We start from the raw sequence: 72089 nt of genomic DNA on the forward strand, positions 1-72089 counted from the left end.
TAATTGTATATTACCTCTTTTCTTGATTTGGATTTTGTGGGAGTCTATTTAACATAATCAAGGAAAATATGTAAGTAAAATTTTAAGCATAAATTTTAAACTTTGAATATACACATTAAAGTTAACATAAGTTTTAAGCATACCTCATATCCTACGCATATGAGGTTTGTCGGCCATGCAACAAACGAACCTACTGCTTCGTGCACCGTTGTTGCATCCGAATCATCGCTAGGATATGGTAATAATGCATTCGGGTCAACTGCAATATCAACTGATACCTTCAAACATCCAGCAGGGAGCTCTCTAGTGTGGAGTAATACTCCGCTAACGTTATGCACTTTTCCCTTGCCAACCATCCGATAGTGTGGTGACGACAAATACAGCTGACAATGGGAAATGCCCTAAAACCAATAATAACAAGAAATCGTTAATGTGTATATATGTCAAATACATAATTTAAGCAAATAGTTCAATTTAAGACAATTATATGTAATTACCTCTGGAATGTTCGGCTGAAAGGTACAGTTGATACTGTTTTTGTCCGAAGCATCTCTGTATACCGTTGAGGCGCTAGCCTCTCTTTCTCTCCTCAATGCATCAAGCTCAGCTTGCATGGCTTCCAATCTTGCATGAAGCTCCCGATTACTAGGAGCCTTTCCTTTTCTAACACTGAGGGAGGTCGGAGTGACTCCAAATCCCTTACCCCTCACCCGACCAGAATACTCAGGGACATCTAATGCCCGACTAAGTATGCTCTTAGTATCATCGGGAGATAGAGACTGAGATAGCTCCTCCTGAAAAATCAGATGAATATCGTATACTTGTCAAATATGTGTATAAAAATGTTATTCAATTAATGAAAAAATATTATACTTACACATTTCTGGTATACGTTTAAAACTTCTTCTTGTGGAACTCCAGATTTGCCCACACGGGCTTCCTTCCACAAAACATGTGCAGGAAGAGATGTTTCTGAACTTTCCTCCTTCTGCAGCTACACATTAAGTCATACAATTTGATCAGATAAAACTAATATATGATGAACAAATTTGTTTTCGCAATTTATAAATACTTACCATGGATTGTTCTAAGCGTCCATATCCGACACGTCCTTTTCGGTACGGATATGCGGGACTTGATGCTCTTTCCCGATTCGTAGCACTTATTCTTTGAAAAGTCGGGTCTTGTCTCTTGGATTTGAAAGCTTCCCATTCTTCAGCCGATATCAAACTTTCATATTTTCTAGGAAGCTCCGCATCCACAAAATTACCATCCGCATCCTTAAGGAACTTGGATGATAAAAATGTCCGAAACCCTCTAAGAAGCTTTCCGGCCAATTTCATGCAAAACCCTCTTCTTTCTTCTTCGATGTTAAAACATCGCTAAGAAAAACATACAGATTGATAGTTAGTATCGATAATTGAAAAAAACATAATTGATACCGTATAATTAAGGGTCAAATGATTGTACCTTTATCTCACTCCAAATTTTTTCTTTGGACTCTTTCAACTCTTTATTTCTCCAATCATCACATGTAATGGGAATTTCATTCCTTACTAGTGCACCGATGAAACTAGTTAAGGTATGCCCATTAGGTTCTATAAGTTGTCCCTGGTTGTTCCAAGAGACATCTAGTATGATGCCTCGAGATCTTCCTTGGACCACCCTTCGCATTACTGTGATGCCTCTTCGGATTTCTTCTTCCGCGGATACTTTACTAACTTCCTCATGTTGGTCATCAGCCATGTCTAACCTGTAATAAACCAAGGAAACCATCAAATATCAAATATAACTTATAATCAAAACAATTGAAAACAAAAAAATAAAGAAATCATGCATTATCAGATATAACTTATAATCAAAGCAATTGAATACAAAAATATAATGAAATCATGCATTACCACATATAACTTATAATCAAAACAAATGAAAAAAAACATAAAGAAACCATGGATAATTTACCTAAGTCACTAACATCTCTTTCTTTTCTTTGTTGGAATATTAATCACTTGTTTCTTAGCAATGCGTACGGATGAATTGATCCAAATTCCCTCATTATGATCGTTTCTTATATATGACTCATCCGGTATAAGATCCTCAACTTCATCATTTCTATTCAACTCATTCCGTCTAATGCATGACTCATTCTCAACATCAATATCACATTGATCGACACCGCTATCATCAGTCACTTTGTTAGAGAAAAGCACTATAGACCATTTTGTACTCTTCGGGTCATTCACATAGAACACTTGTTTAGCTTGAGATGCTAGAATAAAAGGTTCATCTTTGTACCCCACCCTAGTAAAATCAACTTGCAAAAATCCAGACTTATCCATTCGTATGCCACTACTATTCACCCACTTGCAACCAAAGATGGGAATCTGAAACTTCTCGTAATCAAACACCCAAATATGCTCAATAACTCCAAAATATGACAAATTTGCATATTTGGGGTTTAAGTCCTTCATACTTGATATATGCATTGCTTCAGCTAGCACGGTGACACCACTATTTTGCATAGTACTCTTATCATCTTGTTCTTTGGTATAAAATGTGTATCCATTAATTGAATATGCGCTATGAGAAAACACATGCAAACTTGGACCATACGCCAAACATCTCAACCTTTCTGTTACCGAAGAAGGATCTGAAGAGCGCTTCAAATAAATATGATCCTTCAACCATTGTATGAAACTTTGATTGTGCTCTATAACTATCCAATTTTCATTTCTGTTCGGATTTAACCTTCGGAGTACATCCTTGTGCATTTCAACATATGGCTCAACCTCATTATTATTGTGCAGAACATACAAATGAACTTGATCCCGTTCATCCCTTGATATTGTCACAATTTTATTCCCAATTAATTTTTTACCTTCCATTTTGTCGAAAATCTGAGCTCTGGGGAGTCCAATCGATTGAACGTTAGACAAATATTCAGTACAAAACTCAACAGCTTCTTCAACAATGTATCGTTCAACAATACAACCCTCTGGTCGACTTCGGGATTTCACGTACCCTTTTAATATTTTCATATACCGTTCAGCAGGGTACATCCATCTCATATAAGCTGGTCCACACAACTGTGTCTCTTTCACAAGATGAACAACTAAATGAACCATTATGTCAAAAAAAGACGGAGGAAAATACATTTCAAGCTCACACAAGGTAATTACAATCTCTTTTTGTAGTGTTGGTAAGATCTCGGGATCGATCACCTTACTACAAATTGACCTAAAGAAAAAACACAATTTAGTTATGGCACTTCTTACTTTTTCAGGCAAAATAGAACGTATACCTATCGGTAGAAAATGTTCCATTATAACATGGCAATCATGTGTCTTCAAATTCTTCAACTTGAGGTCTTTCATAGAAACAAGTCTTCTGATATCAGATGAGTATCCTTCTGGAACCTTAACTTCACTCAGAGACTTACACAAAAATTTTTTCTCCTTTCTAGATAAAGTAAAAGCAGCAGGTGGTAGATATGTTCGTCTTCCTTTCTTCACGGGTGCTAATTCAGTTCTCATTCCCATTTTTAACATGTCCTCCCTTGCTTTAAGGCCATCCTTAGACTTGCCTTTTATATTGAGTAATGTACCGATAACACTTTCAAATACGTTTTTTTCAATATGCATAACATCGAGAAAATGTCTCACGTACAAAGACTTCCAATATGGCAATTCAAAAAATATCGACCTTTTCTTCCACCCACCTTTCACAATCTTATGTGCAAAAGGCTTGCCAAACTCAGTACGCACATCTTTCACCTTTTCAAAAACTTGTTCACCTGACAATGCGGGTGGAGCTCTACGATGTTCGGTGTCTCCATTGAATGCTTTTCTCCACCCACGGTAGTGATGTTTAGAATGTAAGAATCTACGATGACCGAGAAACACATTCTTCTGGCAAAGTTCCAATCGAATCGTATCGGTTCCGTCTTCACAAACAGGACACGCACGTTGACCTTTAATGCTATACCCAGATAGATTCCCGTATGCTGGAAAATCATTAATTGTGCCAAACAACATCGCCCTCAAATTGAAACTTTCTTTCCTATATCCATCATAAACCTCCACACCGTTCTCCCACAAAATCTTTAAATCTTCGATCAGAGGTGTCAAGTATACGTCTATGTCATTCCCTGGTTGTTTAGGCCCAGAGATTAACATAGATAACATCATGTACTTACGCTTCATACATAGCCACGGAGGTAGGTTATAAATCATAAGAATCACAGGCCATGTGGTATGTGAGATACTTTGAAGACCATGTGGGTTCATTCCATCAGTAGATAATGCCAATCGAAGGTTTCTTGCTTCTGATCCAAACTCAGGATAATCATTATCAATCTTCGACCACTGTGGTGAATCAGCCGGATGCCGATACATTCCATCAATAATTCTTTCATCTGCATGCCAAGTAAGATGTCTTGCATCGGTTTCACTACGAAACATGCGCCTAAATCTCGGAATTATCGGAAAATACCATAAGACTTTTGCGGGAGATAATCTTTTCTTATATCGAGACAAACCGCATTTAGGGCACTCAGTTAACATTGCATATTCGTTACGAAACAAAATGCAATCGTTAGGACAAGCATGTATCTTATCATAGCTCATGCCAATAGAGCACAACATTTTTTTTGCCTCATAGGTTCGATTAGGAAGAACATTATCATCCGGTAGCATTTCTCTCATAAGGGCCAACAACTCTGTGAAACTTTTATCCGACCATCCATTGCCCGCCTTTAAGTTGTACAACTTTAATACCGCAGAAAGTCTTGAGAATTTAGTGCAACCGTTGTACAACGGTTTCTCTGCATCGCTTACCATCCTCTCAAACATTTCAGGACAATCATGAAGATCTTCTTCCAGTGCTTCTACAATCTCTTCAACTCGATCACAATCGTATGTTTCCGTGTCTTTGTCGTATGAAGCATAGGTCGTACTACTTTTTCCACTCGATTCAACATTCTCGTTAATTTTCTCACCATGAAATATCCAGCACTGATAACTTTGATCAATTCCATGCCTCAGCAAATGCGATTTCAATCCATGTGCGTCAACCTTACCAATATAACAACAACGCAAGCAAGGACAATGCATTCGTCTGGGGTTTTCAGCGTGTTGAACAGCATACTTAACGAATTCCAAAACCCCACTCTCGTACTCTTTGGTCATTCGATCGGCACAGATCCATGTTTTATCCATGGTTTTCCTACTTATTAAAGTAAACAATTAATCCATACAATTATAAGCTAAGGTAGTATCTTTGAATATCCTAACAATTATAAGCTTTAATTCATTTTAAACTTCAAAAACCTATACATAACCAATGTTAATATAAACTTCAATAACGTATCCGATACGCCAATATACCAACTTTAATTACCTCATCACTTTCATTTTTTATATTACAAGAATCAAACTTTTTCTATTACAATATACCTATAACTATACCTATAACTATATTAGAGTTCGTTCAATCATTTTATGGGAGAAATCTTGTTCCTTTAGAATGAAAGTGAGATGAATAACACTTTCACAGTTAAAAAGAAAAAAAACTACCTATTCAATCTTCAAGTATAATCACTAAGGAAACATGAAGTTTGAACAATATTAAACATCTAAATCCAAGCCTAGTCATGACAGCCCCAACATGCAATGCATTTCAAAATTCATCATGCATACCAAGCAAGTATAAAGAAAATCAAATTGCATACACATATACATACACAACTCAATATACATACATACACAAATTCCCTCATTCCCAAATCACCAACTATCATTAACATTGCATTTTATATGTTCAATATACATACATACACAAATTCCCTCATTCCCAAATTCCACTCTTAACCTTATGTATTTGTAATCCACATCATCACTGTTGTGAAAAAAAGAAAAAGAAGTATCTTGAAACATACTTATATATATGCTCAGAAAAATTCCCTCATTCCCATCATCACTCTTAACCTTATACACAAATTCCCTCATTCCCAAAATCCACTCTTAACTTTATATATATGCTCAGAAAAAACACACAAACACAGGAAAAACAATAAAAAAGAAAAAGAAGTATGTTGAAACATACCAGTTCGAACGTTGAAATAGGGTTGAGATTGTTGAGATTGTTGAGATTGTTGAGATGAGGAGTGCGTGCGGTGGCGGAAACGGTGGCGGAAACGGCGGCGGTCGCTTGTTTGGGTGACGGCGGAGGAAAAAATAGGGTTTTCGAACGTTGAAGGAAAAAACGTGTTTTGGGTGTCTGAGAGGTGAGTGAAGAAGAGGGAAAACAAAAATACGTACTGAGAACGAAAATGCAAAAAATTTTATTTTAATTAGACCTTAGACAGCGCTTTTGTGGAAAGCGCTTTCTAAGGGGGGCCTTAGACAGCGCTTTCCAAAAGCGCTTTCTAAACCCCCCCTTAGACAGCGCTTTTGGTTTTAATTTTTTTTTAAAATTTAAAGACTTTAGACAGCGCTTTATCAAAAGCGCTGTCTAAGGTCTATATTTAAAAGCGCTTTCTAAAAGCGCTGTCTAAGGGGGGGTCTTAGACAGCGCTTTTTAAAAGCGCTGTCTAAGACCCCCCCTTAGACAGCGCTTTTAGTATTTTCTTGGAACATTTTCAGCGCTTTATTTTAATTTTAACCTTAGACAGCGCTTTCTTTTAAAAGTGCTGTCTAAGATGCGTTGTTAAAAGTCATTTTTGCCATAGTGATGATTCACTCCTGAGAAGTTTCTGTAGAGACGTTGTGTTATTGCTGCAACATTCTCTTTGCTTCTTCTTCTATACGTGACTTTGATCATCAAGCTTCTAAAGAATGGTAAGCTTCTGAAGTTTTGTTACTTAGCTGAAGATTCTTAAGATATCAAGTCAGCCATTGAGGTTATCAAGGTTCTGACTGAAGAGTCTGAAGATTCTGAAGATACTGAAGATCTCAAGCTAGACTGCTAACGTTTTCAAGGTTCTGACTAAAGATTCTGAAGTTTCTGAATCCAACTTTAAGATAAGATTAAAATAGATACGTGATCAAATAATACATAGTACAAATCAAATATTCCTTCCACTACCTGATATCGGGGTCAAAGAACAGTACTATACATCACACCTGTCATTGAATTTGTGGGCGAAGGATTGTACGTTGTACCATTCCTTTCACCAATCCAACAATAGACAATCTCTCTATTTGGTATCCCCATCCCCCCCCCCCCCTCAATGTTCTCTTTTCTTATGTTATATAAGTGGGACTTGGAGACTTGAAGAAATGATGCTGAGAGACACTACATTATTTGACAAGTCTGTTTCTACGTGAAAAGCTATCAATTTTGTACACAGTTTTTATTTAAGTGTTTTGTATTTCATTTATGTAAAATCTACTTGTGTAGAAGCATCTTGTAACACAAAACCTTTGATTAAAATAGGTTATTTGTGATTCCTTAAGGAGACTAGGGTATATTCGGATCCTTGAAAAGACAAAGAAGGTTATTTTTTGTGATTATTGTAATCAGTTAATTATAGTGGATTAAGTCCTTGTGTATAAGGTAAAATCTCCTTGGCGGGTGGAGTGAAGTAGCTTTGAGAGTCAAGCGAACCAGGATAAAAATACTTGTGTGTTTTATCCATTTACTCTTAGTGTTTGTATGGTGGTCTTGAGTTGGTAAAAGATTTTGTTTTTAAAACCCAATTCAAACCCCCCATTTTCTTGTGTTTTTCACACCTTCAATTGGTATTAGAGCCTGGTTCTGATTGTGATAAAGTTTTTATCAACACTTCACTGTGTTCAATACCGATCCATTTTGTGTGAGAAACAATGGTCGCTGCTAACAACAACGTTGTCGCTACTAACAATAATGAGGGAGATCACTACAGTGTTAAACCGCCAATCTTTGTTGGTGAGAAGTTTGATTACTAGAAAGATAGACTCAAAATTTTCTTTCTTGGTTATGATGTTGGTCTCTGGGATCTTATAGTCGATGGCTATGTTCAACCAGTTAATGCTAAAGGAAATAACATAACAAGGAATGCTATGACATATCAACAAAAGAAGGATTTAAAAAATCATCATAAGGCTAGAACTATATTGCTAAATTCTATCTCTTACACTGAGTATGATAAGATAACAATCATAGATTCTGCTAAGTCCATATTTGATTCTCTAAGGATGACTCGTGATGGGAATGCTCAAGTAAAGGAGACAAAGGCTTTGGCCTTAATCCAAAAGTATGAAACATTCAGAATGGAAGATGATGAAACCGTTGAGACTATGTTCTCAAGATTTCAGATGTTTGTTGTTGGACTGAAAATTCTGGACAAAGGATACTCTACGACTGACCATGTCAAGAAGATAATCATAGGTCTCCCTAAAAATGGACACCTATGGTAACTGCTTTAAAGTTGGCAAAGGATTTTAACAATATTAGTATTGAAGAACTAGTTAGTTCTTTGAGAAGCCACGAGATAGAACTCAAGGAAGATGAACATCAAAAGTGAGGTAAATCTGTTGCTTTAAAGTCTAAGCCTAAGAGGGAAAGAGCTTATCAAGTTGAGGAAAAATCAGAAGTTTCTGATGAAAACTCAGAAGACGATGATGAGTTGTCTTTGCCTTGAAAGAGGGTCAACAGACTCTGGAAGCACATGCATAATGGTCAAGGAAAGTTCAGAGGAGCTATGAGGACTACTGGTTGTTCCAATTCTTTGTTTGGATAGAAGAAACATGGTTCTGGTAAAGAGGTTATCTGATTTGAGTGCAAGGAGCTAGGCCACTACAAGAATGAATGTCCTAAGATTAAAAAGGACATAAGTCCTAAGAAGAAGTTTTCTAAAGGCAAGAAAAGATTGGTGGCTACATGGGACGACTCATAATCAGAATAAGAAGATTCTGACGAGGAACAAGTCAATATTTCTTTAATGGAAACAACAACGATAACTGATCTAGAAGGCTCTAAAGAACTAGAAGCCAAGACATTGTCAGAATCAGAATTAGACTATGATTCTAAAGAGGTATTTTCTGAACTGTCTCGTTTTGATTTAGAATCATATCTCTCTGAAATACTGGAAAAGTACCAGAGTCTTCAGAGTAGGTACAAGGATCTTAAACAAGTCCTAGTAGTTTCTTTTGAAACTCGTAGTGAGCTTGAGAAAGATTTTTCTTCCCTAAATGAAAAAATAATTTCTTTAGAAAGTAACAACTCTACTTTGAAAAATAAAATTTCAAAACTAGAGGAAGAAATAGTCTCAGAAGCTCCTGGTAATGATTGCATCATTAGATATGATAGAGCATTCCAGTACTTTATGGCTAAAAGCATAGATAAAAGCAAAATGGATTCTTTGGTCTATGGGGTTAGTAGAAATGGAAAGAAAGGTTTAGGTTGTACATAAACTTTATAACATGACAAAAGAAAGAAGGTAAGACCGAAACCTCTCTATGATAATTTCATGTCTACTGGCATTGAGCTTGATTTTTTTGCACAGACATAGAAACTTACTAAGGATAAGAACACAATTTTGAAACCTAAGTATCATGCACAAATTTCACTTGATTATCATGTTGGACAAAGACCCAGGGGTGTAAGAAACTCTAGGAAAACTAACAAGAGAGGACCTATAAAGTGGGTACCTAAGGATAAGATCATCTTTGTTGCAGACATCCTTAGCACCTCAGTTGAAACACCAGTCATGGTACTAGGATAGTGGATGCTCACGACATATGACGGGCATAAGTTCTATGTTCCAAGATTTGGAACTTAAGCATGAAGGCTTCGTTGGTTTCGGAGGAAACTAGAAAGGGAGGATCATTGGCTCTAGAACTATTGGTAAGAGTAGACTTCCTTCTATTACTAATGTCCTTTGGGTCGATAGTTTGACGCATAACTTATTGTCTATTAGTCAACTTAGTGACAATGGTTATGATATCATTTTTAATCAAAAGCCATGTAAGGTTGTTAGTCATAAATATGGTATAATCCTTTTTAACGGAAAGAGAAAGAACAATATTGATAAAATCAGACTTTCTGATCTTGAGGATCAAAATGTAAAATGCTTAATGTATGTTAATGAGGAGAAATGGGTATGGCATAGACGTTTGGACCATGTTATCATGAGAAGGATGTCTCAGTTAAATAAACTTGGATTAGTAATAGGCTTAGCCAACCTAAAGTTCGCTTCAGATGCTCTTTATGAAGCATGTCAGAAAGGTGATTTTTCTAAAACATCTTTCAAAGCAAAAACTATTGTTTCTACCTCTAGACCTTTAGAACTTCTACATACTAATTTTTTTGGGCTAGTGAAAACCGCCTCTATCAATGGTAAGAAGTATGGATTGATCATTGTTGATGACTATAGTCATTGGACATGGGTAAAGTTCTTGAAACACAAGGATGAGTCACATTCTGTGTTCTCTACTTTTTGCTCACTATTGCAAATAGAGATGGATTATAAAATAGTCAGAGTCAGAAGTGATCATAGTGGAGAATTTGAAAATAAAAATTTTGAAAATCTTTTTGATGAAAATGGAATTTCCCATGATTTCTCGTGTCCTAGAAATTCACATCAAAATGGGGCTATAGAAAGGTAGGACTTTGCAAAAAATGCCCCGCACTATGATCCAAGAGATTGATATGGATAAACATTTCTGGGCAAAAGAAGTTAACATATCTTATTATATTCAGAACATGATTTCTATTAGAGCTATTATGGCTAAGACTCCCTATGAATTATGGAAGAATAGAAAGCCCAACATTTCTTATTTTCATCATTTTGGTTGTGAGTGTTTTATGTTGAACGCTAAAGAGAATCTTGGAAAGTTTGATTCTAAGGCACATAATGCTTATTGTTAGGAAACTATGAATGCTCTAAAGGCTATAGAGTCTTTAACAATGAGTCACGAATTGTTGAAGAATCAATTCATGTTAGATTCAATGATAAGCTTGACCTTGAAAAGTCAAAGCTAGTTTAGATATTTGCAGATATAAAGATTAGCTTCTCAGAATCTGAAGATACAGACTCAGAAGGAAAAGCAAAGGATGCTGAAGTAAAAGACTCAGAAGCAATTCAACCAGAAGCCATTGTTTGTCCAACTCATCAGAAGAAGTGTAGATCAAGAACTTCTCATTCTGAAGAATTGATTATGGGAGATAAAGACGCGTTAGTCAGAACTCGTTCCTCATTCAAACCTTTTGAAGAAACTCTTATGGGTTTGGTATCTCTGGTAGAGCCCACGTCTATTGATGAAACTCTTGTGGATAATGAACGGATTATGGATAAGCAAGAAGAATTGAATCAATTCATCAGGAATGACATTTGGAATCTTGTTCAGAAACCACAGGGTTTCCATGTCATTGGAACCATATGGGTTTTCAGAAACAAGCTCAATAAGAAGGGAGAAGTCATCATACGTAAGGCTCGAATGGTAGCACAAGGTTACAATCAACAAGAAGGTATATACTATATAGAAACCTTTACTCCAGTTGCCAGGTTAGAGTCTATTTGTCTTTTAATTTCGTTTGCAGTCAATCATAACATCATTCTTTGTTTGATGGGTGTTAAGAGTGCATTCTTAAATGGGTACATTTATGAAGAAATGTATGTGCACCAACCCCCTAGTTTTGAAAGTTCTCAGAACCTAAATTTGATTTTTAAACTTAAAAAATCGTTATATGGTGTGAAACAAGCTTCCAGAGCTTGGTATGATAGACTAAGTAACCTCCTTTTAGAAAAATGATTTTACCAGAGGGAAAGTGGACACAACTCTCTTTTGCAAAACCTTTAAGAATGATATTCTGGTTTTCCAAATTTATGTTGATGATATTATTTTTGGTTTTGCTAATGCTTCATTGTGTAAGGATTTGGCTAAGTTAATACATGGAGAATTTCAAATGAGTTTGATGGGAGAACTCAAGCTCTTTCTAGGAATTCTGATTGATCAGCATTCAGAATGAACGTACATTCATCAGAGCAAGTATACAAGAAAACTTCTGAAGAAGTTTAACTTGTCAGAATGCAAGCCAGTAAAGGCTCAAATGCATCATACATGCATTATAAAGAAATAAGAGGTAAGCAGTAAGGTAAATCAGAGGTTATTCAGAGGTAAGATAGGACCCCTCCTTTATCTAACTGCTTCTAGACCTGATATTTTATTCAGTGTCTACTTATATGCTCGCTTCTAATCATATCATAGGGAAACTCACTTAACTATTATTAAGAGAATCTTTAGGTATTTGAAAGGTACTACTAACTTTGGTTTGTTTTATCGAAAATTGAGTGAATATAAATTAGTAGTCTATTATGATGTTGACTATGTTGGCGACAGAATAGAAAGGAAAAGTACTTCTGGAAGTTGTCAATTTTTGGGAGACAATCTGATCTCATGGTCCAGCAAGAGACAATCAACAATTGCGCTTTCAAAAGCTGAAGCTAAGTATATCGCAGATTCTGGATGCAGCACTCAGATACTCTGGATTAAGAGTCAGTTGGAAGATTATAAGATATTTAAGGGTAACATTCCTATTCTCTATGAGAATACTTCTGCTATTTGTTTGTCTAAGAATCCTATCTTGCATTCTAGGGCTAAGCATATTGAAATTAAACATCACTTTTTATGTGACTATGTTTAAAAGGATATTTTTCCCTTAAAATTTGTTGATACAGACCATCAATGGGTTGATATATTTACAAAACCCCTTGCTGAAGATATATTTGTTTTCATTATGAGAAACTTATTTATGGACTCTTATCCATAATGAAAAGATGAATTTCAGAATGTTAAGCTTCCAGAGCTCTAGATTGGGTTCTGAGAATTTATTTATTGATTCTGAGACATGAGCTTTCTAAAGTGAGGAAGTTTCATGAATCAGAAATGTTCTGATTAGAAGCAATCTTATCGATTTGTCTTCTTGATTTTGAATAGTTGTTGCATTAAATGTTTATCATTTCGTTTGATATCATGTGGTTCTAAGTGGTGAAAGATGTCCCACTTTCTGAGCATGCATGATATTAGCATGACATTTTAGGTTTCTCATTTCTTAGAATTATGTGAAAATGTCTTACGCATCCCCCCTTGTCTATGTTTTTGTTAGCCTTTCATCATTGTTTACTTTCTATATAACCCCACTTCACTCATATTTTCACACTACACTCACAATTACTCCCACACGTTTCTCTCTTTCAGACCTTCAAACACTCTCTCTATAACTGATCTTCATATTCAAATTTCTTCTATGGCTGATCAAAAATAACAACAGTAATAAGCTCAACCTCAATCTTCTCCTCAGTCAGTTGGCGATAAGAACACTCCTCCATCCAAAGAAGAAATCAATGGTAGTAGTATCCCATCGGAAAACTATCCTATCTTTACCAAGATCGATCATCTAGAAGTTTTGGCGTACTATATGCAAAGTTGTCTCGAGGATAATATTGATATGTTGGTAGATCCCTTCAATCTACCTGACGACTACCCAGATGTTCCACCGTCTCCTCCTCCACAAAACCCTTAGTTTTCAAAATAGTCTTTGCATGTGTGTATTTTTATTTTGTTTAAGTATTTTTGTGTTTTTATTTTGCTTAAGTATTTTTTGTGTTTTTGTAACATGATTGTAGTATTTTTTGCCTTATGGCACTTTTTAATAAAAATCATGTTTGTTTCTTTCCATTATTTTTTGTCTATGTCTTTTTTATTGATAACAAAGGGGGAGAAGCATTTAAGGGGAGAATCGTAATTGATTTTGATATACCTATATTCATGAATCAGAACTTAAACATTTTTTAATGTTTCTGATAACAATTACTTCGAAGAATAGTTTGTTAATTCTCTTGCAGGGATAAGTTCAAACATCAGAAGCTCTTGGTGTTTTTCAGATCATAACTTAAATTACCAGCTTCTGAAGAAATGGTCTACTCTTTGAGTCTGAAGCTTTAACTTTGCTGTTTGAAAAAGATTTCACCCAGGAATTAGAACTAGGCATCAAGTTTTGAGGAATTGAAAATCCGGCATCAAGTTCTGAGGAATTGTAAATTCCATGGTAATCAAACTTGGCAATCAATCCCTTTACAAAGAATTTGTAACCAGGCTCTGAAAGGTATTACAAAGATTCAAAGATAATTTCAAAGAGAATCAGGCTCTGAAGCTTCTTTAAAAGAGTTCAACCAAGCTTCTGAAGTGAAGTTCATCAGAATGCTGAGTTTGACAACCAGTTCTTTGAATAAGTTCAAGCAACTTCTAAAGACAAACCAAATTCTGATGGAAGATCATTCTGGTACTTTAAAAAGGTTAATCAGGAAAGTTCTCTTTCATTCTAGTTTTATCTTTTTTGGATTATACATCTCAGGGGGAGCTTTGTGCTTCTGTAAGATGTATCTTTCTGTGATTACCATGTACAAAGTTGTTCATCAAAATACATGTTTTTGTCATCATCTAAAAGGGGGAGATTGTTATAACAAGATTTAGTTATGCATTTATACCTTGATTTTTGATGATAACAATTTTGTATTTGTGTGAGAACAATCTTGGTACCCTAATGGTTTGTTATTGTGTAGCTTTAACAACCAGATCTGATTCTGAGTTTATGACATGCAACGTCATCAGTTTTTGAACATCGTGTTCCAAATTACGCTTATGCGCTAACCATAAGAAGCTCTGAAAGATATCAAGTTACTATTGCAATGTTCTTTCTGCTTCAATGCTAATTCATTCCTGAGAAATTTCTGAAGAGTCACTATGTTGTTGCTGCAACATTCTCTTTGCTTCTGTTTCTAGACGTGACTCTGATCATCAAGGTTATGAAGAAGGGAAAGCTTCTAAAGTTTTATTACTTAGCTTTAGATTCTGAATATCTCAAGCTAGACGTTGGTATCCCCATATTGTCCTCCAACGGTCTCTTTTCTTATGCTATATAAGTGGGACTTGGAGACTTGACGAAATGTTATTGAGAGACACTGCATTATTTGAAAAGTTTGTTTCTACATGAAAAGCTACCAATTTTGTACATAATTTTTATTTAAGTGTTTTGTATTTCATTTGTGTAAAATTTGCTTGTGTAGAAGCATTTTGTAACACAAAACCTTCGATTCAAATGTGTTGTTTGTGATTCCCTAAGGAGACTAGGGTATACTCAGATCGTTGAGAAGACAAAGAAGGTTATTCTTTGTGATTATTGTAATCAGTTGATTATATTGAATTAAGTCCTTGTGTATAAGGTAAAATCACCTTGGCGGGTGGACTAAAATAGCTTTGAGTTTCAAGCGAACTAGGATAAAAATACTTGTGTTTTTTTATCTTTTTGTTCTTAGTATTTGTGTGTTGTTCTTGAGTTGGTAAAAAGATTTTGTTTTTAAAAACCCAACTAAAACCCCCCTTTCTTATGTTTTCACACCTTCACTAGAAGGACTATTGGTCATTCTAATTCTTCATCTGGACCAAAGAAGCAAGGTTCTGGTAAAGATGTCATCTGCTACGAGTGCAAGGAGCCAGGCCACTATAAGAATGAGTTTCATAAGCTAAAGAAAGACAAAAGGCCCAAGAAAAATATCTCTAAAGGAAAGAAGGGGTTGATGACTACATGGGATGACCTAGAATCCGAAGAAGAAGATTTTGATGAGGAATATGTCAACGTTACATTGATGGCAGCTACAGTTGCTCTAAAAGGCTCTGAAGAACTAAAGGACAAGAAGTTGTAAGAATCATAATCAGACTCTGATTCTGAAGAGGTATTTTCTGAACTATCTCATTCTGATTTAGAGTTGTATCTTTCCAAAATGCTGGAAAAGTACCAAAGTCTTCAGAGTAGGTGCAATGACCTTAAACAAGTCCAAATAGTTGCTTCTAAAACTCGTGGTGAGCTTGAGAAGGATATTTCTTCCCTAAATGAAAAAAAAATTCTTTAGAAAGTAACAACTTTTATTTGAAAACCAAAATTTCAAAATTGGAGAAAGAAGTAGTCTCACAAGCTTCTGGTACTAATTGCGTCATTAGATATGATAAAGCATTCTAGTACTTTCTGAATAAAAGAATAGATAGAAGAAAAATGGCTTCCATGACCTATGGAGTTAGAATAAATGGCAAGAAAGTCCTAGGTTGAACAAAAACTGGAAAACTTGACGAAAGTCGGAAGGTAAAATTGAAACCTCTCTATGGGTATTTCATGTCTACTAGCACTGAGCTCGATTTTTCTGCACAGACATGGAAGAAGAAATTAGTTCTGAAACCTAAGTATCATGCATAAATTCCCCTTGATTATCTTGTTGCACAAAGACCCAAGGTTATAAAAACCTATGGGAGAACTAACAAAATAGAACCCAGAAAGTGGGTACATAAGGATAAAATAATTTATGTGCAGCTCAGTTGAAACACCAGTCATGGTACCTAGTGAATTTAGTGAAAATATACCTGAACGTATCGCTCACTCGAACATACAATAGAGTCACCATCGAACTTTATTTATTCTTAAAGGAAATGGAAAACATCGATAAAACTCGGGGGAAAGAGATATGATGGGTAAGGAAGTCGGTTATGAAAGGGGGATGTATTAGCACCCCAAACATCCATGGTACTCCATGGGAACCATTTTGATTATTCTCGCTCGAACGGGTGTGATATCTAAAGATTACTCGCAAAAGAATGGGAAAAGGAAAAGAATAGATAAATTGCTCGGTGAGGATTAGGGCCCTCATGCCTACGTATCCTCATAGTCCAATGAGGAATTCAGAGCTCCGTAGTTCAAAGAACTAGTGGCGGGAGATGAAAAAGAAGTGTGATAACAGTAAGGTCTAAACCAAAGGATTATATGATTTTAACTCCAACAAGGGGTGAAAATATGAATCTAAGAGTAAAACTGGTATGAACCAACAAGTGAGGGGCCTAAGGCATGGTATCACTACATTGGAATAATCGAAAAAGAATGAACTAAGTGTTTGGTTTCACAGTATAAATAGCTCTTGGTTCACAGGGATATACAAGATGGAGCTCAAAGGTATATTGTATTTGGCTCAAAGAATAGGGTATATCACGTGAAGTGATTGAAGGTATAATATGAGTGTATCATGGAGATGAATGGAAGAATTCCCTAAGGCAATAGTAATAAATAGGTATGCTCGCGGAGGATTCGAACCCTCGTGCCTACGTATTCTTATCGTGCAATGAGAAAATCAGAGCAATTGTAGTTTGTGGAACTACGAAAACAAAGAAATAGATTGAGAGTGATGAAAAGTATAATTCATACCAATAAAATGGTAACATGGGAATCCAGAAAGGCAAATGGATTTGAATCAAAGAGTAACAGACAGACCGACAAGTGAGGGGCCCGAGGCATGGTATCACTATCGTTGAATGACTAGAAACAAAAAGAATTAATTGTATGGCAATAAGTCAAACCACTCTTTATACAAAGATAGACATTGATTAGGTCATCCTAAAAGGGTGAATATGGAACCCAGAAGGAAGTATTGATTGGCACAAGGATAAGATAAATCACTTGATAGGGAACAAACAATTCGAGATCAAAGAGAATGATATCTTGGATCCATGAAGGAATAAACTCTGAATCGAAGAGCAAAGATAAACCAATAAGTGAGGGGTCTGAGGCATGGTATCACTGTAGTGGGATAACAAAAAACAAAGGAATTAAATGTTTGGGTACAAGCCAAACAATTATCGATTCACAAGTCGGATTGTTCATTATGCGTCCTAAAAGGATGTGAATGGAATCCAAGGAACAATGACATTTAATCTTAAAAGATGGTATTGATTAATTAATAAAGAATGATTGATTAATAAATAAGGTAGCTCACGAAGAATCTGAATTCTCCTACCTACGTATCCTTATAGTGCAATAAGGAAATAAGAGCTTTCGTAGTTCATCCCACTAGGGCTGAAAGCGAGATGATTAAGGAGGCAAGAAGAGATGATAGAATGATTGAATAAAATAGGAGAATAAACTTGATAGTTATTTGATAAGAACCACACTAAAGTCTATGAGTAAAGATGGATACGATAAGCAACGAGCCAAACGTCTCGCATCCAAAGATATCCAAAATGAGTTTAAGAAAACTACAATCTCATTCCTTCTTTACTACTTAAGGCTTGTATCATGTAATTCTCATCTTGGCTTTCAAGTTACTGGAGAAGAATATTTATTGTTGTTTCTTGTAATGGTGAAGAGAGAGAGAGACTTGACAGTTGATTGACGAGAATCACACTAAAGTCTATGAATAAGGGCGAACGCTTTGAATAGCTAAGGCCTACGCCTCGTACGCAAAGTCGCTCTAGACAAGGATAGGAGAAACTTCGTTTCATCATTCCTTATTACTTAAGGTTCATGACGTATGATACTTCTTATCATTGACAAGTTGTTGGAGAAGAATCATCATTGTTGATCTTTGTGTAGATGTTGTCTTGTATGAAGAAGACTTGGTAGTTTATTCGATTTGCATTGCACTAAAGTCTATGAATAAGGGCGAACGCTTTGAATAGCTAGGGCCTATGCCCCGTACGCAAAATCGCTCTAGACAAGGATAAGAGAAACTCTGTCTCATCATTCTCTATTACTTAAGGCCCGTGTCGTGCAATTAGAATCATATTCGCCAAGTGTTGACCTTTGATTTATCTTGTATAATCCGCTGCTTGATGTGACTAAGGATGCTTTGATTGAGAATCTTGACTTGAGGCCTTGAGCTCCACAGTTTACAGAAGAAGTCATATTAAGTAACCAAGGGTATTTTGGTCACTCAATTTAGACCGTGGGATTATATAAGTTCAAAGGATTTAATCGATCAGAATTGCTTTTGATCAATTTAAATCGGAGGGTTTGGATTAATTGGAAATTAAAATTAAACTTAATCTAATGGTTAGAAATTAATCAAACTATCCTAAGGGATCATGTTAATGTTAAGACTTGATTAAAATTCTATGTTAAATTCTACTCCTAAAGGAGCATGTGACTATATGGCTAAAACATCAAAATCACCCCTAAAGGGTAAAATGGTCATTAATATTTAATTACAAACACAAATCAAAATTTTATCATAGTCTAAAATAATGATCAAATCCTAAAACTATTTTACCCTAATATTCAAGATTACCCTAAGTTCTAAAAACCAAATCATTTATAACCAAACCTAATTAATTTCCAATTAGAACTAATTTCAATTTCTAAGTATAAACTAAAAGTTAATGTTGAAAATTAAGCTAATCTCTAAAATATTGATTAACCCTAAAAAATTCACCTAAACTTAATCCTAAACTTAGACCTAATTAAACTAATTAAAGGGACTAATCAATTGACCTAACAGCACTGGCCATGGTGGTGTGAATAGCAGTGATGGTGAAAGCCCACGCTCATAAGGCCCATGATTACTATCAGAGTCCACACAAAAAAAGAGCCAAGTAAAAACGGGGGTGTGGACAATGGCTTCACAAAGAACGAACCCTCTTTGGGCTTAAGGCCCAAATCGAGACACAACTCAGCAAGACCTAATCCAAATTAACCCACGAAGGGAAGGTGAAGCGGCCATGAACCATGAACTTCACGCGAATGAAATGCGACCGCGGGAGACGCCTCTAACGAGCCAAGATGTCATCAGCTTCGCTTCTTCACCACCATCATGCTCCTCCCCTGTCGCCTTAGAATTGCATCCAAAGGTCTTGCTACGTGACCAGCTCATCCTTCGCGCAGATTCCTTCGCACCAACAACTTCGTTACCCCAAGATTCCAATGGCAACCTCTGCAGTTCAGGATCGATCCTATGCACATGGCGTTATTCTTGCTTCAAATTCAATCGCCATGGAAGCACGTGGACAACTGAAAGAGGAATGCACCGAACGTCTTCTTGCAGATTGCGCATCATACTTCGACGTGGTTCCGGCGTTGCAACAAGAACGAGTTCCTCTGCTTCAAACTACTCAATACGTCCTTCATATGCCGTCTTAGAGGATAGCGAGTCTTCCTCTCTGGCTATTCTCATCACGCCCACTGTAACACCCCGAATTTAATTAATTAATTAATTTGAATTATTTAGATTTTTATATGATTAATGAATGTTTTAAATTAATTGTGTATGATTGTGGGGGTAGGTATCCTTGAAATAGAAGTATGGAGTGAGTAAGAGTTTGATATAGTTGTTGATAATTAATTAGAATTTTAACTAGTGATTAAAATAAATAGTATTTTATTCGAAATAATTAAATAAATAATAAAATCACTAGAATATGAGCATCTTAATTAAATAATGAAATTTAGTTATTTTACGTATTTAATGGGGGATAATGAGAAGTTTTAATAATTAGCCCATAACTATTTTATTTAATTGGTTCGAATAAAATAGAAGAGTAGAAACAGTATGGAGAAAAAGAAGAATATTATTAGTATTATTTTATTAAAAGAAAATCAGATCCAAGAGGGGTATGGTGGTAAATAAGATGATAAGTGAGGGCAATGGTGGAAGTTCCTAATTGAGGGGGATTAGGTTAATGATAAAAAGGTTAGTAAGAGAGTTTGGAGGATTTTACGTAAAATATAATTTTGTGGTGAGAAGACGCAAGGGTTAGGGCTAAAGGAAAACTCCATTATTATAGCTTGAAGTATGCATCTTGTTGGAAAATCTAAGGTAAGGGTGAGAACTTGTTGCAATAGTAAAGGGTATGATAAAAGGATAAAATGGAGAAACCCTTAACCTCCTTAGGATTGGGTGTTTTGATTCATAATTTTGAATTTGAATACTATGATTGTTGTTATATGTTGAATTTCGTGTCCCTTATGTGCGTGTGTTTTTCAATTTTTATGATTGAACATATATCCACCATTGTTGCAATTTCGAAGGTTTTAGGCATAATCTTAAAACTGTGATTAAATGATTTAATTGTGTTAAAACAATAAATTAACTTTATATAATTAGAGTATTGCATAGGTTGTAATTTTCTGAGCGTTTGGATTTTTACGGAATCGAAATCGGAGGTCCGGAAGACCTCCAACGATGAAAAACGCATAAAATTCTGCATTCTGTCCCACAAGCGTGAGCCTTTTTTTTTCCGGTCAAAATCGTTTTGGCCATAACTTTTGATTCGTAAATACAAATCGAGTGTCGTTTGAAACGTTGGATATTTGAAATAGAGGGATATAACTTTGTTTCAGAGATAAAATAATTTTAGTGATTATTTCATGGACGTTTTTGGGGTTGAAGAAGATGAAAATTGTGTTGGAAATTTTAGAAAACAATAACTTTTAGTAACGCCTTCATGCACGGTTTTGATCATAACTTTCAACTCGTGAATCATTTTTTATTGGAATTTAAAGCATTATAAAGCTGACTCTAAGAAATATAATATTATGGTGATAAGTGAATTTATTGAGTATTATTTCTATTCCTACGGTGTTGGTGAAGTTTTTATTCATACGTTCGGTTAAGGAATTGTTGACACATCCCGACGATTCTGGTCATAAATTTCATTTCGTAAGTCTGATTTTGATGGTGTTTGAAGCGTTAGAAAGATAACGCTCAGACATAAAACATGGTAGTGATTGTTGATATGTTTTAATAATATTCACATTTCTATTATATTAATAAATATATTAGTTTATGCGTTTGGTTGATGAATCGTTGCATTGTTGTAATATCATTATGTGATAATTATGTTGTCATGTCGATGATGTTAAGATGTTGATGAGTTGTTGTTATTTGTTGATATTATTCATGTGGTAACATGAATTGGTTGTTTCATGATGAATGATGTGATGTATAAATAATGAGATGTTTGTGGGGATCCTTTAGGTGATCCTTATTGTGATAATGCATGTTATTTGAGAGTCATGCATCTTGGTGTACAGGCTTCGGTCAATTTTTTAGTGAGCCTCGATCCCATGGTGATGGATTGGGTGCGAGTGGTTAATTCCTATTATGGGGGATTAGTGAAACGTTACCTATGGTGATGGTAGCGATTTTGGTGTGTTTCGGTTCCAAGAGGGAATCAATCCTATGGTGGGGATCATGGAGTGAGATGGACCTGAGTATTCATATTTGGTACCACGTGCATGTCTAGTAGGTATTGAGTACATTGCATAAGTGTTGCATTTGTATTGATTGTTGTTGATATGTTGTTGGATGAGATGTTGTTGCATATGATGTTAATGATAATTGAGTTGTGGTTTTGTATGATGTTGATGATAATTGAGATGTTGTTGTGTATGATGTTGATTATGACTTGGATGTAAGAATGTGATATATCGTTGTGCATGATTGTGTAAATGTTGTACTCTATTCTTAATTCTATATCGTTATTATTGAAATGAATTCTCACCCCTTCTGTTTGAATGTTGCCTTTACATGCGCATCGTGCAGATACTCAAGAGTAGTATTGCTGAAGTAAGTGGAAGGTAGCTCTTGGATTACTTCTTTTTTTTGTTGCTTTTACTAGTGGTACCTTAATCTGATCATGTAACATCGGGTTGGGTTAAATGCTTATTTTATTCCTTATGTCTGATTATGTTGAACTCGTAAGACTAATTTTGTTGTTGAGAATTCTTAAGATGTTGAGTTAATTGATTATAACTCTCTTATTTTATTATTACAATTTTAGTTGAGACTAGATGTTATTACTTGCTTTATCTTCCATAATTATGATGATAATTCAGCTGCGATGGTGCTTTAAAATGGAAGTGAGCATGTGATGACAAGTTATGAATGTCTTATTATTTGAGTATATAATGTTGATCAGATGAGATGGATGTCGTGTAAACATCCCATGTATGATTCGGATAAGTTGGATGTCATGTAAATACCCTTATTACAAATGTGTGTATTGAAATTTACTGTTGAAACCCGTGTTATGGAGCAGGTCATATGTGTTATGAATGTGTGACACCCTACGTGGTTTTATTTTATATTTAATTTACACGATAAATTATACGTGGAGTTTAGGGTGTTACATTAGTGGCATCAAAGTAGGTTGGTTCGTCCGGCCAGGTGGTTTAATTATGTTTGTTCCCTAGTATACAGCATGTGTGTGAGAACACTGTCAATGCTTGTTTTATTTTCTATTTGCAGGTTAGGAATGAAATAAGTGGGGGAGAAGCGTCTGCTTATCTTGGATGTTCCAATTGTATCTAACTTGGACATTATGTTGTTGCATCCAAGAGTGCAGTGTTGGCTAGTTAACCTGTTTTGAGAATGTTATGTTTTTCGTGAACCCAAAGAGAGGTTAGATTCGAGGATGATGTTGGTTAGAAAAATGGTGTGATCCTTGAGGGATTACGGTCAGGTGTTCTCGTTGGTCGCTTCCTTGTGAGGGGGAAGGCGATGTTTTGGCTAGAGATGAGCCAGTGGTGTGTTGAGTATCCTGAAGTGTTCCCTGAGGATGTGTATGGTTTGTATTTTGTTGGAACAAGTTGACGTTATTCTTGGAATAAATTGGTTGGAGTTAAACCAAGTGTTTACCAAGTGTTTTGATAAGTTGGTGCAGTGTGCTGCTGATTGCAAGTGCTCAGACGATGGTAAAGTTGTGTTGTTCCTAACACTGAAGATGTTGTGGATTCGAGATTCCTGTCTTTCGGTCAAGTTGGGAAGTCTTTAGGAAAAACAATCAGGTATTGTTAATGTTGTTTCTTGGCGAGTAGAGAGCAATGTGACGACTAGTGTTATGCCAGTGGTGTGTGATTCTTGATGTTTTCCTGAAGATATCTACGACTTGCCTCCATAGCGTGAATTTGAATTCGATAGAGGTGGAGAGTTGACATTTGTATCAGCTAAGCAAGTGAGAGAGTCCTTGAAGGATATGTCATAAGTGTTTGTGATATTAGCTTTGTTGGAAGCTAAAGGAAAGGGAGTAGTTTATGATCTTCCTGGAGTGTGTGAATTTCCTAAAGTGTTTCCTGAAGACATTAGTGATTTGCCTCCAGAGCGCGAAGTAGATTTTTCTATAGACTTAGTACCTGGTACTAGTCTGGTGTCAATGACTTCTTATAGGATGTCTGCTTCAGAGTTGGGGAAATTGAAGAAGCAACTAAAAGATTTGCTTGAGAAGAAGTATGTTCAACCAAGTGTTTCTCTGTGGGGTGTGTCAGTGTTATTAGTGAAAGAAGAGGGACGATAGTATGAGGCTATGAGTGATATGAGAATTGTATTGTGGGGATTGAAAGAGAAGTGAGTTATGGTTAAAGAAGTGAGTTTCCTTGGTCATGTAATTCTAGTGGTGGTGTAGTTGTGGATCTATCAAAGATAGATGTCGTATCACAATGGGAGACTCTGAAGTATGCCACTGAGATTATAAGTTTTTCTTGGATTGACTGGTTACTCTAGGAAGTTCATTAAAGGTTTTTCAAATTTAGCATTGTCGTTAACTCAGTTGACTCGAAAAATCCTATGTTTGGGATGTGCGTTGTGAAAAGAGTTTCCAAGAACTCAAGAAGAAGTTGATGTCTGCTCCAGTTTTGATTTTGCTAAATCCAAGTGAGTGCTTTGTTGTATATTGTGATGCTTCAAAGATGGGTCTGGGAGTTGTGTTGATGCAGAATGGTCAAGTTGTGGCTTGTGCTTATAGACAGTTGGGATTTCATGAAAGGAATTATCCTATACATGATCTTGAGTTGATGACAGTGGTATTCGTGTTAAAGATTTGGATGCACTACCTATTTGGCACCAAATTCGAAGTGTTCAGTGATCAAAAGTGTTTGAAATATTTATTTGATGAGAAGAGTTAAATATAAGGCAGAGGAGATGGCTTGAACTTTTGAAGGGTTATGATTTTAATTTGAGTTACCATTTAGGTCAAGCTAATGTTGTAGCTAATGCAATGAGTAAGAAGTCTTTACATAGGTCGGTGCTTATGGCCCGAGAGTTAAAACTGATTGAGCAATTCAAAGATATGAGTTAGTGGGTGGAGAAACTCCTAACAATGTGAAGTTGGGTTTGTTGAATCTGACGAGTGGTATCGTTGAAGAGATCGGAGAAGGTCAGAGATATGATTTGAGTTTGATAGATCGTCTCACATTAATCAACCAAGGTAACATATGTGATTTATGAGTTGATGAAAATGGTGTGATGATGTTCAGAGATAAAGTTTGTGTTTCTGATGTACCCGAATTTAAGAGGAGTATTCTTGAGGAGGGTCACAGAAGTGGATTGAGTATTCATCCTGGTACTACGAATATGTATCAATATTTGAAGAAGATGTTTTGGTGGCCATGAATGAAGAAAGAGGTTGCCAAATTTGTGTATGCTTGTTTGACTTGTCAGAAGTCAAAGATTGAACATCAAAAACCATTGGATATGATGCAACCATTGAATATTCTAGAGTGGGAGTGGGATAGCATTTCCATGGATTTTGTGACAGGTCTTCCGAAGACTTCAAAGGGATGCGATTCAATTTGGGTGATTGTTGATAGATTGACCAAATTGACTCATTTTATACCAATGAGGATAAATTTTTCTTTGTAGAAGTTGGTCGAATTGTATATCGATGAGATTGTGAAATTGCATGGTATTCCATCAAGTATTGTGTCTGATAGAGATCTGAGATTCACATCGAGGTTCTAGGAGAGTTTGAAGACATCTTTGGGTACTAAGTTGAGGTTGAGTTCTTCCTATCATCCACAGACGGACGGTCAAACCGAGAGGACCGTCCAGTCGTTGGAAGATTTGTTGAGGGCTTGTGTGCTAGAACAAGGAGGTGCTTGGGATAGTTATTTGTCGTTGATTGAGTTTACCTACAACAACAGTTTCCATTCTAGTATTTAAATGGACCATATGAGGTGTTGTATGATATGAGGTATAGAACTTATTTGTGTTGGTATGAGTCAGGTGAGAGTGTTGTGCTCAGACTTGAGATTGTTCACCAGACGATTGAAAAGATCAAGAGGATCCAAGAAAAGATGAAAACATCGATGAGTCGTCAAAAAAGTTACCATGACAAGAGGAGGAAAGCACTTGAGTTCAAGAAGGGAGATCACGTGTTTTTGAGAGTTATGCCAGTAACTGGTGTTGGTCGAGTTTTGAAGTCTCGAAAGCTCACATTGTGTTTTATTGGTTTGTACCAGATTTTACAGAGGATAGGAGAGGTGACCTATCAGATTGCTTTACTGCCGCTGCTTTCTAATCTTCATGATGTGTTTCATGTGTCTCATTTGAGGAGATGTATTTCTAATCCATCTCATGTGATCCAGGTGGATGATGTGCAGGTGGGAGATAATCTGACTGTTGATGTATCACCCGTGCGGATAGAGGATCGGGAAGTGAAGCAGATGCATGGTAAAGAGATTGCCTTAGTAAAGGTAGTATGGTGTGGACCAGCTGGTGGGAGCATTACTTGAAAGCGTGAGAAGCAGATGAGGGAGTCGTATCCGACTCTGTTTTCCTCATGTAATTTTCGAGGGCGATTTTTTTTAAGTGAGTGAGAGTTGTAACACCCCGAATTTAATTAATTAATTAATCTGAATTATTTAGATTTTTATATGATTAATGGGTGTTTTAAATTAATTGTGTATGATTGTGGGAGTAGGTATCCTTGAAATAGAAGTACGGAGGGAGTAAGAGTTTGGTATAGTTGTTGATAATTAATTAGAATTTTAACTAGTGACTGATATAAATAGTATTTTATTCGAATTAGTTAAATAAATAATAAAATAACTAGAATATGAGCATCTTAATTAAATAATGAAATTTAGTTATTTTACTTATTTAATGAGGGATAATGAGAATTTTTAATAATTAGCCTATAACTATTTTATTTAATTTGTTGGAATAAAATAGAAGAGTAGAAACAATATGGAGAAAGAGAAGAATATTATTAGTATTATTTTATTAAAAGAAAATTAGAGCCAAGAGGGATATGGTGGTAAATAAGATGATAAGTGAGGGCAATGGTGGAAGTTCCTAATTGAGGGGGATTAGGTTAATGATAAAAAGGTTAGTAAGAGAGTTTTGAGGGTTTTACATAAAATAGAATTTTGTGGTGAGAAGAGGCAAGGGTTACAGATAAAAGAAAACTCCATTGTTATAGCTTGAAGTATGCATCTTGTTGGAAAATCTAAGGTAAGGGTGGGAACTTGTTGCAATAGTAAAGGGAATGATAGAAGGATAGAATGGAGAAACCCTTAACCTCCTTAGGGTTGGGTGTTTTGATTCATAAATTTGAATTTGAATATGAATACTATGATGGTTGTTATATGATTATTATATGATGAATTTTGTGTCTCTTATGTGCGTGTTTTTTTTTCTATTTTTATGATTGAACATATATCCACCATTGTTGCAATTTCGAAGGTTTTAGGCATAATCTTAAAACTGTGATTAAATGATTTAATTGTGTTAAAATTGTAAATTAACTTTATATAATTAGATTATTGCATAGGTTATAATTTTCTGAGCGTTGGGCTTTTTACGGAATCAAAATCAGAGGTCCGGAAGGCCTCCAACGATGAAAAACGCATAAAATTCTGCATTCTGTCCGTCACAATCGCGAGCTTTTTTTTTATGTTCCGGTCGAAATCGTTTTGTCATAACTTTTGACCGTAAGTCCAAATCGAGTTCCATTTGAAACGTTGGATATATGAAATAGAGGGTTATAACTTTGTGTCAGGGATAAAATAATTTTGGTAATTATTTCATGGACGTTTTGGGGATTGAAGAAGATGAAAATTGTGTTGGAAATTTTAGAAAACAATAACTTTTAGTAACGTCTTCATGCACGGTTTTGATCATAACTTTCAACTCGTGAATCATTTTGGATTGGGGTTTAAAGCATTATAAATATGAATCTAAGAGATATAATATGATGGTGATAAGTGAATTGATTGAGTATTATTCCTATGCCTACTTTGTTGGTGAAGTTTTTGTTCATACGTTCGGTTAAGGAATTGTTGACACATTCCGACGATTTTGGCCATAACTTTCATTTCGTAAGTCCGATTTTGATGGCGTTTGAAGCGTTAGAAAGCTAACTCTCAGACCTAAAACATGGTAGTGATTGTTGATATGTTTTAATAATATTCACATGCCTAATGTATTAATAGATATATTGGTTTATATGTTTGGTTGATAAATCGTTGCATTGTTGTAATATCATTGTGTGATAATTATGTTGTTATGTCGATGATGTTAAGATGTTGATGAGTTGTTGTTATTTTTTGATATTATTCATGTGGTAACATGGATTGGTTGTTGCATGATGAATGGTGTGATGCATAAATGATGAGATGTTTGTGGGGATCCTTTAGGTGAACCTTATTGTGTTAATGCATGTTATTTGAGAGTCATGCATCTTGGTGTACGAGCTTCGGTCTAATTTTTGGTGAGCCTCGATCCCATGGTGATGGATCGGGTGCGAGTTGCTAATTCATATTATGGGGGATTAGTGAAGCGTTACCTATGGTGATGGTAGCGATTTTGGTGTGCTCCGGTTCCAAGAGGGAATCGATCCTATGGTGGGGATCATGGAGTGAGATGAACCTGAGTGTTCATATTTGGTACCATGTGCATGTCGAGTCAGTGTTGAGTACATTGCATAAGTGTTACATTTGTATTGGTTGTTGTTGATATGTTTTTGGATGACATGTTGTTGCATATGATGTTAATGATAATTGAGTTATGAGTTTGTATGTTGTTAATGATAATTGAGATGTTGTTGTGTATGATGTTGATTATGACTTGAATGTAAGAATGTGATATATCGTTGTGCATGATTGTGTAAATATTGTACTCTATTCTTCATTCTATATCGTTATTATTGAAATGAATTCTCACCCCTTCTGTTTGAATGTTGCCTTTACATGGGCATTGTGCAGATACTCAAGAGTAGTATTGGTGAAGTAAGTGGAAGGTAGCTCTTGGATTACTTCTTCTTTTTTGTCGCTTTTACTAGTGGTACCTTGCTATGATCATGTAATATCGGGTTGGGTTAAACGTTTATTTTATTCCTTATGTTTGATTATGTTGAACTCATAAGACTAATTGTGTTGTTGAGAATTCTTAAGATGTTGAGTTGATTAATTACAACTCTTTTATTTTATTATTACAATTGAAGTTGAGACTAGATGTTATTCTTTGCTTTATCTTCCATAATTATGATGATAATTCCGCTGCGATGATGCTTTAAAATGGAAGTGAGCATGCGATAACAAGTTATGAATGTCTTATTATGTGAGTATATAATGTTGATTAGATGAGATGGATGTTGTGTAAACATCCCAGGTATGATTCAAATAAGTTGAATGTCGTATAAACATCCCAGGTATGATTCAGATAAGTTGGATGTCGTGTAAACATCCTTATTACAAATGTGTGTATTAAAATTTATTGTTGAAACCCGTGATACGGAGCAGGTCATGTGTGTTATGAATGTGTGATACCCTACGTGGTTTTATTTTATATTTAATTACACGATAAATTATATGTGAGGTTTAGGGTGTTACACCCTCCGGCGGAGGCCGTATAAGGTTTTACAAAAAGTACTAACAGATTGGAAATAAAAAAACTTACCAACTGCGTTTCCGACGCGATTGTACTTTTGGTGAGTCACAAGTACCGCCTTTCCTTTCTATTATGCTTCGAGTGTTATGCTTCAAATCACATTCCTTCTTCTTTTGTCTGATTGCGTCGATGTCGGTACTGCAGTGAATCGACGTCGAGATGAGATGCATATCCATTGTGCAGAAGGTAGAATTTGCAGAAGAACCTTGTTGAAGATAGAAATGCAGAACTGGATGAAGATTCAGAGCAAAACTTGGATGAAGAACTAGAGTGAAACTGAGTGAAAACTGAACCTCCTCAATGGTGACACAGGTATCACTTGTATAGAGCTTCTTTCTGTCATTAAATGCATTTGAAAATGTAAACGAAATTCACTCCAAATGCAAAGTTAGTTACAAATCAACAAATTGGTTGGAAAATGGATTTTATTTACATTTGGAATTGGAATTTCAGTTAATTTGAGGGTGAATTTGGGATTTGTTTTAGAGTTAGTTAGGAAGTTTGTTTTATAGTAATCAAATTCTGTTAGAAAATTAACTTAAATCCACCTCAAATGCATCTGAAATGCAATGGTTAGTAGGAAGCAAACTTTAAATTTGTTATGGTTATGAGGATTCCATGTGTGTTCCCTTAGGTTAGTTATAATGTATATGTTATTGGTGTGTTATGTTAAGTCAATTGGCAAGGTGAAACTGCTCTGAGCTGATGAATGGGAAGTGCTTAGTTCTTGTACTTGTTAGCATTTTTGATGTTAAGCTAATATTTTAATTGTTGCTTGATTTTCATGGCCGATTAATTAGCATGTGGATTATGCTCAATGTTTGCTTGGGATTGCCCTGTCTGGACTCATTTCTAGTTGGTCCATGATAAATAGAATTAATCTATTAATTTTAGTTTCAGGTGAATATGCATCGCAGAACTGTTTTAGTTCCTTCCTGAAAAAGTATTGGATCCAATAAACGGAAATATTTGCGGAGGTCCACACTATCAGAATGAGTAGAAAACAATTCGGAGTCCAGTACCGGTGAATGATGTCGAATCATTTTGAAATAGGACCCTCTATCTGACGATACCAGTATGCCGTGATAAGTCGGTGTCTACCTTAATCCAAGTGTCCGTGGACCAAGTCAGACGTGTAATGCTTCACATAACCCGATGCCGACAAACAACAACAAATGAAGGTAAATGCTTGCGTCTTCTGTACAGGTAATCGCGAGATCTTTCTTAGGAATGACATTAATAAAAAAGTCCCTACAAAACCGGCTTTGGTAGGGATGTCGTAATCTCTATAACTGAAACTGAAATATGGACTTTAATGTTGGCTTGTGATCAAATCTGTTGTGGTTTCCTTTTTTGCAGACGGAGGAAGTTACTGCATTGATCACGCCAATGCCAATAATAATCATGATAGAACGGGATTTTCTTCCTTGACAGTTATGCATTTAAAGGTATCAAAAATTAACATTTCTCAGCAAGATCAATTGCTAGGGGGGACAGATCAGGAAACCTTCATGCAAGGGCTGCTTTTCTATCTGCGGAAACTGCTTAACATATTTTTTGCATTATCAATTATGAGGAATCCAAGATCTTCTTCATTTGGTGAACCTAACAACTCAGTTATGAGTGCCTAATTAAAGAACACAATCTTTACCAGGAAATAAAGGCTCCCTTCTAAATATCTCCATCAAAATGCAGCCAACTGATCATACCTCAATAGTTGTAATATCCTGAACAGTTTGGTAGTAACTCAGGGGTTCTATACCAACAAATCACGACATATTTGGTCATGAAGTTTGCCTCAGAGGTTGTTTTGGCAAGCCCAAAGTCACATATTTTGGGATCATCGTTTGTATTGATGAGTAAATTGCTTGGTTTTAAATCTCGGTGCAAAACAATTGCAGAGTATATGTACTTGGGGTAGGTTTCAAAATGTTTCTTAAGGCATTGTACTGAATGTATTTTTCACCGCGGATGAGAATTCCTTGAGATTTTGGGTTCTCGGAATCAGCTTACAGAACCTATCAACAACCTCAGCTTTCCTTCTTATTTCAGCTGACCAGAGTGCAAGGTTGGCATGTTTTGGAAGTGAATCATGCTGTTGTTTCTTCTCCCTAAGCCAATTCTCAGCTTCAACGCATTTTGAAGCACATCAATTTTGTATCCCTCCTTAAACTTCGCAGCAAAATGATCGGACAAAACCACATCAAAATTCCTACCATCAAGCGACCTGTCAAACGTATGAGCCAACACTTTCAGCTTTCTCTTTTTGTACCCAGCAATGCACACCTGCATACTAGCATGGCCACAAAAGCCACATTCAGCTGACCACTTTCAGGCTGATCTATTTTATAATGCAGTAGCAGTGGTTTCGTTAAATGTGTGGCAAGTTGGTTTTGTTTTGTAAATGTCATGACTGTATGTATTGTAATATTTTCCAAATGTATGAATGTTAGATCCATGTTATGGTTTGGTGTATATCCTAGTATGTACACGTTGGTTCAGGAAAAATGCAAAAAATGATCCTAACTTAAAGACCAAAGAAACTCAGGACTTATGGATTGTAATATGATGAGTTGACTTTGGTTAACTGGTTGAACAAAAGTCAACTATTGACCAAAAGTGAACTTATGCAAAAAATAATGTAATTCTTATAATTTTTCAATGTGATGTTTATTGGACCATTTACTAAATGCCACATAATCTCATTGGTTTAAAAAGTTATAATGATACAATGAACTAATAGGATTCAAGTGACCATTTTTCAAGTTCAATGCAAACAAATTGCAAATAAGCGTTTTGAATGAATTAATGATATTGAGATCAAATGACCATGAAATGATTTGGCCAAAATAGACCATGAAACTTTGGACCAAATGACCTAAAATGGACGTCGCCACATTGTAGCGGTAAATTCATGATCATCAAGCTATGGATAAGCAAGACATCAAATAACAAGAGTTGTCACCGTGCTTTTATTGTTTCCAAGGGAAAAAGGAAAAAGTACGAACAAAACCCAAAAAGTAAAAAATTTTCAAATCAAAACTAATAAAATGTCAGAGATTATAGGTAAGGGGGTTGGTTACACAGAGGGAAGGTGTTAGCACCCAAAGTGTCCTAGGTACTCCTAGGGAGCCCTTTTTGTGTGCATATGTATTTGGTACAAAAAATGATGTTCACAAACAAATAGAATGGGGGGATGAGAAAAGAATTCATTAATTATATTTTTGTGTTTGACAAGACCTTCGGACTTGTGCCTACGTACCAACATAAAAATGAGGGATCAAAACCTCGTAGTTCGTGATACAAATTTCAAAGTGGATGCATTGTTTTTAACAAAAAATTAAGTTTTAAAGGCACAAAAGCCTAAAAATGGTTTGAATGAGTTAGTTCTTTTTTGCTTTTCTGAAAGTTTAAGTCAAGTATAGTTAAGTTTATTTACAAATTTGATTTAAGAAAAGAAGTTTGAAAATGCAATGGCATAAGGCCAAAGTTTCTATCTTTTTGCAAAGTGGTCAAAGTTTAGAACAAAATAAGTTCAATCAAAGAAGATTTTGAAAAGGGTGGGAGAGATTTTGAAATTAAAGAAATGGAGAGAAGATGAAGAGACTAATCATATGCACAAAATTAAAAGTTAAGAGTTGAAAAGATCTGACCAAATGGGTAGCAATCCAATAGACAAGAATGTCAATAGAAACCCAGAATTTCGTTGGACATTTAGAATCAAGCAACACACAAATGCACAATTATATTATCTTGAAGAGCAAAGGCATCAAATAAAGATAGTCGCATCCAAGCTTAGTCACTCCATGATATTCTTCAAATTTAGCCCATATAGTAGATAAATTCCACAAGTCACAGGTTCAAAATAATAGCTTCGCAGTGATCATGTTGCAGATGAACTCTGAGGGATCTTGAATGACGTATCAGATGAATTTTCAAATTACAAGCACTTGGCTTCATAGAAAGTTGGCATTGGCCAAGTCCTTTAGAATAGGAATGTTGCCTAAGTTCTAAGTCCATTTGTCCAAGATCAAGCCAACAGTCCACACAAAAGTTTTTTTTAGGGTTTTTGTTGTTATTATGTACATTAATGGTCAAAGACCACACAAACAAGCAAAGTATACACAAACAAGATATATCACACAATATGGTCCAAATGGACAAACTGAAAATTGTATTAATATAAACAATTAGAATGGTATGAATAATGGAAAATGAATAAAGCTATAATTAAATGACATTGAAGTAAATGGTTTGAAATTAAAAGTTAGTTGTTAATGAGTTAGAAGTTAGTATTGTTTTGCTTTTGCTTTTCATTTTTAAGTCATTCTTTGGAGAACACTCAACCCACTCATCACAAGCATGGATCCTTGAGCCAAGACATCTTCCAAAGGAAGGAAAAAGGCCAAGTTTCCACACAATACCATGAAAGAGGGGAGACTTACAATCTCACCAACTAGAATGTTATGCCTTTTGTGTCACAAATTTAGCGTTATGTTAAGCAATCGTAATTGGACTTATGTAGAAGTCACAACTATTTGATGTCGGGCAATAGAATTTTGGTGTTAATGCATGTTAGAGACATAGTATAATGGACTATGCTCATGAAACATACCACACACAAAAAGAATATGCAAAAGAGGTGGCCTAATCTCATCCATACTTATGTTGATTTTTCAATCAACTAGCCTTAGGACTTTGAGATATCATAGGCCAAATGATATGGATGCATAAAGAAGGGGAATGAGATGAAGAGTGAGGGGAATGGATCAAAACTCAAATTGGTCAAAGGAGGACTTTTACCAAATTAATATCATCCATTCATTTTGGGAGATGGAATGTACATTCCATCAATCCCCTAAATCCAATGATATTAACTTGACAAAGTCAAATCAACCTTGACCAAGGCCCAACAACAAGAGTCAAACTCAAATAAGTCATCACAATTGGTCAACAAAATTATTTGGCATTTATTCAAATTAAAAATACCAAAATAAGGCATTTAAATTAAATATGGTTTGTCAAATTCTTAAAACCTCATCAAAACACCAAATAAATGGCCATGAGATTTATCATAGGTCAAACAAAGTCAAAGGACCTTGGAGAAAATATTTCAGAATTTTTAAAGACTTAAAAGTATTTTTAAACAATTAAAAATAATCACAAAATCAATTAAATCATGAAAAATATTAATAATAATCCAAAAAATAATTTTAATTCAGAATATGAAAGAGGAAATTATTTGAAATTTTTTGGTGAAACTCTCATATATTTTGGATCAATATTAAAATTAATATGAATTAATGAAAATAAAAGGATTAAAATGAAAATCAGAAAATAGCAAAAAACGAGAGCCATTTGATCTCCCTCATTAATTGAGGTGGCAGATCTAGTGGCCTAGAACGCGCGTTCCATGATGCACGCTAGTCAACTCATCCACACGCCTGGTATTCACAATGGACGCGTTAAATTAAAACGTTTTGGAATGATCATGTGAGCTTCAAATGAAAAATGTGTCTTCATCAAAGTTGTAGCTCTTTCAAAGACCTTCAAAACGGTCACTAATTGCATGTCATTTGGATTTGGAATGATAGATTTATGCATTTTTGAAGTTTGGAAAAATCACTTGTTCAATGGTATAGGTCAAAAATGACCTATAATGTAACCTCATATCACATGCTCATAAAAGTTGAATTTGCTTTCACTCCAAAAATAAAAGTTGAAGTAGACATCTTGAATTTGATTGTGCAACTTGGAAATATTTTATCTCATAAAAATTGAGCAAGTTATGGCCTTGGGAAGTTGACTTTTAAATTAGGGTTTATACAAAATGACCTATAGTGTTTCAACATAGAAAATGATTTTCCAAGCAAACATAGCTCTAGGTCTCAACATGAACATTGTTTGTAATGTCATTTAGAGTAACTTTTATCTTGGAATCATTTTCATATGGTGAAAATTGTAGGAGATAGGATCTAGGGAGACCTAATTTTGATCAGATGAACTCATCTGGCCAACCACCATCAACCAACTTGCTAACCTTCAATTCTTTGGACTTTTTTGGCTCATGGTAGATCATATATGAATAATATGATGAATTTTTGAAGTGTCCCTTGAGAGGTTTGATCAATTGGTGAGATAGCTTGTTGGAGAAGTTACCTAAGATACCCAGTCAAACTAGGGTTTCCAAGGCAAATCACCCTCAAACTCTTGAAGAAAACTTGATCAATATAACATGTAGGAATCAATGGAACTCATACATGATGCTCATAACCATTATTGGATCAATTCATGATTGTGCTCTTTGTCATGAGGGTCCTAAACCCTAGATATGAACTTGATAGATCAATGGAGATCATGCCCCACCTACAAAAGAGTTAGGCAAATACAAAGACATATTTTTGGTATTTTGGTTAGTAAAATGATAATATACAAGTATGATACAATCACATAGTGCTTGGTGATCTCTCCAAAAACAAACCCAATGAAAGATGGGTAAGGAGGATGCCAAGGTATGATCCCAATGCTAATGCTTATGATGAAATTGCATGAGGGATCTTAGGGTCAAAATTGGGGTCTTACACACATAATGAGACTAATTAATGAGAATGGGATGGAACTTGGATTAAATGATGATGATCATGAAAACTAGAGGATGAAAGGCAATTAAAAGGTGGATGTGAATGAAGTATGCCTGCAAGCATACCTTAGACCAATCATGTGGCAAGCCATGAACTAGGATTTAGCTAGGCCAAAGTTCAAAACCAAGCAATAATCAATAATATCAACTCAAGAAGTGACTAACCCATACAGGTAATGCACCAATGTCATGAACCACAACTAGGGTTTCCAACCCTCCTCAAACCAAGCCATACATTTACCAACCCCAAAACCAATGGTTAGGGTTTCAACCCAAACACAAAGCTTCAAGAAAAATTTAAAACTAAGGGCCTACCATTAAGGTTTAGAGGCCAAGTCCATGCTTTTAAAGTCGTTCCATATGTCAACCCTAGCTTCACAAGCCAAGAGTTTTGAATCTATGGTGATCCAATAATGGATGAATGATGCATATGAATGAGTTGTTAATGTATGCAACTGATCCCCAAGTCAAATTGTTGGATGGAAAGATGAAAAAATGGAGGGCAAATTTTGGCGTACAACAATTGCCCCTATTTAATCTTCTTGAACCTGAATACAAGAATTGTGGAAGCTTTTCAGGTATTTGAGGTAGAAGAGGATTAAATACTAACTACCCTAAAATTGGCCCGTTAAGGATGGTCATACTGCTGAGGTATACTTTTGATATTCTGTGGGGAAATTGTGGCGGAGAGCATGATATGCATGTTGCGCGATGTATGATTTATTTTCATGATGCGTGAGTGTTTATCTGGTCAAATAGGTGTTATTTGTGGGACATGGTTCTTTATTATGGAGGGAATTTTGACTCGTCATCCCTCGCACTTGAAGAGACTAACATTATGAAGTCAAGGTATTAACATTACCGTCAATGATCCCTCTACCTGCTGAAGAATATCGGGATACATGATCCAACAGGGTAATCATCTAGATGCCATACGTATCCAAGCGAAACTTTTGAAATACCAGTCATCTTTTTAAGTTTATCGGGGTTCTATAGTAATGCACAAAGTTTCCCTTTAGTGTAGCTTTTATTATTCTCTGAGATTTTAAAGTATTATATGAATAATATAAATAAATTACTTTATAAGCAAAATGCAGAAGAAGAACGACAACTGATAAAAGAACTGAATTTTATTGATTATGGGCAGAACTTTACATATGGTGTGTACAAAGACGCAAACATCCTTAAGGAGGATGTCGCAAAAATTGAAAAATAAATAAATGAAATGGCAATGGGAAATATTTTTTGTAATTTTCCATTGATTACAACATTGGTCGTTATCCACTGTAGAATTTGAATTCTGAGACCTTGCTTTGATTGACGATGATTGGATCGATCTTTGCTCGTCAGATATCTAGCTTGTAGCGTAATGGGCTCAAGGATCATAGTCAATGCCTTTATCCCTAACTTTTTCCTGGACATTTTCTATTTTTTTCGTCCACCGGGATGCTCCTTTTTGCCTAAATCGCCTTTTCGGGTTTTCGACTTAGCGAGCTTCATTTTTATTTGATCCATAACTTTTGCATGGACAATTCATTTTTTGGTCCATCGGGATAGCCATTTCTTCCTAGATTAATTTTGTGAGAATTAATCTAGCGGGCTTCTATTATCATTTATTTTTAGGCATAATATTTTTTGACTATGTCTGCATTCACTGGCGATGGCAAATCTTCCCCATCCATTGTTGTGAGGATTAAAGATTCACCCGAAAATGCCTTCTTGATGACAAAAGGTCATTCGTAATTGGGAGTCCATTTGCCTCGAGGGTCTGAGTGAATAGTAGAATACCTTTTGAGCACGAGTTCTCCTATGTGATACTCACGAGGAAGAAATTTCTTGTCAAAAGCTCATTTGAGGCGTCTTTGGTACAACTAACCATGGCAAACGACCTTCAAACGCTTTTCTTTGATCAAATATAGTTGGTCATATTGTGATTGAACCCATTCAACTTCGTCTAGGTCAGCCTTCATTATGACCCTGAGTGAAGGAATCTCGACTTCAATTGGTAGGACGACCTTCATCCCATACACCAATGAGTATGGCGTTTCCATGGTGGATGTGCGAACTGAGTTTCTGTAACCATGCAGAGTAAAGGGTAGCATCTCATGTCAGCCCTCATATGTCTTGACCATCTTCTGGACGATTCTTTTGATGTTCTTATTAGGTGTTTCTATGGTTCCGTTCATCTTGGACCAGTATGGTAAAGAGTTGTGGTGCTCGATCTTAAACTCTTCGCACAACTCTTTTATCATGTTGTTGTTAAGATTATTGGCATTGTCAGTGATGATCTTGCTAGGAATTTTGTAGTGGCAGATTATCTCTTTCTTGATAAACCGAGTAACCACCTGTTTAGTGACATTGGCGTATGAAGTAGCTTCGACCCATTTCATGAAGTAATCAATGGCAACTAGGATGAATTGATGACCGTGGAAGCTTTAGGCTCTATCATCCCAATCATATTGATGCCCCTCATAGAAAAGGGCCAATGAGAAGTCAAAACATTCAACGGAGTTGGTGGCACAAAGATCTTGTGACCATATATCTGACATTTGTGACATCTTTTAACGAAGTTGTAACAATCAACCTCCATTATCGTCTAGTAATATCCAGTCCGAAGGATCTTCTTGGCCATTGTAGGACCTTTCGCATGTACACCCTCACAACCTTCATGTATGGATTTTATGATCGTACTAGCTTCGTGTCTATCCACGCATCTGAGCAGTACGGAATCATACTTTCGTTTGTATAACACATCACCACTTAGGAAGAACTTGGAAGAGAGTCTTCTCAGAGCCTTCTTATCAATAATGGATATATGTAACGCCCCTGATTTATTTAATTGGTTTTATTTAATTATAGCATTTTATGAATTATTTGATAATTTATTTATGTGATGTTGGTGTGTTTTGTGGTGTTTTATGAATTTTTAGAGTATTCGAGGGTATTTTAATAATTTAATAATTATTAAAATATTTGGTTAAGAGCGGTATATTTTATTTAATTATTTAAAATAACGATAATAATTATTTGAAGTTTATAGTAATAATTATTTTATTATTTAAATATAGGGTGACACCTTATGTTAAAAATATATTTTTCTTTTAAAATAAAATAAATATTTTATTTAAATATTAAAGGTGTAAAGCTTAATTGAATAATTATTTAATTTAAAATTTATTTTATTTTATTTATCAATTAAATAAATATTTCGTTTGGGATTAAATGTTTGTGAATTAATCTTTAATTGGATTAAATATAATATATATCGTATCGTAAGGGAGTTAGAAGAAAAATCAAGGTTTGAGGCATATCGCTAAAGGACACATCTAAGTCTGGGGAGACCATTTTGGGACCGATCCTGAGGCAGCAATTTAGAAAGGGAGGAACATCAAGAACTTTAAAGCTTAATCGATAAGGTAAGGGGGAGATTGCTTACTATAGGGTGAGTTTTAGGCAGTAGAATGATAAGGGTTTCCTTACCCTCTCATCGACGTGTTATTGTTATTTTCATCTATGTGAAATGTATGAAATTAAAATACAAGTATTTTATTACGTTGATTTGCTTTGACCATACGGGGTTTGGCCCAACCCCTTTGGTATGTATGATTTTGTAGGAATAATATGTTTTATATTGAAAATATGGTTTTGCGAGTCAATCATTAACGATCTGTGCCCAAATAGGATAATCCCATTTGGTCACTTTTGGTGATTGATATGATTTTTGGTGATCGATATGATTTTTTGATAGATAAAATGGTTTTTTGGTGATTTGCTAATAAAATTGAATTTTGATGTTAAATCACAGTATAATATATGAAATTGAAGGTTTGTGATTGTTTTATTAAAAAGTATGGATCCCTGAATGTTTGGCCAAATTGGTTTTTCCCAAAATCCCTTTGCTCAATTCTATATGATAATATCTCACAAATGTTTATAGGGATAATCTCATTTGGTCATTCGTTGTCTTTTTTTTATGGTTCCGTAACCTTTTGGGGAAAATCTAAAAACTTTAAAGTTAATCTTTGGGGAAAATCGTAACTTTTGGGAATTTGTCATTGAGAATGGTATGTTATAAGAATTAGACATTGGGAGGCAGAAACTTGGAAAGTCTGAGGTAAGAGGGTTGGTTGCACGTATCGAAGGAGAAGTCGCATTTCAGTAGAATTTGGCGTAATTTGGCATCTGATGTCAGTATAAGTCTTATTATAGCTTTTCAGAAAGGGAATCGTCCCAGAAATCAAACTCACTGTTATGCCGTGACTATTCGTTTTTTAGCCGTTTAAGCTTGCTTAAGTTCCGAAAACAACGTTGTACTAGTTTCTAACATTTTAACAATTTATGTTTTATTTATTTATTTTGTTTATGATTAAAAACTCATAAGACTCCTTAGGATTTCTTTGTTTGATATATTTAAAGACATTTGGTAATGCCATAAGGATTAATTTTTTGATTATAATAAATTTCAAATTTTGTTTAATCTTTCTGATGAATAATAATATTTTTTATAAATAAAGTTTAAACTAACAAAATATTTGTTCTTAGTTGAAATTATGATAAAATAGTCCTAAAGTAATTAAATATACCTTTTATAAAATATTATAAAAATATTAGTATATTTAACTCACTTTTAGGAATATAATTAACTAAATAATTTTGGGTGTAAGAAAAGTGAATATATTGTTTAATAAACAGAATTTTAGGTGATTTGAATTTGAGTGGTCCTTATTGGATAATTTGTTGTTCGTGAATGGAACCTATTTTGGTGATATCCTTTGGAATAATATTGATGTTTATGAGTATTATTATACATAATTTTGGTGAATTATGATGTTTGTCCATGAAATGCATACTCATGATTCATATTACCATGCATTCATGTATTTTGGAGTATGTGTGGGACTTCTGTCCATTTTGGTGGCCTCAGATCCATTGGTGGGGATCGTTGGTCTTGGTGGAAAAGATCATGGGCGAGTCTCGGATCCATTGATGGGGATCGTTGGTCTAGGTGGGAAGGACCAGAGACAAGTGGAATAAAATCAATAACATTCATCTGATTCCACAATATATTTTTGGTACCACATGCATATAGGTGATGAAGTTGGTGGATCATAGTATTGCATTTTGTTGTGATGTATGTTTGTGATTGTAATTGATATATATATATATATATATATATATATATATATATATATATATATATATATATATATATATATATATATATATATATATATATATATATATATATATATATATATATATATATATATATATCATTTATGTATGACTGCTATGTTTCTTTAATGGTATTCTGTTGTTGAAATCACATTGTTACTATATGTAAGTATATTCTCATCCCTTTCTTGTTTGTTGGTTTTGTAGTGTGCTTTGCATAGGTGATTAGCAGGACTGCAGTTCGTTGTTGCAATGAGATAGCTATTGCCTCTCAGTAGATTTTTATCTTTCGTATATTCTAGTCTTTGAATAAGAATGCTTTGATCTGTAACACTGAGGATAAGGGTGTTCATTTGCATTACTTTGATTTTTTTGTAATCAACTATTATGAGATTTTGATTATGATGTATTGATTAAGTTTTATTCAAACATGTTTTATGGTATTTCTAAGTAAATTTCCGTTGTGCAACATATGTTGTTTTATGATTTATGAAGTATTTATGATGGAGTAACATTCTTTTCCGGTTATTTTTATTTAAAATCTATTATCCGGGGTTTAGGGTGTTACATAGTGGTATCAGAGCATAGTCGATCCAATCGGCCAATACTTAGTTAATTATTTACTTCCTTTTGTGTGACAAGTTTAGTTAAGCTATGTCAACACATTGTTTCTTCTAATAGTTACTTGCTTCAATAGAGAGATATGGCTAGAAGGAACGACTGTGCTATCGTTGATGCATTGGAAGCTTTGGCCCATGCGATGGGCAACAGAATCAACAAGCTGATGGAGGTGATCATGGTTTGAACAGGTTTCTGAGAAATAAACCTCCAACTTTCAAGGGAAAGCATGATCCAGAGGGTGATCAAGCATGTTTGCAGGATTCTGCTAATTAATTGGAGAAACTACTGAAGGATGAAACACAAGTTTTCGTGATGTTTGCATCCCTGAAGGCTGAAAGTAAAGCAAAGATAGATGAATTCCCGATGGTGTGTCATTTTCCAAAGGTATTTCAAGACGATATTAATGATCTTCCACCAGAAAGAGAAGTGGAATTCAACAATGATTTGATACCAAGAACTAGACCGGTATCTATGGCACCGTATAGAATGTCTCCAGCAGAGTTAGCTGAATTAAAGAAGCAATTGGAAGATTTACTTGATAAGAAGTTTATCAGGTCGAGTGTACCACCTTGGGGAGCTCTAGTCTTGTTAGTGAAGAAGAAAGATGGAAGTATGAGGTTATGTATGGACTACAGACAACTTAACAAAGTAACTATCAAGAATAAATATCCACTTTCCAGAATTGATGATCTTATGGACCAACTAGGGGGGCATGTGTGTTTAGTAAGATTGACTTGAGATCGAGGTATCAACAGATAAGAGTGAAAGATGAAGTTATTTCTAAGACTACCTTTAGAACTCGGTATGGTCACTATGAATGTTCGGCGATGCCATTCAGAGTTTCTAATGCGCCTGGTGTATTTATGGAGTATATGAACAGAACTTTTCACCCGTTCTAGGATAATTTTGTTATGGTATTCATTGATGATATTCTTAGTTACTATAAATCAAGTGAAGAGCATGCATAACATCTTTGTATTATACTTAGGGTTTTAAAAGAAAAGAAGTTGTTTGTGAAACAATTTAAATGTGAGTTTTGGTTGCGGGAAGTCAGCTTCTTGGGTCATGTGATTTCCAACGACGGTATAATGGTGTATCCTTTGAAAGTTGATGCAGTGTTACAGTGGGAGGCTCTAAAGACGATTACTGAGATCATAAGTTTTTTTGGCTTGGCTGGTTATTGTCAGATATTTATTAAGGGTTTCTCAAAGTTGGCCTTACCTTTGACGCAATTGACTCGGAAGGGTCAACCTTTTGTATGGGATCTACCATGTGAATAAAATTTTCAAACTTTAGAGAAGAAGTTGACAACTGCACCAATGTTGATTCTACCTAATCCTACATAATTGTTTGTTGTTTATTATGATGTATCTAAGATGGGTTTAGGTGGAGTGTTTATGCATAATGGGCAGGTGGTAGCTTATGCTTCTCGACAAATGAAGATTCAAGAGAGGAATTATCCTAAACATGATTTGGAGTTAGTTGCGTTTTTTTGTTCTGAAGATTTGGAGGCACTACTTATATGGTTCCAGATTTGAAGTTTTCAATGATCACAAGAGTTTGAAGTATCTCGTTGATCAAAAGAAACTTAACATGAGATTGAGGAGATAGTTAGAAATTTTGAAGGACTACGACTTTGGTTTGAATTACCATCCTGGTAAAGCCAATGTGGTAGCAGATGCTTTGAGAAGAACATATTTGCACATGTCGGCGATGATGTTCATAAAGCTAGAAATGATTGAACAATTTAGAGATTTGAGCTTAATATGTGAAGTGAATTTGAATAGTGTGAAGTTGGGCATGTTGAATCTAACCAGTGGTTTTCTTGAAGAGATCAAAGAAAAATAGAGATTGGATTTGACTTTGGTTGATCGACTAACATTAGTAGGCCAAGGCAACGATGAGGATTTCCAAATTGATGGGAATGAAATTCTGAAGTTTCGAGGAAAAATTTATGTACCTGATGTGCCAGAGTTTAAGAGGATGATCTTAGAGGAAAGTCATCGAAGCAGTTTGAGTATTCATCTAGGAGACACTAAGATGTATTAGGATTTGAAGAAGATGTTCTGGTGGTCAGGAATAAAGAGGGACATTGCACAATTTAGTTATTCTTGCTTAATTTGTCATAAATCTAAAGTTGGGCATCAGAGACCATCTAGACTGTGTAGTGGGGTTTTCATTACCTTTAGGTTTATTGACTAAACCAAAAGTTAACATACAATTCGAGTCGCCACCGCACTTTTATTTATCCAAAGGAAAGGCTAAAAAGCGAACAAAAGCCAAGTAAGAAGTTTTTCAAATCAAAAACTAATAAAAATGTCAGAGATCTGGGTAAATTGGTTGGTTATGAATGGGAAGGTTTTATGCACCCAAAACATCCTTAGTACTCTAAGGGAACCCTTTTTGCAAATATGTGTTGTAGATTAGTATTTGTGAAAAAATATTTATACAAAAGATTGGGGGGATAAGAAAAGAATAGATTATATTTACAAATTTTGTTGTTTGAATGGATGAACCCATTGCCTACGTACCATCACAAAGGAGGATCAAAACCTCGTAGTTCGGGGTAAAAATCTCAAAGATTTGTGAATTGATTTGACCAAAAGCCTTAAGGTCTTTTTTATCAAAGGGATAAAACTCAACCTAAACCAACAATCCACCATGTGAGGAAGGCTTCAACATGCTAGTGAGGGGTTAACCCTATAATAAGCATGGAAGACTTATAATCCAATCACTAAGGATGAGGTGAGATTTATATCAACCACTATGATAACTCAAACCTATGACTAAGGCTTTTAAAAGGTTTTAACAAGTGGCCATTGGAACCACAAAACAACTTGAAATGAGTTATATTTACAAGTTAAAGTTATTTACAAGATGAAGTCAGAGTTGAATTAAGATTTATTCACAATGAGTATTGATGAAAATGGTTTTGAAAAGTCAAAGGCTTAAGGCCTAGGTTTCTAATTTGAAACAAAGTCAAAGTTTTGAAAATGATTTTTGGCTTGGTTAGAGTGAGGAGAAGAAGAGAAGGGTTAGTCCTAAGGCATACAAAGATAAGAGGGGAAAGAAAAACCCTTGGAGTTCCTTTTCTTAAAGTCATAGAGATGACTCAAGATGCTCCTTTCCTTTGGACTTAGCACACAAAACAAGCAATCACACAATTTAAATTCAAGCTCCTAGGATCTCCATTTGGCTTGTCTCTTAACTTGGCTACTCATGACAATGATCCTCTTTTCACAATCTCAAAGTGGGATCCCTATCACACAAAAGCAAACATCAAAAAGTTCACAACACAATAAGAGGAATGGACAAAGACTAAGTTTGATGGAGAAGTCCTTTGAAGTTAACTTTGAATTTTAGCATTCTAAACGCATGAAGCCTAGTTGCTCTTCAACAAGTTTTGCATTCTAAAGGCATGAGACCTAGTTTCTCTTGAACTCATTTAAGCATAGGTAAGTCCTAATTTTAAGTCCTTTCTTCTTTTGCATTTGGTTCACACAAAATAAACACAAAGCAAACACAAAATAGCAATATATTTATATACAATAATGAGCTCAAATGAGCAAAAGAAAAATGACATAAACATAAAATATGTGCTCAAGTGAGCAAAGGGAAAATCAATATGAATAATGAGCAAGAAATAAATGACATTAAAAGTAAATGACAAGAAAATTAAATGCTCAAATTAAAGTTAGTAGTTAGTAAAGTTATGTTATCTTGTCATAAGACAATGTAGCGCTATGTTAAGCAATCGTAAGTGGACTAATATAGTAGTCACACCTATTTGAGACCGGTAAATAAAAATATAGGCAAAGAAACACAAGTTAGAGATCATGACTAGTAAGCCAAGCTCCATAAACTTTCCATGCCAAAACAAAAGGGGAAGGGCCTTGTATTGACTTTAGGTTATTTGCTTGACCAAGAAGCAACCTATCTTTGACATAAAACAACTCACTTGATCATGGATCAAGTTGAGTTTGGTTTGGATCCAAGAAGGTTAAGCCTCTCATTTGTCAAGACCAACCACAAGACTTTAACTCATTGGCCATTTATGGAAAGAAAGGGATAAAGATGAAAGGGAGGGAAAAAGAAAACAACCACCAAATCCAGTTGATCAAATGTGAATCAAATCATCATCAATCAACACCAAACAGAAAATAAATGAAGATAACAAATCAACAAGTTAACAATATTTTTTTGGTATTTTTTGAATTAAAATAAAATGCAAATAAAAAATAAACAAATAAGGTCAAACCTCAAATTCAATTCAAATCAACTTCAAAAAGCACAATTAAATTCTCATAGGTTCAACATAGTCAAACAAGCTTTGACTCATTTTCTCATCAATTTTTGAAATCAGCAAGCAATTAAAAATAATTAAAAACAATTAAAAATAGCACAAAATGGATTAAAATCTCAAATAAATCTCAAATCAAATAAGAAATTGATGAGACTATTTTTCATTGATCTATCATGATCCATAGATGCTAGGAAAATATTTTTGGATTTTTCAAAAGTCATAAAGTATTTTAAATAGAATTAAAACTATTAAAAATCAAATAATCCCTAAAAAATATCAAATGAAGTCACAACAATAATTAAAAATCAAAATATGAAACTAGATTTTTCATGAAATTTTTTGGAGTTGGTCTCATATTTTTATGACTTCAAATGATTTTTTATGAATTTTTGAAAATTAAATGAATTAACTGAAAATAAAAGAAAATAGAATAAAAGGAAAAAACCACAGCCACGCGATGGAGCTCATTAATTGACGTGGCATCAGTCAATGGTCCAAATATGAAGGCGCAGCGTACATCCAAGTCAAACGCGCCACAACTTGTATTTAAATAAGTAAACACAATGGATGCACATGATTAGATCCTGAGCACAAGATCCAAAGGTTGTGAAGGTGCACACATGGTGATGGTGGTGGAAATCACCATCTTCTCCGACGAGACAACCACTTCCAGCCACCAGTTGCAGATAAAAAAAGTTTAATAAAAATGGAAAACAAGGACATGGAAACGAAGCTCGTGTGGTGGAGATCATCACTGTACCATTGGATCTTCCTCACTCTTCCTATATTGAGAGAAAAGTGAGGAAGAAGATCATGGTGTTCAAACTGTAAGCTCATGGAATGATGAATTGAAAGCACCAATGGCTTGCCTCAAGTGTGAGGACTTTAGAAAACCACACAAACACAAGGATACTACATTGAATTGAGAGTTCTAGATCCAAAAAGTTTGAATGTATACCTCTGAATTGAAGCACTTCAGGCCACGATTCCTTCAAGTTCCTTGCTCCTTTTTTATCTATGAATGTAGGGGAAGTGAAAGGCTAAGGAATTAGGCTTTGAATATCAGCTAATGATGCTAAATTTCAAGCTCGAAAGTGAGAACAAAATTTGAAAAATTCCTTTGGTATGGTTATGGTTTCAATGCTGCAGCAATACAGATCTCCAAAAGGTTGATGAATGAATGAGAGGGAACCTCTATTTATAGCTAAATGTGGCTGATCACACACTTCTCTCGTGTGCATGAAATTTGAACTTTGATGTGCATGGGCCTATACAGGCGTGTAGAAGGCCCAATGATGGATGCAAAAGCTTGCTGAGTTCACCTGGAAAGGATTTGGACGTGCATTTTGGAGGGAACTAGCTTGCATTTCAAGTTTCATCATAAAATGCCAAAATGCACATAAATGAAGATAATTTCGAAACTCACAAATGGTAGGTCCAAAAGAGTAATGTGAGTAATGGTTGGAAAGCACTTGAAATAAGGAACAAAAGTCATGTTGGGAAAAAATTCATTTGGCATGTGCAAATTAATGAAAATTGGGCTGGAAGATCCTAGTACAAAACATGTTTAAGTCACATTTGAAACTTTTCACCAAAAGGAAGCCTAATTAAACCCCTTTTTTTCATGATTCAAGCTTCAAATGGAAAAACCTCCAACATAAAAGTTGTAAATATTTTCAATATTATCAATTTAGACTCAAAGTTTGCATCATTTGGATTTTTTATGACAAAGTTATGGGCATTTGAAGTTGGGTACGTTTTCAAATTCAATGAATTAGGTCCAATATGACCTATAATGCTTTGTATTATCACATGTATTTATTTTAGAATTATGGAATTTTGTCCAACATAACATTTGAAGTAGAAATATCAAGAATTCCAATGAATTCGGTCTCATCTCAAAATAATAAATATTAAGGAAGTTATGTCCTTGGTAATTTGACCCAAAATTAGGGTTTTAGTCAAAATGACCTATAATGTTTTGAAATTAATGATGACCTTCCAAGTTTAAAATGGATTTTTGATGAACATGAAAGTTATTAATATGGTTCTTAAGAACATTTTTTATCTTGGGGTCATCTCCATTTGACAAACACATCAAAAGTTGTATCTCAATGGACCTCGGTTTAGTTAGATGACTTGACTAGTCAACTTCTCAAGGCCAAACTTCCAATCTTGATGAATAAATGATTGAGGATCCTCAAATAGGCTCATATATGCATAAAATGATGAATTAAATAACTTCCCTTGATTAAATTTGATCATAGATTGAGATTGCTTCATGGGCAAGGCACAGTCAAAGCATAGTGAAATTAGGGTTTCCTTGGGAAACAATCTTCAAGCCCTTTGGGTTTTTTTGATCAAATTGGAAAATTGAGATACTTGGGAGACATATATGATTATTAGGAGCTTTGTGGACTATTGTCATGCTTTTTCTCATCTTCATCTAGCCATTTCATTGGGCTTAGGAGCCTCCTAGGAGCATTGGAGCACATGATCACTTGAGCTTCAAAACAAAAAGAGTTAGTGACATATTTTTGTGCTTTTGGTTAGTAATCAAAATAATAAAAGCAATAATATACAATACAAGTATGCTTGGTAATCTCAAAACACCCAAGTAAATCCCAATCCTAGGGTTAAGGAGCCAAACATGCTATGATCCTTGAGGCAATGCACTTGTGCAATAACATGATGCCATGAGGGATCTTAGGGTAAAAATTAGGGTCTTACAGATGCCCCTATTTAAGGTCATTCTAGCTGGAGATATGAAGGTTAAAATCTTCGTCTCGACGAGATAGAATGAGCTTAAGAGACCTCATGATGCAAATGTATATATGCAAAATAAACTCTTCATGGTCAATAATTACCACAAAGGAAAAGAAATCGGGAGAAACTGAAGATCCATAGGAGTAACACACTCACTAGGGAGACAGAGATCCTGGGGTAAATAAGGTAAAAATGCATGAGCAGGTCACGACTTGAAAACTTGCTGGGAGACACAAAGGGATTCCACGAAAATAAATCGATGGAAAGACTCGAACTGACGCTAAAGTGCATGTATTGGGGAATATGCCAATACAGCACAACTATCCACAAAGGATACATCGGATAAAATCCAGACTCATACAGGGATGTCCACAAAGTACTCAGTTGAGGAAGGAACAATGAGATATAACCAGTTACTGGGTAATAAACTCAAAGAGAGACATGTCATCGAAACACCGGTTACTGGGTGAGGGAACAACACGCTCAGGGAGAAAGAATATCTAAGACCGGTATAAGGGTGAAAGATATCAATCATTTGAAACATTTGTGGAGGACCCGAAGGGAACATCTCAACTCAGGAAAATTTGACTCCACATGGGACAAAAAGTCATAATAGGGAGCAGAAGGAAGGAACATCAGGGATACCGTTTACTGGGCATATAATAGGTGATCTACCAGGCGTGAATTGGGGAACATATCCAAGACACTCATCATCCGAAAGGAGGGCTGAAAAAGCAAACTCGACTTACAGGATGGACATTCGATTCCACAAGGAAATACGAATCTTACTCGACTGAGGAAGAAAAAAGACTTCAACTAAAGAGTGCATGAGACATATTATCTATTACCGTCATAACGTAGATAACGTGCTCGCATGGAAGATTATCCACAACTGGTTACTGGGTTAATGAAGGATAAATCGACCGAAAAGAAAGGACATTGGCATACCGGTTACTGGGTATAAAATGATGACCAATCAGAAGGAGAAACAATCATTACCAAATACGGGTAAATGAAAGATGACTCGCGGGGGATGAATTGCTTGACAGAAGCAATTATCCAAGAGATATATCACCGGTTACTGGGTGGTATACTCGAAAACGAAGGAATATCAATATCGGTTACTGGGTAAAGATAACCAACAAATAGGGGATTACATCTACCGATTACTGGGTAGAAAACCACAGAAATAGGACTTACAACTACCGGTTACTGGGTAGAAGGCCACAAGGTTCGCTGGGGAAAAGATGGACAATTACTGGTTATTGAGCAATTGGAAAACTAAACCACAGGGAACTGCAGGGGATAACAAGAAAGGAATCAATCTAGGAACAAACTAGAAAGACACAATCAAACAAGACTCAACCCGATGAGGATATAACTCAAGGGAGTAATTCCATCCCAATATACACTTGGGAGGGGGGGGGAACTGAAACAATAATCATCCACGAGGACATGGCTCAGTGGAGAATAAAGAAGGAAAGATAGACACTTTCTGCCTATGGGGCTGACTCTATATGGAGAGATCAGACACAAACATCTGCTTGGGGAAGAACATTTCACAAATAGCAGCGGATAACAAGCAAAGATATATGGCAAAGAGTGCAATTATGAATATCTGAATGCTATGATTATGTATGTATATGCATGATTTGTGTATGATTAATACTGACAAATAAACATATCTAACACAAACAAGTCCGAGAATCATGAGCAGACACCCGACACAACATCTCAACAAGAAGGGCAAAGCCTACTGGAGAGCTCAGTTTGGGAACAACCCGAGCAGGATGAAAATAAATCATCAGGGACATCAATCCCTATCCCAAAGTTACACTTGCTGAGGATACAAAGAAGATGTATTTAGGAGCAGCGAAAAGAGACGATCAAACAGAGAACTCAAACTCTGATGGGGATAGGTGGTTGAATAACAGTAAGATCCGTCGGAGAAGAAACTCTACTTGGGAAGCTTATCAAGGAACGATATGAAACTCCATGGGGAATGTAACACCCTTCTAAATACCCCAAATTATTATAATTAAAATAACAATATATTCATCAGAGTAATTATGCCCCGAAGGGTGTCACACAATCATTTCACAAAAATCATTAAAATATCCTGTCATGCTCATTTATTTAATCAAAATAAGGTTCTTTGCATAATTCGCAGCGGAATAAAATTCAACTCAATGTAAAACATGTAACACAATACATGTAAATCATCAACAACCAATATCAAATCAATTAAGACATCCCCTCCCGATGTTACATCTATCAGAGCATGACCCATAAGAACTACTCTAGACTCCAAGCATTAGCTTCTACTCAACTCATTTCTCGTTACCTGAAAAATAGGTGTAAGGGTGAGTTCCTCAATCAATATAACAAGCATTATAGAACAACATGTAATGCTAAGTAATTAACACATTAATTCACCCTAACCAGACTACACACTCAGCAACGGCAGTATCCGTTCAAACATCATATTCAACAATAACATATAGCATACATATAATCTCAACCATACTCAACATCAACAACACAACACACAACACACATATAATACTGGAATACATCCATTCATATTATATGCCATACATTTATTATGCAATGAGACTCTATGCATGCGGTACCGACTATTTGTGAACATATAGTTCAACCTCACCGTCCAAATCCAGGCACGGCTACCAAGCTCACTAGTCCCACTCATTTGAGACATAGTGACTCACTCACTAATTCCTCACCATGGGAATTAGCTACCACCCCAAATGGGCCATGACATGCACGCTAATCACCTAGCATGCAAACATTAACAACAAAAATCAAGCTGATTTACTCACTAATTCCTCACCATGGGAATTAGCTACCACCCGAAGGCCGCAATATGCATGCTAATCACCTAGCAATGCAACATCAACAGTAATCAAGAATAGACACATGCTCACACTCTAAGCCATAGGATAGTCTATTCACAAATGCATACACAACTGATACAATCACAGCATCATGCATATCAACACACATCATTAACACATTTTATCACAAAAGCATATCATATCATGCCACATAATCAAACACAGTATTAGCTCACTCTACTAATACCTATACTACTCAAAACAACGGGAAATGATCCCTATCACATCATGCCTCAGCTAAGTCGCATCACTCAGCCTAAACAACCAAAAACTGCACAACAGTAGCACAGAAAAATCACAATTCTGCCCATACGCGTATTGCCTCTGCCATACGCGTATTGCCCAAACCTGGCCAAACCCATACGCGTAATGCCCACTCTCATACGCGTATTGCGCATTTCCTCGCCCAACTCATACGCGTATCACCTATCCCATACGCGTATGCTACGCGTAACAATCTCCCCTTACGCGTACCAACAGAGACCAATTTACGTTCAAAATATCATCTTTTTCTCCCATACGCGTAAGGCCCCTCCATACGCGTACCAGACAGCTCATACGCGTATTGCCTAGTGCCATACGCGTATGACCAGAAACCAGAACTCTCAGATCTGCTATGGCTTTCTCTGTTACGAAACCTATCCGATCCAACCTTCCACAGTCCAAATTACACAAAATAATCGTCCATATCATCTACACGAATCATATCCTATTCATCTTCACCAATCCTAACATTATCTCTTCTAATTCCTACGAATTCTTTTCAATTATCATCCAATTTCACTCATCCAATATTTCACAAATTCATCATGCATCAATCAAATCAGAGATACAACCAATGGTTATTACTACCCAGTACATATTATCATATAATACCCTTTAACCGATGATAAACCCCCCTTACCTGAGTAAATCCGGCAGTCTCTGAGCTCCAAGCTTTCCCTTCCTTCAACCTTCGTTCTTTTGCTTTTTGCCCTTTCTGCCTCTTTTCCCTTTTCACGTGAAATTAACCTTTTTACCAAAAAAAATGGGATTTTTTCTAAATTCCAACTTATATATTATTCCCATAATTATTATTCCAAAATAATAATAAAATAATAATAATCCAACTTCCAATTATTCAATTAAATTAATAAATAAAATATTAATTTAAATTAAATAATTAGCTTAGTTTAATTGGGGTGTTACAACTCTCCCCCACTAAAAGAGTTTTCGTCCTCGAAAACATACCTCAATCGAACAACTCCGGATAAGCCTCCTTCATCTGGCTCTCCAGTTCCCAAGTCACATTGCCACCTGCTGGTCCTCCCCAAGCTACCTTCACTAAGGCAATCTCTTTACCCCGCAACTGCTTCAACTCTCGATCCTCGATCCTCATAGGTGATGTTTCAACAGTCAGGTTATCTCTCACCTGTACATCATCTACTTGGACTACATGCGACGGATCATGAATGTACCTCCTCAACTGGGACACATGAAAAACATCATGCAAATTCGCAAGCGACGGCGGTAAAGCGATACGATAGGCTACCTCTCATATCCTCTCCAAAATCTGATAAGGACCAATAAATCGAGGTGTCAACTTCTTCGACTTCAAAGCTCGACCAACACCAGTTATCGGAGTGACACGAAGAAATACATGATCTCCCTCTTGGAACTCAAGTGACTTCCTCCTCTTGTCATGATAACTCTTCTGACGACTCTGAGCAATTCTCATCTTCTCCTGAATCATCTTAATCTTTTCTGTAGTCTGTTGAACAATCTCCGGTCCAACCACAGCACTCTCACCGGACTCATACCAACATAACGGTGTCCGACATCTCCTACCATACAAAGCTTCAAACGGTGCCATACCAATGCTCGAATGAAAACTATTGTTGTAGGTAAACTCAATCAAAGGCAAATAACAATCCCAAGCACCTCCCTTTTCCAAAACACAAGCTCTTAAAAGATCCTCTAATGACTGAATCGTCCTCTCAGTCTGACCATCAGTCTGCGGATGATATGCAGAACTCAATCTCAGCTTAGTTCCCAAAGCCCTCTGCAAACCTTCCCAGAACTTCGATGTAAATCTAGGATCTCTGTCCGAAACAATACTCGACGGAATACCATGCAAACTTACAATCTTCTCAATATACAACTCGGCTAATCTCTCTAACGGATAATCCATTCTGATCGGAATGAAATGAGCCGACTTCGTCAATCTATCAACAATTACCCATATAGCCTCAAAATTCTTACTTGTCCTCGGCAAACCAGAAACAAAATCCATACTGATACTATCCCACTTCCACTCTGGAATAGCCAACGGTTGCATTAGCCCAGACGGCTTCTGATGCTCAATCTTTGACTTCTGACAAGTCAAACAGGAATAAACAAAACTCGCAATTTCTCTCTTCATTCCCGGCCACCAAAATAACTTCTTCAAATCATGGTACATCTTCGTAGCTCCAGGATGAATACTCAGGCCACTACGATGTCCCTCTTCAAGAATACTCTTCTTAAGCTCAGTAATATCCGGAATACACACCCGACTACCAATTTTCAAAACACCGTTCTCATCAACTCTGAATTCACCACCTTGACCTTGATTCACTAAAGTCAACTTATCAACCAAAAGCATATCGGATTTCTGACCCTCTCTGATCTCATCCAGAATATTACTCGTCAACTTCAACATTCCCAATTTAACACTATTGTGGGTACTCTCACACACCAAACTCAAATCTCTAAACTGCTCAATTAAATCCAACTCTTTAACCATTAACATAGACATATGTAAGGATTTCCGACTCAACGCATCAGCCACTACATTTGCTTTACCCGGATGATAATTCAAACCAAAATCATAATCCTTCAGAAACTCTAACCATCTCCTCTGTCTCATATTCAGCTCTTTCTGGTCAAACAAATACTTCAAACTTTTATGGTCACTGAAAACTTCAAATCTTGATCCATACAAATAATGCCTCCACAACTTCAGAACAAATACCACAGCTGCCAACTCTAAATCATGTGTCGGATAGTTCCTCTCATGAACCCTTAGTTGTCTCGAAGCATAAGCTATAACCTGCTTATTCTGCATCAACACACCACCTAGACCCAACAATGAAGCATCACAATAAACCTCAAATAATTCCGACGAACTCGGTAATATCAGGATAGGAGCAGTAGTCAACCTTCTCTTTAACTCTTGGAAACCTTCTTCACATATTGAATCCCAAACAAACGCTTGCCCCTTTCTAGTCAACATTGTCAACGGTAACGCCAACTTGGAAAATCCCTCAATGAACTTCCTATAATAACCTGCAAGTCCAAGAAAACTCCTTATCTCAGAAACTGACTTCGGAGCTTCCCACCTAGATACCGCCTCTATCTTAGAAGGATCAACGGCAACACCACCTCTTGAAATCACATGCCCAAGAAAACTAACTTCTTCTAACCAAAATTCACACTTAGACAGTTTAGCAAATAACTTCTTTTCTCGGAGGACTTCTAAAACCACTCTCAAATGCTCAGCATGCTCTTCTTCAGATTTCGAATACACCAAAATGTCATCAATAAACACCACGACAAACTGATCTAGATACGGATGGAAAATCCTATTCATATACTCCATAAATACTCCAGGCGCATTAGTCACACCAAAAGGCATTACAGAATACTCATAATGTCCATACCTTGTTCTGAAAGCAGTCTTCTGAATATCTTCAGTTTTCACACGTATCTGATGATACCCAGATCTCAAGTCTATCTTGCTGAACACACTAGCACCAACCAATTGATCCATTAAATCATCAATCCTAGGCAAAGGATACCGATTCTTGATCGTCACTTTATTCAGTTGCCTGTAGTCCACACACAACCTCATAGTACCTTCTTTCTTCTTAACCAACAACACTGGTGCACCCCACGGTGACACACTCGGACGAATAAATTTCTTATCCAACAAATCTTCCAACTGACTCTTCAATTCAGCTAGCTCAACAGCAGACATACGATAAGGAGCCATCGATATCGGTCTAGTACCAGGTACCAAATCAATTGAGAACTCAACTTCACGCTCTGGCGGTAATTCATTCACCTCTTCCGGAAACACATCAGGGAAATCACACACCACAGCTAGATCGCCAATCACCAGTTTATCTTTAGCCTCCAAGGTTGCTAACAGCATAAACAACTCCGCCCCATCTGCTACTTCTTCATTCACCTGCCTGGCCGATAGAAACAAACTCTTTCCTTCTTCAATCTCAGGAAATATCACAGTCTTATCAAAACTGTTGATATAGACTCGGTTAAACACCAACCAGTTCATACCCAGAATAACATCAACCTGTACTAGTGGAAGACACACAAGGTCTATCCCAAAGTCTCTACCAAAAATACTCAAGGGACAACTTAGACAAACTGAAGTAGTAGTTACTGAACCCTTCGCAGGAGTATCAATCACCATACTTCCAAACATCTCAGATATCTCTAACTTAAGTTTCACAGCGCAATCCAAAGATATAAAGGAATGAGTAGCACCGGTGTCAATAATAGCTACAAGAGGAAAGCCATTAATATAACACGTACCTCGGATCAAGCGATCATCTGCAGAAGTCTCAGAACCCGATAAAGCAAAAACCTTGCCTCCTGACTGATTCTCTTTCTTCAGCTTAGGACATTGTGGACTGATATGACCCAACTCTCCACAGTTGAAACAAGTCACAGTCTTCAACCGGCAATCTGCAGCCAAATGACCACCTTTTCCACATTTGAAACACTTCTTCTCGTTACTGGTACACTCATGGATACGATGTCCAGCCTGACCACATCTGTAACACTTAGCAGGAGCACTAGAATCTCCTCCACTAGGCCTCTTCATCCCACTCTGCCTCTGGAAACCTTTGCCAGCTGCATACGGTTTTCCACGATCAATCTGATTCTTGCCTTTCCTATCAACCCTTTGCTGATAGCTCTCTGCTCTAGCCTTGGAATCCTGTTCGAAAATCCTGCAACAGTCAACCAAGTCAGAAAACACTCTAATCCTTTGATACCCAATCGCCTGCTTGATCTCGGGACGCAACCCGTTCTCGAACTTCACACATTTGGAAAATTCCCCAGCAGCCTCAGCATAGGGAGTATAATACTTCGACAGCTCTGTGAACTTAGCAGCATACTCCGTAACGGACCTGTTACCCTGCTTCAATTCCAAGAACTCTATCTCCTTCTTTCCTCTGACATCCTCGGGAAAATACTTCCTCAGAAATCTCTCTCTGAACACAGCCCAAGAAATCTCAGCATCTCCAGCAGTTTCCAACTCAGTGCGGGTAGCAACCCACCAATCATCAGCTTCCTCTGACAGCATATGTGTACCGAACCTGACCTTCTGGTTATCAGCACACTCAGTCACTCGGAAGATTCTCTCAATCTCCTTCAACCACTTCTGAGCACCATCTGGATCGTATGCCCCGTTGAACATTGGAGGATTGTTCTTCTGGAACTCACTCAGTTGACGAGCAGCTCCCATTCCCACAACATTCGGATTTCCTCCAAGTACTCCAGCTAGCATACCCAGAGCCTCAGCAATCGCAGCATCATCTCTACCTCTTCCAGCCATCTCTATTCTGAAAACCCAAACAAGCTAAACAAATAAGTACTGATAGGGTTACACAACACCTATCCCGTACAGGGGAAACAGAATAATTACGACTCGACACGACCGACTATGCTCTGATACCACTAATGTAACACCCTTCTAAATACCCCAAATTATTATAATTAAAATAACAATATATTCATCAGAGTAATTATGCCCCGAAGGGTGTCACACAATCATTTCACAAAAATCATTAAAATATCCTGTCATGCTCATTTATTTAATCAAAATAAGGTTCTTTGCATAATTCGCAGCGGAATAAAATTCAACTCAATGTAAAACATGTAACACAATACATGTAAATCATCAACAACCAATATCAAATCAATTAAGACATCCCCTCCCGATGTTACATCTATCAGAGCATGACCCATAAGAACTACTCTAGACTCCAAGCATTAGCTTCTACTCAACTCATTTCTCGTTACCTGAAAAATAGGTGTAAGGGTGAGTTCCTCAATCAATATAACAAGCATTATAGAACAACATGTAATGCTAAGTAATTAACACATTAATTCACCCTAACCAGACTACACACTCAGCAACGGCAGTATCCGTTCAAACATCATATTCAACAATAACATATAGCATACATATAATCTCAACCATACTCAACATCAACAACACAACACACAACACACATATAATACTGGAATACATCCATTCATATTATATGCCATACATTTATTATGCAATGAGACTCTATGCATGCGGTACCGACTATTTGTGAACATATAGTTCAACCTCACCGTCCAAATCCAGGCACGGCTACCAAGCTCACTAGTCCCACTCATTTGAGACATAGTGACTCACTCACTAATTCCTCACCATGGGAATTAGCTACCACCCCAAATGGGCCATGACATGCACGCTAATCACCTAGCATGCAAACATTAACAACAAAAATCAAGCTGATTTACTCACTAATTCCTCACCATGGGAATTAGCTACCACCCGAAGGCCGCAATATGCATGCTAATCACCTAGCAATGCAACATCAACAGTAATCAAGAATAGACACATGCTCACACTCTAAGCCATAGGATAGTCTATTCACAAATGCATACACAACTGATACAATCACAGCATCATGCATATCAACACACATCATTAACACATTTTATCACAAAAGCATATCATATCATGCCACATAATCAAACACAGTATTAGCTCACTCTACTAATACCTATACTACTCAAAACAACGGGAAATGATCCCTATCACATCATGCCTCAGCTAAGTCGCATCACTCAGCCTAAACAACCAAAAACTGCACAACAGTAGCACAGAAAAATCACAATTCTGCCCATACGCGTATTGCCTCTGCCATACGCGTATTGCCCAAACCTGGCCAAACCCATACGCGTAATGCCCACTCTCATACGCGTATTGCGCATTTCCTCGCCCAACTCATACGCGTATCACCTATCCCATACGCGTATGCTACGCGTAACAATCTCCCCTTACGCGTACCAACAGAGACCAATTTACGTTCAAAATATCATCTTTTTCTCCCATACGCGTAAGGCCCCTCCATACGCGTACCAGACAGCTCATACGCGTATTGCCTAGTGCCATACGCGTATGACCAGAAACCAGAACTCTCAGATCTGCTATGGCTTTCTCTGTTACGAAACCTATCCGATCCAACCTTCCACAGTCCAAATTACACAAAATAATCGTCCATATCATCTACACGAATCATATCCTATTCATCTTCACCAATCCTAACATTATCTCTTCTAATTCCTACGAATTCTTTTCAATTATCATCCAATTTCACTCATCCAATATTTCACAAATTCATCATGCATCAATCAAATCAGAGATACAACCAATGGTTATTACTACCCAGTACATATTATCATATAATACCCTTTAACCGATGATAAACCCCCCTTACCTGAGTAAATCCGGCAGTCTCTGAGCTCCAAGCTTTCCCTTCCTTCAACCTTCGTTCTTTTGCTTTTTGCCCTTTCTGCCTCTTTTCCCTTTTCACGTGAAATTAACCTTTTTACCAAAAAAAATGGGATTTTTTCTAAATTCCAACTTATATATTATTCCCATAATTATTATTCCAAAATAATAATAAAATAATAATAATCCAACTTCCAATTATTCAATTAAATTAATAAATAAAATATTAATTTAAATTAAATAATTAGCTTAGTTTAATTGGGGTGTTACAGGGAACAACCACCAACCAGATGCACATCCATCAAAACACTCCCTTCTATCTGCTGGAGAGGAAACTCTGCTAAGGGGAGAAATAACATTTTGATCCACTGGGGGAGGAAATAAACATCTTCAACACCAGCTCTCAATGTTAGAAGAAATCTTCAGACCCGGAGAAAATATCAACATCAAACTCGGATCAGGCAACCCTACTGGGGACAAGCTGCAAATGTTCTCGACGGAACTACCCTGACTGAGGAAATCGGAAATTAATCCTTCGTCAACAAGCGACATGCTGGGGATGAAAAGGGAGACAAGCCCTTCATCCATTGCTCTAGGCAACTTCCTGCTGAGGAGACAAATATCTGGAAAGATAGCTCTACAGGGAACACATTCTTACTCCGTTGGGGACTTCTACTCATGCTGGAGAAAGACAAACCTCCTCGTGAGTAGAATAGCATATCAACTTTTATCAATCTATAAGGGATTTTAAGTTAGTCCACACAAAGGCCAGTGCCTGATATAGAGGGATACACGTCTCTAAAAGATCAAGGCAAGAACTGGAATAGAAGGGATCAACCACCAATCATGGATTGCTAAGACTCCGCGGGGGGGGGGGGGGAGCACGCATGTATGCACAAACAAACTATCCGGGAATGCATTGGATGAACATCCACAAACTCTGCTAGGAGAAAGCAATCCAATAAGATAGATCAATCCACTGCCATCAAAGAGAAATTCTCAGACCAGACCCTCTGGGAAGCTAATGATGTACTATTCTTTTTGCGCTCGCTAGGGAGACAACCTGAATACTGATGAAGAGGATATAGGAATGCCAGAATATGAACAAATGTCTTACCCTTTGGTGATCATACTATCCTTGGGAAAGCACTGAGGATATTTCACTTACCCTTTTAGTCATTGTGAATGTTTACTTTGTTTAAAAACAGTTTATTCATGAAAACTTTATTTGTTTAAAACAGTGATATTCATCAATTAAGACATGCAAACATTTGTTAAACAGAAACAAATAAGAGTGCAAAGAATTGGATAAAGGCTCAAATTTATTTAAGAGAATGGTAGTCCGCAAATGGCGAGACTCCATGGATCTTTACAAATTTGAAATTGGTGATATACATGGAAAAAGGGCTACATTGAACATAATGACCGTTTCTCCACCAACTCTGAATCCACTGTATTCGAAACTTCAGTTGATGACGACTGAGCGAGAATCTTTGACAGATGACAGTTGTAGAACAAAGTCTTGTCAGGATGCAGTTACTTGTCAAATCCTTAATTTTTGCCTAGATTGCCCCAGGGTGAGGTATTCAATCTAGCGGGGTATATATATATATATATATATATATATATATATATATATATATATATATATATATATATATATATATATATATATATATATATATATATATATATATATATATATATATATATATATATATATATATATATATATATATATATATATATATATATATATATATATATATATATATATATATATATATATATATTTATGTCTTTCGGGTTTTCAATCCACCGAGACGCTCATTTTTGCCTAAGTCGCCCTTTCGGGTTTTCAACTTAGCGAGATATTTTGTTTTTATTTTTAGGCGAAGTATTTCTTGACTGCATCTGAATTCACAGGACGAGTGAAATCCTCCCCATCCATAGTTGTGAGCAACAGAGCACCGCCTGAAAAGGCTCTCTTAACAACGTATGTACCTTCATAGTTTGGAGTCCACTTGCCCCTGGAATCGGGCGCGAAAGACAAGACTTTCTTGAGCACGAGGTCACCTTCTCGAAACACACGAGGCTTGACCTTCTTATCAAAAACTTTCTTCATCCTTTGTTGATACAACTGACCATGGCATATGGCAGTTAATCTTTTCTCTTCAATCAAATTCAGTTGGTCATAACGACTCTGAACCCATTCATCCCCAGTCAACTTGGCTTTCATCAAGACTCTCATTTATGGGATCTCAACCTCTACAGGGAGCATAGCCTCCATGCCATATACAAGAGAGAAAGGGGTTGCCCCTGTTGAAGTGCGGACAGATGTACGATAGTCATGCAAAGCAAATGGAAGCATCTCATGCCAATCTTTGTAAGTAACAACCATCTTCTGAATAATCTTCTTGATGTTCTTGTTAGCAGCTTCAACAACTCCATTCATCTTGGGTCTAAAGGGAGAAGAATTATGATGTGCAATCTTGAACTTGCTACACAGCTCTTTCATCATCTTATTGTTTAAGTTAGATCCATTATCAGTAATGATATTGTCTGGCACACCATATCGGCATATGAGTTGGTTCTTGATAAACCTCACAACCACCTGCCTGGTCACATTTGCATACAATGCCGCTTCAATCCACTTGGTGAAGTAATCAATGGCTACGAGAATAAAACGGTGATCGTTTGACGCCTTAGGCTCAACCATGCCAATCATGTCAATTCCCCACATGGAGAAAGGCCATGGTGAAGAAATAACATTCAGAAGTGTCGGGGAATATGAATCTTATCCGCATAAATCTGACACTTGTGGCATTTCTTCACATATTTGCAGCAGTCAGACTCCATTGTCAGCCAATAGTAGCCTGCTCTCAACATTTTTTTCGCCATAGCATGTCCATTGGAATGAGTACCAAATGAACCCTCATGGACTTCAGTCATCAACAGGTATGCTTCGTGTCTATCCACGCATCTGAGCAAAACCATGTCAAAATTCCTCTTGTAAAGCACATCACCATTAAGGTAGAAACTGCCAGATAATCTCCTCAAAGTCTTCTTATCTTTAATAGATGCCCCAGACGGGTAAGTCTGACTTTGGAGAAAACACTTGATATCATAATACCATGGCTTATCATCTTTCACCTCCTCAACTGAAAACACATGAGCTGGTTTATCCAAGCGCATCACGGTAATATTCGGGACTTCATTCCAATAATTGACAGCAATCATTGAAGCAAGCGTAGCGAGAGCATCCGCCATCTGATTCTCATCTCGAGGAATATGATGAAAGTCAACTTTAGTAAAGAAAGTTGAAATCCTCATCGCATAATCTCTATATGGGATGAGGCCAGGCTAATTCGTCTCCCATTCTCCCTTAATCTGATTAACAACAAGGGCCGAATCGCCATAAACATCAAGATGTTTGATCCTAAGATCAATACATTCTTCCAAACCCATAATACATGCCTCATACTCCGCCATATTATTCGTGCATTTGAAAGTTAGCCTTGTTGTAAAAGGAAAATATGTCCCTTGAGGAGTAATAATCAATGCCCCAATACCATTTCCATACTGATTGACAGCACCATCGAACATCATACCCCATCGGGAACCAGGCTCTGGCCCTTCATCGAGCGTAGGCTCATCACAATCTTTCATCTTCAAATATAAAATCTCCTCATCAGGGAAGTCATATTGCACAGACTGATAATCTTCAATTGGTTGATGCGCCAAATGATCAGCCAATATACTACCTTTAATAGCTTTTTGAGCTCGATACTCAATATCATACTCAAATAACAATATCTGCCAACGGGCAATTCTCCCAGTTAAAGCAGGCTTCTCAAAGATATACTTGATTGGATCCATTTTGGATATCAACCAAGTTGTATGATTCAACATATACTGGCGTAAGCGCTTAGCAGCCCAAGCCAAAGCACAACATGTCTTCTCAAGCATTGAGTACCGAGACTCACAATCAGTGAACTTCTTACTCAAGTAGTATATTGCATATTCTTTCTTTCCTGATTCATCTTGCTGACCAAGGACACAACCCATGGAATCATCAAGCACAGTCAAGTACATAATCAATGGTCTCCCTTCAACAGGCGGAGACAGAATCAGAGGCTCAGATAGATACTCTTTGATAATGTCAAAGGCCTTTTGGCAATCTTCGGTCCAATCATGACGCTGATCTTTCTGGAGGAGCTTGAATATAGGCGCACATGTGGCAGTCATCTGGGATATAAATCTCGAAATGTAATTCAAGCGGCCAAGAAAACCTTGGACTTGCTTCTCAGTTTTGGGCGCAGGTGTAATACCCCAAAATTTACCCTTCATTTTTCCTGGAAGCATACGCTTTACACCTCATGCATGCATTCATTTTTAGGTCATTTAACATTACATACATTGCATTTCATCATGTCAATCAGAATTAGATCCAAGAAACTTAAAAAAAAAAAAAACGAAAAAGCAAAAAAAATAATAATAATAATAAAAAATATATATATATATATATATATAACAAAAAAAAAAATTTTGGACTTGGGTCTCTCTCATTTGAGCCCACAAAGCCATGGAATTCAGTCTATAAATACCAAGGCTTCACTTGAGAAAATGAGGGAAGCAAAATACTCTGAGGTTTCCTTGGAACAAAACCCTGAGGAAAAAGATAGTGAGAGAAGAACTAACAGAGTTCAAAGCAGCCTCCAAACCCTGAAGGGAACTCAACTGCACAGAATCACCTCTGCCTCACATAAACCCTAAAGATTGTTTTGTAAACCTCACGGGTGCAACTCAATTTCAATCAAGCTCTCCAATCAGGTTTGCCCTATATCCATCATCTTTATGCCTTTAATTTGAATGCTCTAAATGTATGAGGTATTATGGGTGAATTTGATACCCTTTTGATGCATGTGTTTGACAAGAGGTTTAGGCCTCCTACCCTTGATTGCTTTTTGTGAGCTTTTTGTGAATTTTGATGGAATTATTCATGTGGTTACATTTTGATTTAGGGGCAACTCTTGGTTACCCTATTTTGTTTCTCTAACCTGTCTTTGTGTTGCCATGGCATTGTTTTCCCTGGATTTCACCTTGTTTGTCTAACCTTTTTGTTGAGTTTTCGTGAGGGCTCACATACTCTTACAGGGATACCATCCGGAGGTTTATCCTGATTAATCGTATTGACTGATTTTCTTTGATGGTCTAGCTGGAGAGATCTCAGGGTTGCTAATCCTTTAATTGCTGTAACTTCGGATCTTTATCCGTGTGGTAATTTTTTCCTTTTCTCGTACTTTATCGCTTTCTTAGCTGGAAGACCTCGATAGGAGGCAATGTTTGAGCCCCTTGGTGGCATTTTACTTTGAGATACATGTTTTGTGTTGTATTCATATCCCCACATGTAGCGCGGTTCCTTCGTCAAGGACTGCCTGTTTGCCCTCGAGCATCCCAAACCCTAAAATCCAAAGCAACACGTTTACTCTTTCTACTACAGGCGAGTAAGTCTCCAAAGGTCGAGCATCCGGTAGATTGCGTAGTGACGTCGTTCGTCCGAAACCCAATCCACAACCCCGTAGTTAGCCGAACTACGGCTTGCTCTGATTCTCATTCCAGATGATATACGTAGGCATAAGATGCGATGTCTTAGCGAGCACACATCCCCCAACCCATAGGTCAGCCGAGCTACGAAGACTCTGATTCTCATATTCAGATGAGATACGTATGCAGTGGATGCGACATCCGCGCGAGTCATTTCTCTTAACCTTTTTAGTAAATAAGCACATTAGGTAAACCCACACCCTTTAGACAAAAATCACAAAAGTGGATCCCGTAGAGTACTATGGATGCGTAGGGGTGCTAATACCTTCCCTTCGCATAACCGACTCCCGAACCCAAGATTTGGTTGCGAGACCCCGTCTTGTCCTTTCCTTTTTCAGGTTTACTTCGAGCGTTTCCTTTCCCTCCTTTGGGATGAATAACGCACGGTGGCGACTCTTCTGTCTTTTTCTTTCGCCGGTTGTTTTTTTCGCGCACTGTATTTTTCAGGTTGCGACAGCTGGCAACTCTGCTGGGGACTTAAGAAGTTGACCTCTTGCTGGTCCATCTTCCCTAAGCGAGTCCCTCCTAGCTTGTGTGATTTCTGGTTCATTGGGTGTTCATGCTTTTGTACATTTATTTACTTACTTGCTTGCGTTCATCTGCTGTATCTGTTGGAGCTGTTGTTTGTTTGTTGGGATGGGATGTTCTACGAGAGATAAGCCCATTACCCAGGCTTGAGTGTACACACAGGTTTTAGAGTGGATGATCATGAGGCTTGCGTGGCATGTTGCTACGTTAAGTCGTTCGTGAAGAACCACACCCAGACGAGGTTTCTTTTGGATATATTATGTCCTACGGATGTTCCATAACGACATGATGTTCCTTTAGAAATCGTCGACTCTGGTGACCATTTCCCGAGAACTCAGTCGAGGCCTCTCCTCCGAGACGTGATTATGTTAGCTCTGGTGGGCGCATTCTCGCTGATCAATCCGAGGACCCCGAGACTGGGAACTTGCTTTAGGATGTCCTGTTGAGGGGAGTCAGTGGAGGTCTTTTATCCCGTAATAATGCCAAACCTTCAGTGGTAAACGTATTATTCGCGACTGAAGGGATGAAGTTGACGAACTTCTGTTCTTAGAACCTACCAGTGAGGGGCGGGCTAAATTCAGGAAACCTTAACCTCCAACCAACCCGGTTTTCTGGAGCAGAGCTTTGATCTTGTATTATATTCTTCAGTGGGTTTTCTCTTCAGACAGTGTAACCCGACAAATGTTCAAGCAGATACAGCAATCCTAATTGACATGCCACTGCATTGCATTCACATCATCACATCATCTGCATTCATATAATTTAACACATGTTTATCCATTTCTGTGGGGTTTATATCTTCTTCTTGATTCTAGTCGGGGTTTTTCTGGTACTTTTTAAAAGGGATATTTTATTTGATGAGAGACTGGAATCAAGGGGGTAGAATACCTTTTGGATTTGATAAACATGTCATTGCATTTGCATATCCATAGCATGTCTTGCATAACAGGTACTGCCGCAGTGTTCTCAGTTGTTTGGTGTTCCATCAGCAGGATAGCTGACTCAGGCATTCACCGGTACGGTACCCGCAGAAACCAACAGAGAGTAATGGAGAGCCTACAGGCAGAGTTCGCCGAGATGAAGATTCGCATGAATCAATTCATGGATTTGGTTCAAGGGGTGGCTCAAGGACAGCAGGAGCTTAGATTGTTGGTACAGAGGGATCCCCCTATTACTCAACCGGAGACGTTGGCTGATCCTCCAGCTGGAGAGGCTAATGGTCCCAATGGACCGGGGCCTATCCCGATCCCGCATGTCAACCTAGATCAACAACCCATTCAGGATGGTCAGGATGATCAATTCCCCTTGCTTCAGGAAGACTTTAGCATGGACCCCATGTTTAGAAGATTGGAAGAGAGGTTGAAAGCAGTGGAAGGACAGAATCTTCTGGGAGTAGATGTTGCTGACTTGGGGTTGGTCCCAGGTGTGAGAGTGCCACCGAAATTCAAGGTCCCGATATTTGACAAATACCATGGCAGCTCTTGCCCCAAAACTCACGTGCAAGCCTATTTCCGTAAAATGGTTGCATACTCTGATGACGAGAAGCTACTTATGTACTTCTTCCAGGATAGCCTAGCTGGGGCATCCTTAGAATGGTATATGAGGCTGGACATAGCCCACATCCGTTGCTGGAGGGATTTGGCAGAGGCTTTCGTGAAGCAGTATCAGTATAATGCAGACATGGCTCCAGACAGAACTCAACTTCAGAATCTGTCTCTTAAAAGCAATGAGTGCTTCAGGGAATACGCTCAACGCTGGAGGGATACAGCTTCCCGTGTTCAGCCTCCTATGTTGGAAAATGAAATGGCCAACATGTTCATGAATACGCTGCCTGGACCTTATCTGGAGCGTCTGGTGGGGTGCAATGCTTCCAATTTTGCTGATGTAGTCTCTACCGGAGAGAGGGTGGAGAATTACCTGAGGACATACAAGACCCAGAGTGGATATGGATCCTCATCAGGGGTGAAGAAGCCGTTCATTCAGGGACAGAAGAGGGGAGAAGGGGATGCAAATGCCATATCTTCTTATCAGAACAGGGATAACCGGAGGAATAACTTTCAGAATTATCGTCAACAACCGTATGTTGCGGCTGTGACCATTCCAGCTGCAGCACCACTACAACAACAACAACCACAACGTCAACCAGCTCAGTATCAACAGCAGCAGCAACCGGGTAACAGACCCGCTTATCAACAGAGGCAAAAGATGATGGACCGGCGTTTCGACACCCTTCCAATGTCGTACGCTCAGTTGCTTTCTAGTCTTCAACAACTACAACTTGTGCAACTGCGCACTCTGGCTCCTCCTGTTGGTAGACTTCCGGTGGGTTACGACGCCAACGCTAGGTGTAGCTTCCACTCTGGGGCACCTGGCCACAATATTGAGAACTGCAAAGCTTTTAAGCACGTAGTTCAAGACCTCATAGATTCAAAGGCCATCGACCTTGCACCGGCTCCTAATGTCGTCAACAATCCCATGCCGCAGCATGGTGGTGCAAACGTTAACATGATAGAGGGAAAAGCCAAGTCCATTAAGGATGTGTTGAAGTTGAAGACTCCATTGTTGGATATCAAAGGATGCTTGCTAAAGGCCGATGTTTTCCCCGGTTGTGGGAAGGGTTGTTTGGATTGTGCCACTCAGAGTGGAGGTTGTTTGAAGCTACAGCAGGGTATCCAGGCCTTGCTCGACAAAGGTATCCTCCAGGTTGAAGATTTGCCTGTCCAAGAGTCTGTGGAAGAGGTTAAAGCGGGTGCCTCTATCTCATCCTTTAAGCAGGCACGGGCCATGGTGGATTCAGGTGTTGCTCCCAGTTGGGGGCGTCTGTTGGAATTACCAGTGAAAGAAGATAAGTTCGGGATTGGGTATCAGCCAGTTTTGACTTCTACAACACTTCAGGGGCCGATTACTTTCTCCAGTGCTGGCATCATTCAGTATGGTCAAGTCTCTGCAGTCAACGAAGAAGATGGGGATAGTGATTGTGACATTGACAACTGGGTGCGTCCGAGGATCCCGGGTGAAGTCATCAACAATTGGTCTTCTGAAGAGATTATCCAAGTCACTCTTCTTGAAGAGTAATTTTCTTTGTTTATTCATGCATATCCAAGTCTTACGTTCCGCCCAGGGCGTAATGACTCATTGTAGGGCCCATCTATGTGACACTTGCATTTTTATCATAAATAAAGGACGTATTTTTTGCATTCAAATATTTCGTTCCCTGTCTTTCTATTTTTTGCAGTTTTTCAAAATAAAAAAAATGGCAATGTTTGGTTTAGTTTTCACTTCTTGTTCACACTCATAAGCACATACCATCACTCATGCAGATGCACATCATCGGATCCTATTGATAACGTTTCTGCTACGACTCGTTTCGACTTTGAAAATCCAATCTTTCAAGCTGAAGAAGAGGGTGATGAAGACTGTGAACTCCCCGAAGAGCTTACCAGGTTATTAAAACAAGAGGAAAGGGTTATTCAACCGCATCAAGAGTCTGTTGAAGTGATTAATCTCGGCACCGAGGACGCCAAGAGAGAAATCAAGATAGGGGCTGCTTTAGAAGACAATGTGAAGAAAGGGCTGATTGAATTGCTGCAAGAATACGTTGACATCTTTGCCTGGTCTTATCAGGACATGCCTGGGCTGGACACAGACATCGTGGTACACCGCTTGCCTCTCAAAGAAGGTTGTCCTCCGCTCAAGCAGAAGCTCAGAAGAACAAGACCAGAGATGGCTGTCAAGATAAAGGAAGAAGTGCAAAAGCAGTTGGATGCAGGGTTTCTAACAGTCACCAATTATCCGCCATGGGTTGCAAACATCGTCCCAGTACCTAAGAAGGATGAAAAGGTACGGATGTGTGTCGACTACCGAGATCTGAACAGAGCTAGCCCTAAAGATGATTTCCCATTACCTCACATCGACGTTTTGGTGGATAATACAGCTTAGTTCTCGGTATTCTCTTTCATGGATGGCTTTTCTGGCTATAACCAAATCAAGATGGCACCAGAAGACATGGAAAAGACAACTTTCATAACCCCATGGGGCACCTTCTGCTACAAGGTGATGCCGTTTGGTCTGAAAAATGCCGGAGCAACATATCAACGAGCTATGGTAACTCTGTTCCATGATATGATTCATCATGAAATCGAGGTTTATGTGGATGATATGATTGCCAAATCTCAGACAGAAGAAGAACATTTGGTGAATTTGCAGAAACTGTTTGAGCGTTTGAGGAAATTCAAACTGAGACTTAACCCGAACAAGTGCACTTTCGGGGTGAGATCGGGAAAATTGTTGGGTTTTATCATTAGCGGAAAAGGGATTGAGGTGGATCCCGACAAAGTAAAAGCAATACAGGAAATGCCTGAGCCAAGAACAGAGAAGCAAGTCCGTAGTTTCTTAGGGAGGTTGAACTACATTGCAAGGTTCATCTCTCACCTAACAGCCACGTGTGAGCCAATTTTCAAATTGCTGAGGAAAGATCAGGCTATCAGGTGGAATGAAGATTGTCAAAGGGCTTTCGAGAAGATAAAAGAGTATCTACAGAAACCTCCAATCCTTATACCTCCAGTTCCTGGGAGACCTCTAATAATGTACCTGTCAGTGACCGAGAACTCGATGGGGTGTGTATTGGGACAGCATGACGAGTTTGGTCGAAAAGAGCATGCCATATACTACCTTAGCAAAAAGTTTACCGACTATGAAATCAAATATTCGCAGCTTGAGAAAACTTGCTGTGCTTTGGCCTGGGCTGCTCGCCGACTGAGATAGTATATGTTGAACCATACTACCTTGTTGATTTCTAAGATGGATCCAGTGAAGTACATCTTTGAGAAGCCGGCTCTCACCGGACGTGTTACCCGTTGGCAGATGATTTTAACAGAGTATGATATCCAGTATACATCCCAGAAAGCCATCAAAGGGAGTATTCTGTCAGACTATCTTGCTCAGCAGCCGATTGATGATTATGAGCCGATGAAGTTTGATTTTCCAGATGAAGACATCATGTTCCTCAAGATGAAAGACTGTGAAGAGCCAGTTGTTGAGGAGGGACCTGATCCAAACGAAAAGTGGACTTTGTTGTTTGATGGGGCTGTCAATGCTAGAGGAAGTGGAATTGGCGCTGTTATTACTACTCTGAAAGGTGCCCACATACCTTTCACCGCTCGTTTGACTTTTGAGTGCACAAATAATGAAGCTGAGTACGAGGCCTGTATTTTGGGTATTGAGCAAGCCATTGATCTGAGAATCAAGACTCTGGACATCTTCGGAGATTCGGCTCTGGTGATCAATCAAGTGAATGGTGATCGGAATACTCTCCAGTCCACTCTGGTCCCCTACAGAGACTACACGAGAAGACTGTTGACTTTCTTCACAACAGTAAAATTGTATCATATACCTCGTGATGAGAACCAGATGGCAGACGCACTTGCTACTCTATCCTCCATGATCAAGGTAATTCGTTGGAACCATGCTCCCAGGATCGATGTTATGCGCCTTGATAGGGCCGCATATGTGTTTGCTGCTGAACTGGTAGTCGATGACAAGCCTGGTATCACGATATCAAGTGCTTTCTGAAGAATCAAGAGTACCCTGCAGGGGCATCCAACAATGACAGAAAGATTTTGAGAAGATTGGCAGGCAGTTTCTTCTTGAACAAAGATGATGTGTTGTATAAGAGGAACTTCGACATGGTTTTACTCAGATGCGTGGACACACACGAGGCGGACATGTTAATGCAGGAAGTTCATGAAGGTTCCTTCGGTACTCATGCCGGCGAACATGCAATGGCTAAGAAATTGTTGAGAGCGGGTTATTACTGGATGACCATGGAATCAGATTGCTTCAAATATGCTCGGAAGTGTCATAAATGCCAGATTTATGCTGATAAGGTGCATGTACCGCCAAATCCTCTGAATGTGATGTCTTCGCCGTGGCCGTTTGCTATGTGGGGCATTGACATGATTGGAAAGATTGAGCCGACTGCTTCCAATGGGCATCACTTCATCCTTGTTGCCATCGACTATTTCACCAAGTGGGTCGAGGCAGCGTCGTTCGCGAATGTCACCAGACATGTGGTTGCCCGTTTCATCAAAAAAGAAATCATTTGTCGCTATGGGATTCCCGAAAGAATCATTACTGATAATGGTTCTAATCTCAACAAATACATGATGAAGGAGTTGTGTCAGAACTTCAACATTCAGCATCACAATTCTTCCCCTTACCGCCCTAAGATGAACGACGCTGTTGAGGCGGCAAATAAGAACATAAAGAAGATTGTGCAGAGGATGGTCGTCACGTACAGAGATTGGCATGAGATGCTACCCTTCGCCTTGCATGGGTACCGCACTTCAGTACGTACATCGACCGGGGAAACCCCTTACTCCCTGGTGTATGGTATGGAAGCAGTCCTACCTGTTGAAGTGGAGATTCCTTCTCTAAGAGTCCTGTTGGATGTCAAGTTAGACGAAGCCGAATGGATTCGGACAAGGTTCAATGAGTTGAGTCTTATCGAAGAGAAGCGAATG

General features: G+C 37.2%; 2 protein-coding genes and 1 long non-coding RNA gene across 5 annotated transcripts; all 3 read left to right on the plus strand.

Annotated features, from left to right (window-relative positions):
• Positions 1-23354: 23354 nt before the first annotated feature.
• Positions 23355-24083, plus strand: LOC127130679 (uncharacterized). Its single transcript, XM_051059647.1, has 2 exons — positions 23355-23484; positions 23791-24083. The coding sequence occupies exons 1-2, from the start codon at positions 23355-23357 to the stop codon at positions 24081-24083; spliced, it is 423 nt and encodes a 140-aa protein (XP_050915604.1).
• A 1789-nt stretch (positions 24084-25872) lies between these two features.
• Positions 25873-26298, plus strand: LOC127130680 (uncharacterized). Its single transcript, XM_051059648.1, has one exon. The coding sequence runs from the start codon at positions 25873-25875 to the stop codon at positions 26296-26298; it is 426 nt and encodes a 141-aa protein (XP_050915605.1).
• A 3057-nt stretch (positions 26299-29355) lies between these two features.
• LOC127126639 (uncharacterized) lies at positions 29356-31973 on the plus strand. Of its 3 annotated transcripts, XR_007805042.1 has the most exons (4): positions 29356-29495; positions 29600-29767; positions 30350-30636; positions 30815-31971. It is a non-coding gene; the product is annotated as an uncharacterized LOC127126639 (long non-coding RNA). The 3 variants fall into 3 exon arrangements; XR_007805043.1 differs by lacking the exon at positions 29356-29495 and having other exon boundaries at positions 29502-29767; positions 30350-30661; positions 30815-31973; XR_007805041.1 differs by lacking the exon at positions 29356-29495 and having other exon boundaries at positions 29502-29767.
• Positions 31974-72089: the final 40116 nt, after the last annotated feature.

The sequence above is a fragment of the Lathyrus oleraceus genome, chromosome 3, assembly GCF_024323335.1.
Source record: "Lathyrus oleraceus cultivar Zhongwan6 chromosome 3, CAAS_Psat_ZW6_1.0, whole genome shotgun sequence".
Classification (NCBI taxonomy): domain Eukaryota; kingdom Viridiplantae; phylum Streptophyta; class Magnoliopsida; order Fabales; family Fabaceae; genus Lathyrus; species Lathyrus oleraceus.

Coding starts and splice junctions, on each gene's coding strand:
- LOC127130679 (XM_051059647.1), top strand. CDS start 23,355: ATGGTTTGTATTTTGTTGGAACAAGTTGACGTTATTCTTGGAATAAAT. Junction 23,485..23,790: donor TTGCAAGTGCTCAGACGATG/GTAAAGTTGTGT, acceptor TTGTGATATTAG/CTTTGTTGGAAGCTAAAGGA.
- LOC127130680 (XM_051059648.1), top strand. CDS start 25,873: ATGAGTCGTCAAAAAAGTTACCATGACAAGAGGAGGAAAGCACTTGAG.